Below are 60,948 nucleotides of genomic sequence, written 5' to 3'. Positions count from 1 at the left end.
CTTCTACTTGGTTTAATGGCTCACTAAAGAAGTTAAGCAAACGAACCTTGTGCCTTAGATAGCAACGGTAGCAATGATATGCTAATGAATAATCTTGTAGCTCGATGTTACTTTATTTTGACACGATAATATTCTAGCACCCCGTACCAATTATGAAACCCCTCCCTCATAAGGGATCTAGTAAGCGAAAAGTCGTATGCCCTTCTTCAAAACTCATGACTTGAAATGCATATTTACCTTGACCCTAATTCCATGAAGAGCAAAGTTTATACCAGCCTACTCTCTGAATTTCATGCCATAGCTAGCTGGTACTGAACTAAAGCATGATGCATCTTTACTGTTTTTTTTTTTTTTGTTGGTTGAAGAAATTCATGGTTTAACTCATGATCTCATAAAACCGATTCTATAAGAGAAGATTGCTCATTTCTTATAAACATGCCCAAAATCTTATCTACAAGTAATGTGAGATTATTCCTCAACACTCTCCCTTACGTGTAGGCCAATATTTTTTCATTGTCCTTGTTACGGAATAAGTAATGTGGACCTTCGCTCGTCTTTTGGTAGATTCTGGTACCATGAAGAAATTTATAGGTCTAACTCATTTCATAAATCCGATTCTATAAGAGATGATTGCTCATTTCTTATATGTCTAAAATCTTGAATAATGTAAAATTATACAATATGAGATTATTTCTCAACATGAATACTTAAACATCTTACTTTAAATGAGAAAAAGATACATTTGACCGGCCACAAAGAATAAGTTTGATTAGCATTATGCTTTTGGTGGACTAAACTTAGCTTTTGCTAAAGTGCGTACTTTCATAAGTAATGGCCCAAATGTTAGATGAATCAAGTAATTTAATAGATCTTCTAGATGCATGGCGTAGGAATGCTTTTTAACCATTATTTTAAAACAACATATTACATATCATGAATCTCATTCAAATACATGGGTACTAAAGGAACAGTTATCTCGAATGGTATTTTGAGAACAAACGTCACAATCGATCGCCTGAGCATCTTCTGTGCATGAGTGATGATTTTTAATCTCTGCAGATATGCACGGCCACTAGGTATTAGGATTTTGCCTTAGAAGGCAACGACAAGTACTGTTATTCACAATGTACACATTTTTTGGTTTTAATCGTTTAATCATGTGATTCTTAACTAGGAACAAATTGTCGTTTTTTTTTTTAGGAAAAGTGACTTGTTCGGATGAGATGTTTTAACGGATAAGCTCGCGTCCTTCACTGAATCATAGGTACATTGAGCCTAGCCATGGCTGCCAGATGCTGCAGCCTATGCGCATGATGGAACACATCTTTGTGCATATATATATATATATATATATATATATATATTAAAAAAAATGTGAACTGAAAAAGGTTTAAGAAAAATAAGTACGAGTGTTCATTTACTGAAATTCACGGGGACACATGTCGCCTAATAACTAATCATTTCTGAACGATGGAGCTTGACTTCGTTGAAAAGCACCAACAATGTAAGATTTTACAGAGATGAATTAACGACGTGTCCAGAATCAATAATTTTGTCTCACTTGAGAAGCTTTTTTATGGACTTGATAGCCTCGGTTTGATGAGATATGTATGCAGATGCATGTACCGATTACATCTCCAATAGAGAAGATGCTGAACCCCTTGAAAAGCATCCATATGTTCCAAGTCACTTGCCACCTTAGCAACCATATTATAAGTATATTTAATATTATAAAATATAATAGTCATAAGAATAGGAGGTTTTAATATTCATTCTAAATCAGCAAATATAATATTAAAAATAAAAAAAGGAAAATTACTTGAAATGATTTTAATATAGTCTAAAAAATTATTTTAATACTACGATTGAAAGTCACAATAAAATAATTTGTACTGCATTTCACTAATATGAACTGGCTGCAATAGGCTTCCACTAGCTCTATTATAATATTCCTTGCTAGCTTCTTAATTATTCATTCCCTCTTGATCTTTGTATTTTGTTTTTTTACTATCAGTTTAGAATATTGGTAATGGGCCACGGTTTTCAAATGAGACTCTATAAACATCCATGTTTAGGATAGTGATTAATATTTAAGAAAATGTTATTTATACTCACAATTTGTATTTACATAATAATACATGCTGACAGATCAATCAGCTATTAAGATATGGTGAAGATTATAAAATGTAAAATTAAAAATTTAAATTAAAAAAACTGATAAAATAATTTTTTTTATTTGATAAGTATAATGTTATACTTTCACCAACAATATTAACACACACAACCATACACGATGACATCCACAATGTTGCAGTAGAAATCGAAAAACATGCTTTTTCCCCAACATTATTAGTACTTTTGAGGGATTTTAAACCATTTAGCTCTAAATTTGGTCAGAAAAATGGAAAAAGAAAAGTATCCCAGAAGAAAAAAAAAGAAAAGAAAATTATGGTAATAGTGATGGAGAAATGACGCAAACTGAAAGAAAAAGACTTTTGGCACATAAATCCAGCAGCTAGCAAATAGCTAGGGGGATCAGAAAGCGCATGCAGCAAGGTGGGCTGAGGATGATGATCAACATAATTATTAGAATAGTTAGGTAGATTGGGCACGAGGGAGTGGGGCATGCATGTATAATATATGATCATCTATGGTAACCAAGTGAAATGTGAAAAATCCGAGAATGGACCATGTACCCTGAATCTGTAAGCATCATGGTTTGCCTAACCATTTAGTCAAAATAATATATAGTGATGGGTTTGGATTTTTGGACTTTGCATTGTATATATCTCGATTTTAGACCCCTTTAGGGTGGACTACTGCAAAAGAAAATGGATGCACCTAATTATTAATCTTACACATATTAAAGTTGGAACAGAAATGACTGACCTAGCTAGCATATATGCACTTTCCTTTTATTGTTTCTATAAAAGAAAGCACCGAATTCGATGTGTAACATTACATGTATAGTTAATGACAAAAAGCTAATGCTTACGAAACACTAGCTGCTTTAAGCCACTATCAAAAGTGTTGTTTTTATTATTTGAGAAATGATAGTTACAGTCATAAATATATAAGTGCTGTATAATTATTTTAAAAAAATAAAAAATAAAAAAGTATTTTTTAATAACAGATCACATTCTTTTTTAAAATGACTGCATGACACTTACGTAGTTTCCAATTATATATAGCATTACTGTTTAAAATGTATATAGAAAAAGAAAAGATAAATGTTTTTATAACAAATAGATATCACAAAAATAATTTCATAAATTAATATGATTTAATTTGATTTAAATATATTTTTATATTATAAAATAGATCTAACAAATTATATTAAATTATAACAATTTGTAAGTTACTTTTATAATATTTTTTTTTCTTTTGTAACTGCAGTACTTCTAAAAAAATATACACATTAACCTATCAAATCAATTATAGCCATTAATAGGGGCTGATATTAACTAATTGGAACCGTGGGAATTCACATGAAAACACACCATGCATGCAACTTTATATAGATCAAATGCTAATACTACCGATTGACATGTATCATAAATAGACGTAATGTGAATTAATGTCATTAGGGATGTGAATTGTCAAACCTAAATGATAGGGGATGTTGCACTCAATGCGAATGAAGGGGCTTCCAAAGGTTGTCTCCTTTCAAGAGAAATGACAGAAAATGGTCCTTCCCAAAGTAGTTTCAGACAATATTGAAATTAAATTCCTATTCTTTTTCAGGCTTTTAAGAATAAGAGCAAATTAAAATCGAAACTCAATAATATGCCAAATATTCCAACTTTGATAGAAGCTTCTTTGTCGTATACTCATGTCCGATGCTTAGCAGAAAGACACATGGTAAAAGAAAATCCCCCAAAATATGTCTTTCCCAGAAGCTACGTAACGATCAAACTCTTGAATTTCAAAGATGCTCACACATGGATTGGACTCGTGCAGAGACTCACTCCCAGACAATACAGCACCCATTATTTTTGGAAGACTTTCAAACTTGGATTAACCCAAAAAAAATAAAAATAAAAATAAAAAACCCCTCCTCATTTTAGGCCTCGTTTGAAATATGTACTAGTCTCTACTCATTTGAGTTGAATTTAAATTTAAGTCTAATTCAACATCTAAATACACGATTCACAAATTATTAAATATCGTTTACACACAAAATTTATAATCTTTTTAAATTTTTTATAAATATATTTAAATACATCTAAATTCATTTTAAATAGATCTCATAAAATTTATTACATTTTTTAAAATCAATGCTATTCATTAAAAATTAAACTCAAACTCATGAGATACAAACAAAAGGCCTTAAAGACTTGTCAAAGATTTCGTATGCTTGCGCAGGGGTGGTCTGTATCTGGACCATTCAAATCATCAATGTCTAATTTTGATGGAAAGCTCGTGTAATTTTAGGATACTGAATTTTTACATTTATGTCACATCATTAATAAAACAAGTATTGAAGAAAATCATGTTCATCTTAATAGCACGTCATTATCGTCGGCGTGTTTATAGATGAAAAGTTAATTGCGCCTTGAGTTGCCAGCAATACAAGATTGGATTTGGATCCCAGTTCCATCCATGTTTGCATGTCTTTGAACGTTCGAAATCAGATTTTTCTTTATTCAAAAAAAAAAACCTAAATATTTCGGTTATTTAATTTCGGGAACCAAAGTTTTTAAAGTGAAATTTGATGACAGATAAATTTAATAATCATGATTCTTTCTGTGGAAATTAATTTCAAGATTAACAAAATGCAAAGTACAAGAATTCACGAGCTCCTGTTTTTTTGTTTTTTGTTTTTTGTTTTTGTTTTTGTTTTAGTAATAAATGTTACTCATTATGTTCCAAACTGACATTTCAACTACTAGTCTTGTTGCCCGCATGATCTGACCAAGAAATCAACATCGCTCACGAGTATGACACGTACACAAGAGTCCCATTCCGTTCGCCCGAACGACAAAAGTTGAGATCACGAGCTGAGGTCACTGCAAGTAGCCCTTCTGACCCGCCCACCATGCTTCAATTGACCCATGTGTGCAATTTGCCAAGCTACTGTCACACCTAGTTAGCAAACAACAAAAATAACAATAATAATAATAATACGATTAAAAATAAATTAAAAAATCAAGCAATTAAATAAAGCCACCACATCCTCTTGCTTACCCAATCGGGTATATATAAGAGTATGCGAGGCTTCAAACTTCTAGCAAACACAACATGGCCTACTGAGAAAAAAGCTATTATACCCATACAGCCTACAGGACACTTTCAAACCAAAAAACAAAAAAACTCTGTTCCACAACGCATTCATTCACATGGAGTCGTCATTGATCTTCCACTCCCCAAGTTCCGATTTCTCATCGGAATCTTCCTTCGAGTCACCGGAATCTCTCTCTTGGGACGGCCTAAATTTCGACCATCCCGGTTACTCTCTTCCTTTCAATGAAAATGACTCGGAAGAAATGTTACTTTTTGGCTTGCTTTCTAAGGCCAATTACCAAGAAGAAGTATCGGAAACATGCTCGAACCGGGTTAAGGAGGAAGAGTTGAGCTCTGAAGCCGAGGAAAATCCCAAGAAGGAGAAGTCCTATAGAGGCGTCCGGAGGCGGCCGTGGGGGAAATTCGCGGCGGAGATAAGGGATTCCACGAGGCATGGGATAAGGGTATGGTTAGGAACATTCGACAGTGCCGAGGCAGCGGCTTTGGCTTATGATCAAGCAGCTTTTGCCATGCGAGGTTCCTCGGCTATACTCAATTTTCCCGTCGAAAGAGTTCGGGACTCGCTCAGGGACATGAATTATGGATCCTCCGAAGATGGGTGTTCGCCTGTGGTGGCTCTTAAGAGGAAGCACTCCATGAGAAGGAAATCTGTAAGCAAGAAGAGCAAACAGAGAGATGTTAGGATCGAGAATGTGGTCGTGTTGGAGGATTTGGGGGCAGATTACTTGGAAGAACTCTTAACTTCATCGATCTGAGAGTGCTGGCCAGGCCTTGGTGAATCAATATATAAATATCAACCACTTCTGGGCTTATCGATATCAGATCATAATTGCGTTCTTTTAATTTTTAATTTTTAATTTTTTTTTTCTCGTTAATCTTCCAAGATTTCATTGAAATGATAGAAATGATCATCATGCTAGCTTGGAAATCTGTATCTTAATTTATGATATCCCTTGTTGTTTTTGGGTTTTGTAAATCGATAAGGAAGTTTGTATTAACTTGTTAGACCTGATAAACTGAGATGACTTAAAAGTCAACTAATATGGCCGAGCGAGAGAAGAGAAAAGCTTGCCAGCGAAAGGATAGGAACGATCAGGACTACCGACGATGAGAAGTGCTCTATACGTTCACTTTCTAACCCCAAATATCCTAGTAGTCGTCATTTTAGCCTATTATTATTTTTACCAATCTTATTTAACACAAAGTTGTCACATCCAGGTGTTGAAAACGTAGCGTTTGCATCGATCGATCTCATATGAATTCATGCATGCATGCATATATGCATCCCTGGTTTGATTTTTCTTTTTCTTTTTTTGGTTTTTAACGAAGTACGTACTAATCAAGACCAAGTCAAGGGAATCGATCTTCCTCACGCCGACCCACTTAGGGTTTAACTTTTTTTTCTTCTTCTTTAATATAGAACGATTTCTTATTATTAAATCACCTTGAGTGATAGTGGAGGCTGCATACTATGGCAGCCAGATTATACATAGTACCTTGGTAACTACGAATTAGGTTTAACTGTTGGCTCACATCAACCCGCCTGATACCGAAGATCGGTAGAGAAAAGAAAATCTATAGTTTTTAATATAATTGAGTGTGCTCAATTCCACGTAACAAAAATATGGAAAGGGAACATAGCATTTACTGTTTAAGAAACAGTAAAATTTGTTGCCTTCTGTATTTTGTGTCAGTGGAATTTTTTTGTGTAAAAGAAATAGTCGTGATTTAAGTGCTGTACAGTCATTTTGAAAAAAATAAATAAATATAAAAATCATATGAAAAAAATAATTTTTTAATAAAAGACTTCACATTTTTTAAAATAACTACACAACATTTACGTACTTTACGATTGCATATAGCATTATTCTTTGTGTAAATAATTTTTCAAATTGAATCAAGGATCGTATGGGGACTCGAGGAAGCCGGTTTGAATATGTAGAATCGATTTGATTCCGGTGAGTTGATTTTAGTCTATGATGCAACAAGCTTTAATTACGAAGAACCCTAATTACATTATATGCATGAGAAGTATAAATCGCTTTCCCACTTGTTAATTAATTCATTCTAACAAAGATTCGTGCATTAAATTAATTCTTAGATTCATATATGGTTAGCCTATCAAGAAACATGAACGAGTATTGGAATGATTCTAATTAATATTGAGTTTCGACAGTAATGGTCTTAACTTATCTTTTCAAAATAGGAATTCGGATATAGGACTTGAATTTTTTACAAGTTAATGATACAACACGACATTGACAACATGAATAACAAATATAGAAAGTTTAGGTTGTGTTTAGATGTTGAACTGATCTCAAATAATTTAAGTCGATATATAAATAATAGTATTTTGTAAATTTCATTCAAATCATATATTTAAATATAAATAAATTAATATATATTTAAATATATGAAATAAGTTGAAATAAATTTTAATTTAAAAAAGAAATTTAAAAATAATAGTTACTATCCTTTGAGATGTAATCTTTTTAAATCCAGCAAAAAGTACCTCGTGATTTCTGAATTGAGTTAAAATCTATGGGAGGCTGTAGTACTACGTAGTACGTAACCTGAAAATGACCAATAATATTTAATAAACTTTAAGCTGTTTTCTCTTTTTTGGTTAAAATACTAATTAATTAGCCTGATCAGATTGCTGGGAAGCTAGCACCATAGAATCGAAGATAGTTGTTTTTTTTTTTTTTTTTTTTTCCTAATAAGTTATTTTGTGCAACGAAGGGAGACAAAAAGGGGCCGGGGGTGATGATGATCATGTTAAAAAAGAATCCATTAATTTATAACAGGAGCGTCCTTTAAATAAGATTAATATATACTGTGGGCTGGGACATTATTTCCTATGATTGGTAGTATTTAATGTGGAAGATTATATTATATATTTGTGGCTGGCAAGCTAGCTAGCTAGCTAGGGATAAAGCTCTGACATGAAACGGAGATCATGAAATGCAAGATGACCAAAATCAAATAAGAAAAAACAAGAAGTGGCGGGCCACGAAAGCATGCATGAAAAAAAGGATGAAATACTAGTTCTGGTGCAGATCGAGATGACCATGGTGTCAGTTTGAATATTAATTATTTGGGGTCCAATTTCAAACAAAGAGAACCGAAGAAATTTATAATTTAATTTATCTCATAAAATTAATTCAAGAGATAATTATATATTTTTTTATAAATATATTTAAGATCTTGTTTATATATAATATGAAATTATTTCTAATTACCCTCTCTCATATACAGGTTAATATTTTTTTTTTAATACTTGTCACGTCCTGTGGTAGGTTCTGATATCATGAAAAAATTCATAAGTCTAACTCATCTAATAAAATTGATTCTATAAGATATGATTACTCATTTTTTATAAATATATCTAAAATCTTATCCATAAATAATGTGAAATTATTTTCTAAGAAGAACTTTCTCCCTCTAAAATATTAAGAGCAGTGTGCTCGAGATGGGTCCCAACAATTTGTTTTTCATTAATTTTTTATGCCTTTAAATATTTTTTAAAAATTTATAATATCATTAAAAAATATTTTTTTAATTATTAAATAAAAAATTATCGAATCCAATCAAAAACCAATTATAGGTAGAGTGGCTTTTTCCAAATATTAAAGTTGTTATGATATTATTGGATGGACCGGTACAACTGCCATACATGACTAATTATTCATTGAATATATATATATATATATAATTTTAATAGATTATCTTCACGTACGTACGTGGGGTCTTGAATTATTTTTAATTCTATATATATATTATTATTAATGTAATCTCACTAATGACGTATTCAAATTCTCTTTTTCCTTGTTATCTTCTATATATGTATATGCAAACATCTACTAATTACATGACCAGTCTTGCACTTAATTCGATTCAATCCATCGGTAACTTCCTGGAAGCCGCTCTTAAATCTTAATAAATCTGCTAAACCACTGCGTGGGCCGTACGTGGCGCGCGGTAGGTATATGTGCATATATTGATCCTCATCACGTGCTCAAAACCTTGAGTGTTTTTTTTACTCAAAACTCGATATAAATTACACATTAGGAGTATTAATATTGCTATTGACAGCTCATCGGTAACTTGTCTTGATATGACACCGTTATGCAGTAACAAAAAAAATTATAAAAATATATATTCAAATAAAAAATAAGAATAATGAAATTTAAGGTTCTTTTACCATTTTTGTCATGTTTATGTTTATAATTTTTTTAATAAATCATGCGACATCACGTCACGTCAAAAAAATCATATAAATTATAAATTTTAGATGGTCAAATAGTATTATTCTCGCGATATTATTGGCAAGAGAAGAATTAATTTGTAAACAAAAATAAATAAATAAATCTTAATCCTTTATGTTATGCCACCGTACCGACATATTGATATAATTTTTTTTCTTATAATTTAAATATGTCACGTGTGCCTTTTGGAGGTGCATGGTAATTAGGACTGTCAAATCTCATTTACATAAGCTATGGCGTAAGATTCGATCAATAAAGAGATTAGTAAGTAGTGGGGATCAAGGATGTTTGTTTTGTTAGGTTGTGTTTGGTTGCAAGATGATCAGTTTAATTTAATTTAATTTTAAGTTGAGTCTAATATTTAAATTTTAAATTATTAAACTCATCTCAATTTAAAACTTCCTTATATGTGTAACTCATAACTTTTTTCAACTTAATACATCTTTATACGTGGGACTCATAATTTTTTTTAATTTCTTATAAAAAGTATTAAATTCATTTTAGCATACAAATACACTTTAAATTCAGTTTATATGAGTTCTACGTAATTTTTTTACTACTCAACTCATTATTATTTATAAAGATTTCAACTCAACATCTAAACGCAACCTTAATATACGCGTCGGTGGTGGTCTCAATCTACCAAAGTCAATTACCCCATTAGTAGTTAATTTACAATGAAAACAATCTCAATCTACCAAAGTCAATTATCCCATTAGTAGTTGATCTTAATTTACAATGAAAACAAACATTGAATATGGTACGTACGTAGAGATGATCATGATAACTTTTTGTCACACATGAACATGTCTTTCTTTATTAAATTAACCATGTCCAAAGACAGACAAGAATGTCGATTCTTTTCAGAGTTAGAATAATTTAATAATAATAATAATAAATTTTTCTTACCAAAACCAAATAAATAAATTAAAATATTATATAACCCTCCAATGCAAATTTGTCACGTGATTCTTTATTGTGCTGAATGAATTGAATTGAAAGAAATTCAAGGTCAAAGTCGTAGCACTAGTCAAGTTTCAAAGTAATCAGTTGGAGGGTAATATTCTCTCTGCTGTAACTGATGGATTAAGATCGATTATTAAGGGTTTAATTAGGAAATAGTTAAGTGAATTTGGTCACCTTTGGAGAGAAGGAACATATTATATTCCTAACAAATCTTATAATCACAAATATATTAATATATAATATCATGTCGTCATCCCCGGGCACAACCCTCCTGTGCCTTAAAAGCCGCCTACCGACCCTATTCCCCCATAGGCCTCTCAAACATCACCATTTATAAAATAAAAGGGACTTTCAAGCCGCCCCTTGTAATTTTTAAAGAGTAATATTAGAGAAAAATTACTATAACAATATACATTTTACATTTATTGTGTAGTTGCTCTAGTTGATTATTTATAACATTCACTTAAGTAGATATATAGTCTATATAATGCCACATCATGTATACAAAATGGATATTTTCAATAGTGACTTCTATCTATATTTATTTATTTTTAAAAAAAATAATCTTAGAAGAAGCCACTATTTAGGAGCAATCACTTTGCATACCATACCCTATGTGACATGATCCCAACCATTCATCTAAACAAAAGAAATTAATAGATTGTAGTGTGTGCATTATGTACATCATTACAATGGATATTATATAACATTGCTCTTTTTAAAAACCTTATGAATAATAGCATTAAGTTATTAACAAGACCAAAAAAAAAAAAAAAAAAAATCTCATAAAAATAAAACTTCTCTAATTAATAATAATATGTACTCTGTCAATTTTGGTTGCACGTTGTTCTGAATTTCCATCCTTTCATTTAGAGAAAATGATTTGTACAATTTAATACGTGTAAGTCTCGTATATTTATTTTAAAAAAATTAATAAATTTATAATTCTTATAAAAAATTTACCTTTTAATATTGAATCTCATTTATTTTTAAAAGGAATTGCGAGATTTACGTGCAGTTTAAGGCGTTAGGTTCAATAAATTTAAAAGTTAACGCATTGTTTAAAGAATAATTAGAAACAATGCTAATAATTGGGCTATTGCATGTTTTTCAAAAATAATTCAGTCCGACCCGTTTGCTAATTTTGTGGACCGAAGCAGACCTAAAAATCATACAAACCAATTCAAATCGGTGTGTATGCTCAGTTTTGTTGGGTTTTTAGGATGATTAAATGTGGATTTTAGATTCTAGGCTTAAATTTTGGCCTTTTTCTTTGGGCTCCAAACGTCAAAAAAATTTAAGCCGAAGCCTCCTTTGAGATTGAATTAGACAAATTTTATTTTCTAATTCAAAGTTCTTGTGGCCCAAATACTAATCCGAGCCCGGATTTGTTATATTTAAATTTAGGCTGTGTTTGGATCGTAAGATTTTATTATCTGATCTTAATATTCAAATACCACAAACATAAATACTTTTTAATTTCAAATATTTAATTTTTTTATCTAATCTTTGTCTAATCATTAAAACTTTTCAAAATTTCTAAACAAAACACAAAAAATAATTAAATTTTTTCAAATTTTAAAACAAAAATAGTAATAATAAATTATATTTTAACAATATTTTTATCCAATTTATTTTCTCTTATTTCCCAAAATCCCATAAAAATCTTAACTCAAACTAGTTTAATACTATTCACAAACTATTTTACTATTATTCACATATCATTTCATCTCATTTCATCTTACTATCCAAGCAAAACTCTAATAATTCAATCACTTAATTAGATAAGTGGGGATCATATGATTATAGGGTTTATCTAATATCAAAATACCTGACTACATGCTACATATTTAGTTATATTATGTGCTTGCATAACTACATTATTAGGCATATATTATTAAAATATCATATATAATATTTTACATATAAAAGAAACTGAAGTACATATTTTTGTTCATGCAATTTTTTTAGCGATAAAGCTAGTCTACCGCCCCATTTATACCACTGACCACTTGCCAAATTTTTTATTTTTTTTACTTAGTGATTAAGAAAGTGATTTTAAATATATTAATGTATTTTTTTAATTTTTTTTAAATATTTAAAAATGATAAAAAAATATGAATAAAAAATTAGATAAAAAAAAGAAAAATTCTATTCCTAAGCCTCATACACCACACACCATCATTTTTATAATTTTTATAATTTTATTTTCTTATCAAATGTATAGTATATGAATTATGAGTAAAATAATTCAATTATTTTAAGAATAATAAAATCAAAAAAAACTTTAAAAAAAAAAAATTATGGTGTGTGATGTATGGACTTATGAGTAGCAATGCTCTAAAAAAAAACACTAATTTTACACTAGCGGTCACTTGCAACGGTAAGCTGCAAGCGGCACGCTAGTGCTAAGAGGCCAACAGTACGATGGAATGGCCCATGATGGCGTTTGGGCGTGATACAGTACTCAGATAATGCTAGAGAAAATAGTAAGGTTAAACAAGATGCCATGCTCTGTAAAGGTTAAAAGTAACATTATTTTACATAATTATCTTCAATTTAATAGATGGTTGTATCACTTTTATTTTTTTTTATAAGTGATGCTACTCTGTCGTTGGACATGTGTGGCAGCCTAGTGTAATTTTTTTTTAAGTATTTTTTAAACATATTTAAATATTTATTTTTAAAAAAATATTAATATACTAATAATCACTTTCTTAATTATTAAAAAAAATTAAATATATGAACAGAAAAAATGAGATAAATCCTTCTGATATAATTTGAGAATACAAATTCTTGTTGTATTCTAAAAATGGATTTTGGTTAGAATCATTAGTGTAAATTAACAAATGATTCTGTTGATACATTCATGTGATTAAACGTTTTGCATTCAGTAAACTAAATTTATTATCATAAATTAAATTTTCTAGTAAAATAGATCTATTTAAACTACGATCATGAACAAATGCATAAATATATTCTGAAAAGATAAGTGGCATAGTAATATATATATATATATATATTTTTTTTATATGTCAGTTAATTACTTTTAGCTTTATATGTCACTTCCACTATTAGGCCCAAGCCTTTATTGACTATTCTATGGCTCTAAGTCTCTATAAAAATTCATAAAAAGGGTATGAATCTTTAGCCGATTGGGTGAGTCCTCGACCAGTTGCCCACAAATAAAATTGGGCTCCACAAAACCCAGCACTAAGCCGAGATTTTTGGCGTCTTTTAAAGTCATTGAGAAAGAGAAGCATATTCTCCCTTCAATCACGTTAAAGGGAGTGCATATGATAGGGTCCAATTGTCACTGCCCGATTTAAATGGGATGAAGATTCGGGCCAAGAAGACAATCTGTTCTGTGCCAAGAATAAGATCAATGCTTAGATGTGAAAGAAGAATCAGAGACTAATTGGGCCTTTATTCGGAAGATATAAAGGTCACGTTCGGATGGTGAAAGTATTTATTCTCATTTTATCTCAATATTATAATTTTTTTTAAATTCTCACACAAAATATAATAAACAATTCAACTTTTTCAAATCTCAAAATAATAATAATATTAAAAAATAATATTATAATAATATTTTATTTAACTTTCAATTTTTATCTAAATTCATTTCATCTCAACTCACTATCCAAACAATACATAAATCTAGAACATTTAACGTAAGCCTAATAATTTTCTATGCACTTTGCGATCCATTCTAGAGTACCTAGAACATATACATCAACACAAATCGAAAAATCAGACAGAACTCATAGCAGCTGAATGTACACATATTTTTCGGTTCAATATTTGTCATTGTAGGTGTCAAATCAGCTATCTATAATTTAGCCTAGAGTTAAGGTTGAAAATCAAGCTATGAAATAAAGCCATGAAAGGATATGACAAGTTGACTCAGACTCCTAAGAGGAAAGACACACAGACTCCTAAAAGGAAAGAAATTCGAACTTTAGACAAAGAAATGACTTAGACTCCTAAAAGGAAAGAGATTCATACTTTTAACAAGAAAATACTTCACAAGACAAGTTGAACCTCTATATATATGAGGGGATTCCCCACAAATCAGAAAAACTCTCCATAGACTCTCCATAAGCTCCCTACGCCAAACTCTACTACAACTCTAAAGGATCTTCCCTAAATTCGCATATTGTATTGTGAGGTATGTGAGGCTGTGAGAGATTGTAAAAGCATCTATTATAGTAGATTTTGCCCTCAAGCAACCCGTGGACGTAGGCATTATACCCAACCACATATATCCATGTGTCTCTCTTTATTTACTTTTATTCGTTTATTTATTATTTACGTTATAGATGAACGCACCCATGGACGGCTTCAATTGTTAATGCCAATAAATTGCACAACAGGCCAGAAGGGAGGAAATAGTCATCTCTGACCAACAGGATGATTCGGGCTTCAATATAGTGCTCGTTGCGTTCATCTATAAAGTAAATAATAAATAAGCATAAATAAAGAGAGACACATGGATTTACGTGGTTCGGTATAAAAGCCTACGTCCACGAGTTGTTTTGCACACTTTTTGGCCAAGCTCCAATAACTCAAGTTTTCAAAAAATGGGCTCTGCACAAGGTAGAAAGGACTGCGGCTTTGAGAGGGAGGCCTTGGGGCCGGATAGCCTCTAATGCCAAAGTTAGTAAATATTCTTGGAGAGTAACAAATAAGTAAGAAAGTTTAGGGATCAAATAGATATTCTCGTACCTGAGATCTGTTATTTATACCAAAGACCTGAGGAGTAGATAGTGCCTGCTACCATGACATACGGGTTCCCGGTATTGTTCCGTGTGTCAGTCTTTAAATGCAACATGGCTCTACGACAACATCATTAATGTGGTGTGGCTCTGCGACGACGTCATTAATGTGGCGTGACTCTGCGACTGCGTCATTAATGCTGTGTGTTATCTGGATGGTAGAGCTATTAATGCAACGTGGTTATACGACCTCCTTCTCTCAGATTGTCTCTCTTTTAGTAGATCAAGGGCTGTGTGTTCATCCCCTTTCTATCAGTAGATCAAGGGCTCTCCGTTTAGGCCTACTGTGAGGGCATACACTCAAAGATTGGACACTACTCGAGGGGGCCTCAGATCGATGAGTCTCATCCGTTGCAGCATCATTTCTCCTTCAAGTTGTGTGTAGAGGAGCTTTCCTGTGGGCTGGGTTAGTGGTTCGTTATTCCGAGCTGGGCCTTTGATTTTGCTTCCTTTTTTTATGGGCCTCTTAGGCTTAGTGGGGGAAAATCTCCTTACACCCCTTATATATATAGAGGTCTAATTTGCCTTGTGAATTATTTTTCTGTTAGAAGTTTGAGTTCCTTTCTTTTTAGGAGTTTTTAGGAGATTGAATCTCTTAGCTTGATCTTCGACCTTATCCTGAGACTAAATTATAGGATGCTGATTTGACCCATTTGGTCATGGCACAATGAAAAAAAGATACATCTTTGAAAAAATTGTATTTTTACATCTTCAATTTTATTTCTATGATAGACTATTATTTCCTCAATATTTAAAGATAAAGTTTATCTTCACACATGTCTATCCATTAAACCCCACCTAAAAGACTCCAATAACCCATTGCCATGTATAGCCCACAAACTCAAAGAGATATACTACAATACAGAGGAATAAAAGAAAAACTCTACCATTCTCCCTATCTCCCTCTCTCCCTCCTCCATCTCTCTATCTCTCCTCTCTGAAGTTCATCCATCTCTCTGTCTCTCCTCTCCGAAGGCCACTAAGACCAGTTCAGGCCATTGAACTCAGATAAGCCCACCGATTCTCTACATACGACGTGTGGTCTCTCAATGCCTCTCTCTCTCTCTCTCTCTCTCTCTCTCCATGTCTCTCCACGCTATCTCCGTCCGACACCGAAACCCATAAAACCCTAACCCTCCATCTCTCCCTCCCTCCTACAAAATTGCTGATGTGGAAATTTTGTATTGGTGTCCATTAAACTCCATATATCGGATTGTCCTACTCGGAAAGGGACTGTTAAAGATAAAAATTTTATAACCCCAAAAAGAAAAGAACCCATCTTTAGTTCTAGAAGAGGGAATTTACACCCTTCAATAATTGAAGGACACGCTACTATTTTTAGAAGATTATAATGAAATCGGCCTCATATAAATTTATAATCTTGTACAATCCCCTCTCTCTCTCTCTCTCTCTCTCTCTCTCTCTCTCCCTCCTCAAGCCATCACAGCCCGTGCTCTCTCTCACCCCTCATAGCTTCAGATTAGAACGTCTTGCATAAATATTTGATAGGAATCATGACGCCATGATTTATCCTCGAGAAAATTTTCAAGGTTCAAACACAAAGTAAACCCCCCCTCCCCCCGTGCGCCACTATTATCATCAGAGCCTCAATATATTTATATAATTTTCTCTTTGTATTCACTAGAACATGGGTTAAATGAGATTTTATCTTTATGTATCAAGTTTTATTGGGAGTGGTCTCTTTCTGTCCACCATCGCTTCCTTGTTCATAAACTTTACTCTCTCTCTCTCTCTCTCTCTCTCTCTCTCTCAATTTTTTGTCTTGAATTTGGTGTTTCGATTTATGTTCTTAATCTATTTATTTTTACGTGATTTCATTTTTTTCGTTTTCCTCGATCATGAACAATTTTGCTTCCATTTTATTAAAATCAAATATATATATTTTTTATAAAACGAAAGGAGGCAGACGTCAATCGGCTTGAGAGAGAAGGGAGAAAGAGAGAGATATGGGAGGTTTGTATGAGATTATTGAGGTCAATTTTACTATAATCGTTTTATGATGACGTGTGGTATAGCTATTAGAGAGTAAACTTTGTCCTAACACCACATCCTATTCCTAGCCTCTGATGAAACCAGGATCTTACTACGATGAAAAGTGATAAATTGTGATTCACTTAGGACGGGAACAAACCACAAGTTTTATATATTTTTTTATTATTCCACATAAACTACATAACCATGTATTTATAGCCATGCATTCCTTACCATATGTGGAAACTTACTCCTATTCTAATAAAAATAACAATCCTACTCCTATTCTAACTAGAATAACAATTCTAACTTACATGAACTAGTTTAAAGCAACAAAACAACTAACAACCCTAATAACTATTTTTACTCTAATTAAAAAATAACTCTTCCGAGAATAAAAAAAAACTTCAACCAACTTCTTGTCCTACTCCACTACGGCTTCTTCACTTCGTAGTCGACTTCCAAGTTCCATTTCTATTATTCCTCCTCTCTTCCACAACAACCTTATCCTCAAGGTGCAACCATGGAGGCTGTCCCTTTAACTATTCCGTTTTTTCTCATTTTGCATCTTCCACTATTGGAAGACTTGAGGCATCCGACACTTGTATCTCGGTGTGAACCTTTCATTGTAATTGAAACATAGCCATTTCTCTCGCTTCTTTTGCATCTCCTCCCAACTTAATCTTTCGAACTCCTGTTTGTTGTTGTTATGTGTTATAGGAGGCATAGTGGCCGCTTAAAGGACCCTTGCTGCTTGAACCGGTGTTCGACTCCATTCTAGATATGTACTTACTCTTTGTTTACTTAACCGATTGTTTCTCATTCTTACCAATTCAATGGTCGCACATAGTATTTCTGGTTTGAAAATCCGGACGTTCGCAGTGATTTCATCATTCAATCCTCCCAAAAAGTGCCTATCAGTGTCTTTTAAGGCCAACCAACCACCCTTGTTGCTAGGTGTTCAAACTCACAATGATAATATCAGAGAGACCCAGTTTAGACGAATCCGAGATAGTGCTTCATCAAAGTCCTTGTATTCAGTTGGTCCAAACTGCACAAATATCTCCCGCAAAAAGTCATCCTAGGTGATGAGTTTTTCTTCCTCCTTGTAGACTCGTTGAACCCATTGCCATCATATATTTGCCTCACCTTCTAAGTGGAAGGAGGCTAATCGCACCTTATGATCTTTAGTAATGACTTGAAATTCAAAAAATTGAACTGCTCAATTTACCCATGTTGTTGGATTATCGCCAGAGTAACACAGAAATTTCATTTTAAACTGTCGTGGATGGAATTGTTGGTGTCCTCCTTCTCCTTGGTGTGGAATCCGTGAGTGCGACCCCATTTCTTCTTGCTTTGAAAAGTCTTTGTCTAGCCGACGAAATGGTTGCTCCTTTGATGCCTCTAAAAACTCCTCGATTGCCTTCAAACTTTCTTCCATTACTTGAAGCCGTGAACTAGTGTCTTTGGTCCCTTCCCATACCTTATGCAGACTGTATTCCAAGTTTTCAAGATGTTCCTTAGAAGTAGCCATGCTCTGATGCCACTGATGAAACTAGGATCTTACTACGATGAAAAGTGATAAATTGTGATCCACTTAGGGCTTGAACAAACCACAAGTTTTATATTATTTCTGATTATTCCACATAAACTACATACATTTGTATTTATAGCCATGCACTCCTAAACATATACGGAACCTACTCATATTCTAATAAATAATTCATTCTCAAGTTTTCTACTCATATTCTAATTAGAGGTTTATTGTAGTCGAATGTAAAAGTATTTTTAAAATAAAAGATTTAATGGAGGGCACTTTTGAGAATATTTCTTTATATTTTAAAGAAAAATATATTATAAAGGATCCATTAAGAATGCTCATATATACAAGACTCGGAGACAAACCCACGCGTGTCCAGCAAGAAACAAGTTTTCTGGATAATGTTAGGGTGCACTAGATGCATACCTCAAATATGTAAATATTTTTTGTATTGAGGTATTTTTTAAATATTCTTATTCATTAAAAAAATAAAAAATATGTAAATTTATTAATTTTCACTTTCTTTACCATTAGGAATTAAAAAAAAAACACAGTTAGTGGGCACATTTAAGAGTCATATTATTATTAAACTAAATTTGTAAAAAAGATATTAAAAAATGCTAGACTTTTAATAAAAAAAAAAATTAACTTTTCTTTCTAAGGCTCGTTTGGATTGAGAGATGAGATAAAATGAGTTGATATGATTTATGAATAATAATGAAATTTGTGAGTTAAAATGAATTGTGATGATTTTTAAAAATTGTGTGTTTGGATTAGATGTGAGATGAGATGGATTTAATTTATTGGAGATGAGATAGATGTAGATTTCATAAATAATTGCATAATATTTGTAATGATTTTGTTTTATTTATAAATATATTTATTTATTTAAAAACTGAAGGAATGAATTGTATTTTCGTCGTGTTGCTAATTTGAAAGAAAAGCATAATGTTTATCTCCTTTTCCATTGGTCTTATGAAAAATTATTATTTAAAACTTTGTCGTTTTGCAAAGACATAAGAAATCCTTTTTAAATTAGTATGCAATGACCGTTTGGATAAGAATTGATTTCTCCGTTCATTGAAAGATGATAACAATTCTGCCTAAATCTTCTTTGTAGATATCAAAACAAAAATAAAAATCACTTTCAAGATTCTGTCATTTGATTATTTGGCTAAGTACCGATAAAAATCATAACAATAATGATAAGAATTCTGCCTAAAATCATTGATTTTTATACAAATTTTGAAAAATTATTGTTTACGTGTCAAAACTTTCAAACTAATATTAGATATAATCATAGAGTATATAAATCTCGCACACTTTCTTTAAAAAAATAGCTGGACTTATCATATAAAGTGAATTTTTTATAACTTTTTTTTCTTTTTTATTTATAATGGACCTTATTGTTTTTTTAAAAAATATACAAAACATGTGCGTTTTAAACTTCTATTTAGCATTGCTCAAACTTTTAAATTTGGTGGTGTTAGATAGACTAATTAACTGGGCAAAGGATACAAATTGAAAGAAGGTTAATGATTTAGAATCAAATTGTCGGTTTAGAACTTTTGAGTTTAAGTGACGTTTTGTTAATGAGATGATATGAGAAATTTTAAATTTTTTTTATAATTTTTTTTTAAACATCGTTAAAAAGAAAACATTATAATTAACAAAAAATAATTTTAAAACATAGTTCAAAATTTTATTTAATTATTATTTAATCATTATAATTTTTATAAATTTTAAAACAAAACAAAAAAATAATACAAAAATTTCAAACTTCAAAATAAAATTAATATTTAAAATAATAATATTCAAATAAATTTTTAATTTTATAATATTTTTATTCAATTTTTTTTTTATTTCTTAAAATCTAATAAAAACTTTTAATTAAACTATTTTATTAATTTTAAAATACTTAAATTGGCCAAAAAAAAAAAAAAACTGCACACTACTGTGTATATAACGTCACCCTTAAAATAATTATTACAACTTAGAGAAATAAGACAAAACTCCACAAAAGGCATCATAAACAACAGCGTAGAGACTTCCTAAAAAAGCAAAAAACAGCGTAGAAACAGTATTAAGGACCATCCTATATGGAAACAAAACATAATATACATTTCTTTCTTTTAGTGGTCGATATCGCCCTAAGATTAAAAAAAAAAAAAAAACAATAATGAATAATAATAATATAAAATTCTTTCCGCTTGTGATTAAAATCTTTGAATGGACCCAACTAATTATACGAAAAATAAAATAAAATGAAAGGTTTAGGTTTTTCTTGTTTTTTTAAAATATTTATAATTTTTTTAAATATCTATAAATATTTAAAAAAATTAAAAAAATTATTACTTAATTATTAAATAAAATAAAATAAAATATCATTCCACCGAATCTCGATAATCACGTATTTTTTAAAAGGAAAAATATTTACATCAGTCTACTATTTATCACACACTCAACACATTTAATGTATTGAGTTAAAAAAAAAATTAAATACATAATGTGTGAAGAGTATAGGCTGATGTATAGAATTATTCTTTTAAAAAATGTTGTTGGGAAATAATGTAAGACGTGGTTTCGAAGAAACGGTGTTCTAATTACCTACACCACAGCCTACATTGACCAACCTACACTTCACAGTGAAAACTTGCCACGTATCATGAGAGAAGACTTTCTTCTAAGAACCACAGGTGTTTGCTAAATAATGGAAGAAACTGTGAATCTCTATATGTCCTACAACAATGAATTGAACTTCCTATACATAGCGCCTTGAACAAGCCCTTAGCAGCTTCAAATATAATAGGGCCATGGAACTCCAAAGTCCAAAACCATCACCCCAAAAGCATGGCCTCTGCCCGACGTCTCCTTGGTCCACCAGAAGCTGTTGATGTCGCCGGAAACTACTTTCCAGACCAAACACCCGCCGTTGGTTCTATTGTCTCCATATCCAGCCTCCACCTTAGCGGAGAACAGCCGACAGATGATCATGATGTCTTCCACGACACCGACTGTCGCTTTCACCTCGACGGTGACGACGAAATGCCACCTATGGGACTCACGGAAAACCTCTCTGCGACCTTTTTATCGGCTGGGAACTCCTGTCTCGACTTCTTCTTTCACGTGGTGCCCGATACCGCGCCCGATGATCTGATCGAACGGCTCCAAATTGCCTGGGCCCGCGACCCTCTCGTCACCCTGAAACTGATTTTCAATCTTAGGGGTGTGAGAGGCACAGGAAAGTCAGATAAGGAAGGATTCTATACCTCGGCTTTTTGGCTCCACAAAACCCACCCTAAAACCCTAGCTCTCAACATCGGAGCTCTCGCGGATTTCGGGTATCTCAAGGACTTGCCCGAGATTCTCTATCGGATCCTTGAAGGCCGCGACGTGCGCAAACTCGCGAAGGAAGCCAGGGAGGAAAGGACGAGGGGGAGACATCACCGGATAAATAATTCCAAGAAATTGAAGGGGGGAAAAGGGGGGAAGAGCGGGGATGTTTCGGAGGAGCATGTATTGAAGAAGGTCGGGGAGATAAGTGGGGCTATTGATAAGGGGAAGGCTAGGGCTTTGAGAAAAGGGAGGGAGATTTCCAATGCTAAAAAGGCTTTGGAACGCTATAACAACGACTCGGATTATCGGTTTCTTTTTGATTGCATCTGCGATGTGTTTGCCGATCTTTTGAAATCGGATGTAGGAGCTTTGGGCTGCGGGGAAGTTCATAAGATTAGTCTTGCGGCGAAATGGTGCCCGTCGATTGATTCTTCGTACGACAAGTCTCTGTTGATATGTGAAGGGATTGCCCGGCGGGTCTTCTCGCAAGAGTCCGAGAAAGAGTACGAAGGAATTGATGAGGCGCATTACGTGTATAGGGCTCGGGATAGATTGAGGAAGCAAGTTCTAGGCCCGTTGCATAAGGCGTTGGAGTTGCCGGAGGTTTTTATGAGCGCCAATGAGTGGAACTCGTTGCCGTATAATAGGGTTGCTTCGGTTGCCATGAAGACCTACAAGAAGTTGTTTTCGAGGCACGATAAGGAGAGGTTCGAGGAGTATCTGGAGAAGGTCAGGAGTGGGAAGGCGAAGATTGCCGCCGGGGCACTGCTTCCCCATGAGATTATCAAGTCGCTGATTGATGAAGATGGTGGAAAAGTGGCTGAGCTTCAGTGGGAAAGAATGGTTGCTGACCTTTCCAAGAAAGGGAAGCTCACGAATTGCATCGCGGTTTGTGATGTCTCGGGGAGTATGTCTGGGACACCCATGGAGGTATGCTTGGCGCTGGGGCTATTGGTTTCGGAGCTGAGTGAAGAGCCTTGGAAGGGGATGGTGATTACTTTTAGCGAGAATCCTCAGCTTCATTTGATTGAAGGGTTTACACTTCTGGAGAAGATTCAATTCGTAAGGAATATGGACTGGGGTTGCAATACCGACTTTCAGAAAGTCTTTGACCAAATCTTGCAAGTTGCGGTTGATGGCAATCTTACTGAGGAGCAGCTAATTAAGAGAGTCATTGTTTTTAGCGATATGGAATTTGATAGTGCGTGCGGGTATCATTGTGGTGAAGAATTTGAGGGGATGCGAGGATGGGAAACGGATTATGAGGTTATACAAAGGAAGTTTAGGAATAAAGGATACAACAGGGTGCCGGAGATCGTGTTTTGGAACCTAAGGGACTCATCCTCCACTCCGGTGGTAGCGAGGCAGAGTGGTGTGGCATTGGTGAGCGGGTTTTCAAAGAATTTGCTGACTATTTTCTTGGAGGGAGGTGGGATTGTTAACCCCGAAGATGTGATGGGAATAGCTATCTCTGGTGAAGAGTACAAGAAACTTGTTGTATATGACTGAGATATATCAAAACATAGGACGCTCATAAATCTTCTCTTGAATTAAAGAGTGTTTATTTCCAAAGTTTTACGTTGGCTCTTTGTGATTTTGATGTCTCTCTTTAGTTGAAAATTTTGCCCGTTTAAAGAATGAAAAGATGATTACTTCATATAAGCATGTACTCTGTTCGTATAGCCACCCATTACAATCTCTCTTAAAAAAATATAAAAAAAATCTGTTATAATTTTTCTTCAAGCTGGTTCTCCCCCCTCAAGAAACATCCCCCGTTCTCATCTGTGTTTACAATCTCCCAGAAGAAACAAAAAACAATTTGTACAATCTTTCTTTAAACCCCAGCAGAGATATTTACACTAATTTTTCTTTAACCCCAGAGAAAAATCGTCCTTATACTCTCATTGATCTACTTATAGTAAACGAATCTACACTTGAAAATGTACGCTTGAAGAGCTTAGCCACTCAAAACAAACGGATCTACAATTGAAGAGAGAGAAAGAGAGAGAGAGAGAGGCGAACAAGGAGGATATCGATCTGGGAATTTCGAAACGAGGAAGGAGGTTTTCATTAAGGAGGAAAGAGGTTTTTTCGTCTGATACGTGACGTGGCTCCCCAGCCCGGCTTAGACCGGGTTTGCCACAAGTTGAGCGTAGTAGGATTAAAAAACCGGCTGCCGAGAAGAATTTACCTTACAACATTTATGTATTGAGGCTGCCAAGTTATGGAACTGTTTCATGATTTTCTTTCAAGGTTCGATTTTGAACAAGTTTGAAACTCCGACAGATCTCTGCCCTCATTTGGTGTATCCAATCTACAACTGGAACATGCTGCTTTTCTTTGAAAACTTGCTGGATTCTATTTTTGTTTTTCACTGATAGGTAAAAACTTGCAGAAAATCTCGTTGCTGCATTTGCCATATTTTCCCCTTTGTTGGTGTTTCTAGCGCTTTTCTTTGGTGTATGTGGTTCCATCACTTTGCTCTCTTTGGGCCTTTTGTGGTTGTATTTGTCTCAAAATTTCCCTGTTTCTTCTTACCTTCGGCGTATGCATCTTGTCTGTTTGGCCGCTGTATACTTTGGTGTCTTATCAATGCTCTTGTTCCGGTGCACTGCCAAATCTTGATGGACTATTGGAGGCTCTCTGATGGCTTCCAAACTATTATTCCCAAGTGTAGAAGTTAACTAGTTGTAATACAAAAGGAGTTCCAGCCAATTAATAGTATGAAATTGCAAAAATTCAGATTTGAAAAGAGCGTGGATGATATGACACTTGGAAACAAATTTTGTATGAAAATAAGTAAACAAATCAGGAAATGTTATATTCACAAAGGAGGATATGTTGCTATTGACATGTATAGTTGATTTTCTAGAGTGCCTTGGTTTTGAATATTTTTTGGAAGGGAAATAGACTAAATCAGAGTAATTCAAATTTCAATAAAATAAACTATTCGACTTATGACAACCAATTGAAATTTAAACTTCACCCTAATATAAAAGAAAATTAAAAGGACAATAAAGTAATTAGAGATTTTGTAAAAACAGTCTGTCAATCACCAGGGTTGCAATTTTAGACTTTCTTTTAACTCACATATCACCAAGATTTTTGGGTAATACTCTCCTTTTATTAATCCAATCAAGGTATTAACAAAATGCAATTTGAAGAACATAAACTCAGAGATCATGTACCATGGCTTTAAAAGGATCTATCACTAATCATCAACCAATTTTTACTTTAACACTTGGCTGAGACTTGGCTGAGAGACACCTGGATTGATTCAAGGTTCTGCTGTGCCTAGTGTCAACAACAGAACAGGAATAAGAACGAGAGCATCCAACAGAAGCCCATTCTCAGAGACTTGATTTCAGATATAGTGAAATATATAAATCAAGATCTATAGAAATCCAACAAATGATAAGGAGCAAAGGAAAGTTTTATCACAGCCCAAGCTACAGATTTAGCCTAAATTTACCATTATCAACATCAAAACTCACCAAAATGAAAAACCCTAATATTTCTCGAAAACCTCTGGAATGTAAAAACAGAAAATGAGATTGTAAACTAACTGACTCCCTTTCTCTGGCATTTTTCCCTTCCTTTTATCCATTTCCAGCTGCTATTTCTCTCTCTTGGCCACGGAATCTCCCTTCTCTGTTGCTCCCGTAACTGCTTTGTTTTTCCCTTCTTTCTTTTGTTTTTTTCTTTCTTTCTTTCTAGTGCTTTTCGTAACCCTCTAGACTCTTCTATTATTCTCCTGTCAGCAGACGTGGGCCTCATCCTTGGTGTGAGTGAATCTGATGCAAACGTGGACCTCATTCTTGCTTTTCTATGTTATGCATATAAAGGAATAGGAGTGGAACCGGTCCGGTTTGATTTTGGATAAAATTTAGGACCGAATCGGTATGTATCGATTTTATATTTTTTAAAATCGATTACGCACCGGTTACCCTCCTAAATTGGTACTTCCGGTTTTACCGGTTTCCGGTCCGGTCCGGTCCGGTTTTCCAATTTTTTAAAAATAGAAATTTCACAATTTGTCATTAAAAATTTGTTTATAAAAAAAAAAAATTGATTTAAAAAAAACTGTTTTCTACTTTTATTAATATATTAGACTATATAATAGTATTAATATTAGACTATTGGTATAATTATAAGTTATATATTAGTATTAGTTATAAACTTTTAGTGATTTAGTATTAACATTTTATGTAATAATTTATAAATTATAATAAGAAATTATTTCATATATGAATATATATGTTATATATAAAATTTCACATAAAAATTTATAATTATACATTATATATAAAACTTATATATATTAATATTTAATATATATAAAATATTTTGTATAAAACTTATATATAAAAATATTATTTTTTATTTTTTTTAATCAACCGGTCCTATCCGGTCCAAAAAATTCCGGAATCGGAACCGGACCGGAACCGGCCGGTTTTTACGTTTTAAAAACCGGTTCCAGACCGGACCGGTTCAAAACCGGTAAAATCGGTCCGGTTCGGTCCGGTCCGGTCCGATTTTCCGATTTTTCGATTTGAGTTTACACCCCTATAAAGGAAGTTTTATTGCAAATGTGGCCCCACCCTACTGTGTACACACAATAAGAACTAAAAACTGAGCAAGTCTATTTTTTTTTTTAATATTAAAATTTAAAAAAATTATAATAATAAATTAAAATAAATTGAAATGAATTTATTTATCAAACGAAATATTAACGAGTGGGACATCACTGGATGTTCATGGATGGCAGACAAAAGGGTGCGCTCGTATTCTTTTGTTGAGCATAATTCTCGACCCTCCGGTTTCAACTTCCAAAGTACTAAAAAAAAAAAATTGCAAAATCTAACAAGAGTTTATTACAACATGACTAGATGCGTCGTCCTCGGCGGCGGGCATTATCTTTGGGTGAGTGAGTGAGTGAGTGAGTGAGTTCTTCGGGGTTCCGCACTCACAAAGGCAACACCCTCCACTTTTGTCCATCCTCCCCTCACTCTTTTCTGTCTTTCGCTCTTCGTGTGAAGATAATTTTATCTTTCCTTCTCTCTGTATCTCTCTCTCTCTGTGATTCTAATTTCTTCCCTGTTCTCTCAAAAGAATATATTCCTTGCTTTCCAATTTATTGGTTACCGTTCCTTTTCCGAAGCTCCAAGAGACATCACAGCTAAAGAAGTCCCAGTTTGATTCGAACTTTTTAAAGCTCTCTCTCTCTCTCCAAGTCATGTAAGCGATTGCAACCAAAGAAGAATATCAAAGTGGCTGTTCTTTATTATTCTTCTCTGCTTTTCTTTTCTTTTGTCCCCTGCTTGTTTGTTTCAGTCTGAAGGAGATCAGATTTTGGGGTCAAAGAACCTACACAGATATGGAACCGGCAGTTCTGGATGGCATAATTAATAGGCTGCTTGAAGTTAGAGGGAGACCTGGGAAGCAGGTGCAGCTTTCTGAGGCAGAAATCAGGCAGCTTTGCCTCGTCTCCAAGGATATTTTCTTGGGGCAGCCTAATCTTTTGGAGCTTGAAGCTCCCATCAAGATCTGCGGTATCTTTTCCTGAACCCTCAATGCTCTATTTTTCTTGTTTCAATTTTGATTATGATAATTTGTCTTGCTCATATCTTAATTGTTGATTTGGGTCTGGATCAAATTCGTGAGTTCGTATTCTTTAGTTTTCTTTAATATGATCCTATATGTGCTGTGTGGCGTGTGCTTAGTATAAATACAATACCTTCCATTAAAAGAAATGTTGTGGCTCGGACAGAAGTTGCTACGTTCTGGAACCGTTTCAAATGATTGTTATGAAAAAAAAGAAACGAATACTGATGTCCAGAAAAAAAAGAGTGCTTGTTTTGATATGGTTGGTTAACAAAATATTATCATGACCTTGGAGTTGTGTCCTGGGTATGACTTATAAAAAAGTTCTGTCCTGGGTATGGTTTATTTTGCTTATTTTTCACTATGTTGTTTTCATACCTTTGCTAGTAAATATGCCTATTAAAAACATATATATCGACCTCCTTAGATATATTTTGAGGCTTTGGGTCTATAGGAGGCTAGGTTTGAGTCCCTTACCCACATTATGCTCCTGTAGGTTTGATTTCTTTTCTCTACCTTTTTGCCAATTCAAATATTAAGTTATGGAGTTGCGATTTAAATTTATCAATATCCATCTTTAAATATTATGAACATCTCTTCTTTTCCCCCTTGAAAATGAAATAAAGAGTAGTTTGTTCATATACAAGGAATATATGATTTATTTCAGATCAGGGAAGGGAAAAATTGGTGAATAGAGCCGATTGACGCTGTATAGTAGAAACAAAAAGACTTGAAAAATAGAATTCATAAGAGAAAACAATGGTTAATTCATTATGAAAAAAATGACTTTGAAATAGACTCATACCAAATACTTGAAAATCAATATTAGATATGATCGTTTATTGTTTATACTGTTGATTAACTCAAAATCCTTGAATTTAATTTTGTGCTTGATGTGGATATATTTGTATATATATGCTTGTTTTTATTTGAAGTGCAGCATATTTACTTTAAGTTTGGCAATGAAATACGCTACGCCTTTTTTTCTCCCCTTAAATTTTCTATTTAGTTGCTTCATGATAATCTTCTTTGAGTGATAATTGAATTGTTTGCTTAGAGAAGTTTGCAACTCACCTTTATACTGGTCTCAATAAGTTGCCAGTATTGATTAATTAGCAGGTTGAAATAAAAGAAAGGGTTATGATTGGGGTGCATTGCATTGTCTTGTGCAATTATCAATGAGACCCTGTCGTTCTTGTTGTCTCAGTCTCATTTACATCTTTTGTAAGCTGATGGTTGACATAAGATCAAATGATATAGGCCTGTGCTATTTCCTATGTTATTATGCCAGTACACAGGCGAACTTAATGTTCTAAATGACTATCAACAATTTTCTTTCTACAGCAGTTTATATGGTACTTGCTACAATGAGGCAGCAAAATGAATTCCCAGCTCCTGCACTGGAAGTCAACTTTGAAATTGCATGTTATTGTTGCAATCCCCTATTCACCGAAACCACATACTCCAGTTCTCTATGTTGTCTATTTGAAACCATCACTCCCCAAAGTGCAAAGTTTTCTTCTCCCCTAAAGAGAAAAGTTCTGGATGCCAATTTTATATCATACAGATATAAGATTCGACATCTTATACTTTGATGTTTATTATATTTCTGCATTATTAGAATAATCATATATGTATCTACTACTGCCTGTAAGAGACATTTCCTTTGGGATTTTCATAAGAATACTGGTTCTTTTACTTGCGTTTTCTTTATTCCTCTTTTATACTTTTTTTTTTTCTTTCTATTTTTAATGATATAGCCTTGAATACGTCTTATATGTTACTTCCTTTATGTTACCCAGGAGATATTCATGGTCAGTATAATGATCTCCTGAGACTTTTTGAATATGGTGGATTTCCTCCTCGCTCCAATTATTTATTCTTGGGGGATTATGTAGATCGTGGAAAGCAAGGCCTGGAAACAATATGCCTTCTCCTTGCATATAAAATAAAATATCCGGAAAATGTTTTCCTTTTGAGGGGAAACCATGAATCTGCTTCTATAAACCGTGTATATGGATTTTATGATGAGTGTAAACGAAGATTCAATGTCAGACTCTGGAAAATATTTACAGAGTGTTTCAACTGCTTACCTGTAGCAGCTCTGATCGATGAAAAGATACTCTGCATGCATGGGGGACTCTCTCCTGACTTGTACAGTTTGGATCAGATAAGGAAGTTGCGGAGGCCTTGTGATGTTCCAGACTCTGGTTTGCTATGTGATATTCTCTGGTCTGATCCTAGTAAAGATATTCAAGGTTGGGAGGCAAATGATAGGGGAGTTTCCTATACCTTTGGTGCTGATAGAGTGACAGAATTTCTTCGGAAGCATGAGATTGACTTAATTTGTCGAGCTCACCAGGTTTGAACATGTTCTTACTTTAAACATGCCACAATCATCTGCAGGTTTGAACATGAGATTGACTTACGATAGTTTTTACACCTACAGGTTGTGGAAGATGGATATGAGTTCTTTGCTAATAGAAAACTTGTAACCATATTTTCTGCACCTAATTATTGTGGAGAGTTTGACAACGCTGGTGCCATGATGACCATAGATGAAACTCTAATGTGTTCCTTCCAAATATTAAAGCCTCTAGATAAGAAGGCAAAGTTTAGCTTTGGGAGCGCTACTTCAGCTAAGCCTGGTAATACAACAAAATTAAAGGTATATTTATTTCAACTAGGTTATCCTTTAGTAGTATTGACAAATGACATCTTGAAAGTTCTGCGACAACGGATATAATAGGTAGAATCAGAAAAATTTAGTAGTCATCATCAGTGCAGATCTGAGGGAGGAAAGCACTGCAAAATAATGTCTCAAATCATCCTAGGGGCATCTTGAGGTACCATGATCTGCTCTCTTCCCTGCACCCTAACTGCCAAAAAAAAGGAAAATAAAAAGAAAGGTTTTCAACAAGTAAAGGGAGGCATGTGAGTCTTTTAACTGTTAAACATTGCTCTATTGTTTGACATAGAAAGTATAGCCCCGAGTGATTTAAGAGGATTTCATCTGATTATCTTGTTGCTCAATAAAAGGTTTTCCAAATCATATCGCTTAATGCTAATGCGATGATGTTGTATATGTTACCATGAATTCAGGGTAGTCAGTTGCCAGTTGAATTTAAGACGTCAAGTCCAAACCAAAACTACTGAATTGTTGAAGTGTCTGATAATTTCTTCACTCTAAGATATCCCATTGTCGATGTAACAGTGTCCAAGATGGGTGCTTCACTTTGATTAACCATGAACTATGAACAATAATGTTTTCGATGGAATCTCTGGCGAACTAATAGATTATGTATCCCAGGCCATACCCATATGTGCTCAGTTTGAGACGGGAGCCTATAGTGTGGTGTCCACGTATAGTATGCCATACATTATTTTCCTTGAATCTTGGTAATTGTGTTTACTCGTTGTTGAAAACTATTCCCTAGTTTTAGTATTGTTGAAGGCCAGCAATTGTTTTGGGGCTCCTTAAACTTCTTGCCATAATGAAGTTCGACTGTGTTTTCTTGCGTCAAGTTGTATTGGTGATGCTGTATGGTAAACTTACAATCCTTGCTTATTATTGACAGTTGGTTTAACCCCTGGCATGAGGTTTTTCTAACCTGCCCAGTGTTTTTGTGAGATGCGAGAAATTGTTGGTCAAGCTGTCTAATAAGATGTGTTTTAGTGGGAGTTTGAATCTCTTCATAGGAGCTCTATTAACCTTGATCTTCTCAGATCTTATATGATTTATCAAGTTATGGATCAGCTAACCGATAAATAATGCAAACTACCTTGTTATATTGGAAAGGGATTCTTATAATCTTATTATTAAATGACATCATCCATGAATAAGTTTCTCTGTTTGTAGAGTTCAACCCTGGTTTCTTTATCAACGTTTGCTACAAGTCATATGTCATTAGTGTTTTGCTTTCACATTAACTTGAAACTTACTCATCTTCCAAAGTGGGTGTCTCATCTTAGAGGTGTTCTTTTTTATGTTCCTCTATATTGAGCTAAAAATTGCCATGAACTTGACAATGGTACATTTGATCCCTAATGTTCTTACCTAACACTTTAAATTGTTTTCTTTCATCCTTCAGTCGTTGTCGTTTCTTGGTGGCAAAGTATGAGAAATTCTCTCCAATGGAAAAATATCTGACGGAGATGGCTGCCTTATATATTTGGTATTTGGAGCATCCCCAGAAGTGTTCATCCAATACATCTGTCCATTTCATCTGAATAAAAGGGAAAAATATGTAGTGGTGACTTCTTTAAGCCAAGCATAATGCAAAAATATTCCCCTACCAGGGGTTTCTGAAGGTTCATGTGATCTCTCCATGTATGACACTAGCTGGAGCACAGTGATGACCTTGTTCTTTCATTTTCCTTTCGGTGTTTAGTTTATTTTTGCTTTTCTTCGTTCCCCAAGCTATTCTCCTTGTATTATAATCTCTCTTTAAAAATTCCAAGGCAGTGTTTACCTAAAAACTGAGTAGCCACATTACTCAGAGGCTAAACAATTGATACCGGTATTGTGTTTCTCATTGAGTTTACACGAGTATATGGTATGTTCTCTTGACCCTCGTAAATTCGTCAGGTCGTTTTTAGATTTCAGAAGTACTTTTTATTTTTTATTTTTTTGTAATCAACAATTCATTCATTGAATCAATAAACAAGTCCTTACAAGAGATTGCACTTATCAAACCAAACGGCTTGAGTTACAAATGAAGGACATTCCCACATCTTAATATCACTAATACTCCATGCATATCTTGCTAGTTGATGCGCTGCCGAGTTACCTATCCCTGAAAATAATTCATCATTCTCCGAATATCACTATTGAATAACAACGAATCATTCAATAAATGATCATCCAATGGTAATAAATGTGCCACATCTTATATAATAGGATAAAAATAAGATAGTAGTGTGGTATATAGAATTTTTCTATTATTATTATGCTGTCGTTTTGTGACTCTTGGAGTTGTTAATATTTCAAGACAGTTAATGCACCGTTGCTTTCATCATCGCAATCATAGACGTAAGAGATATCTGGTCGCCGTCCACGATCTCAAAACCAGGATTTTTTCTTGAATATTTGCGTCGTTTATAACCATCCTTGTCGGCATGCTTCTCTTGGATGGATCGATCTGAGCCAAATCTTGATGGAATTGGTCAATGATTTCATCATGGACCACTAAAATTAATTGGCCAGTCACTACTTTTCCAACGTAGAACACATTGACTTTTCGTACATCAAGAGTGAACCTAACCAATCAAATTTGGCAGTGATCTTCAGCTGCGTTTGCTACTTCGGGTAGTACCTAACATTAAGGAACATAAAAGGGCTAGTCTTTGGTGTGCATCGCATCGTGGCCTGTAGCTAAATCTTGCCATGGGTGTGCACGATTCTCACGCTAAGCTTTAGCCTTCCGCGATGGGTATTCTTTCTTGCTAGTACCACAATGGAAATAATGGACCCAAAATGGATTTCGAACTAATCAACATTCTTTCTCCTTCGTAGTGGTGTGATTTCTCCATTCTCGTTTAGGAGTGAGGAATCTCCATCACAATTTCCATTTTATGGGCGTCAAATAGTGTCATGTCTTTCACTTTGTTTGCCATGGTAAGTTGATCGTGTAAGATGAGATAATGGTTCTTCTAATTGCAAGTCGGTGTGGAGGGCACACCCTTCAAATTACTGTTGGCATAACATGATTTAATTTGTTTAAATAATAACTTATCAAATCTTATTATGTCAGTGGTACGAATGCTGTATTTTCAGTATATACTAACTAGCAAATATATTGAGAAGTAAAAGTCTTTGGGATGAAGTTTGGCAATGGAAGAACCTTTCTTCTCCCGAAACATCTCTTCAAAAACTTCTCCACCCAACTCCTAAAAATCCACGCATCTATGTCCAGAGGGGTTTAGAGCTTCGGCTCCTCCCTCCCTCCTCCTTTATAGCCCTTCTCAAAATTGTTCAACAGTTTTTTTTTTTTTTGTTATTTTTCTTGTTTTCTAACTATAATATGGGGATGTGTCGATCTCTTGCTTTTCCACCTATAATCATCTCACGCTGCACCACAAGACTCCTCGGTTGCCGATACTTTGGCTGGTAGAAGAAGATTGTCAAAAAGAGCGGTGCATGTTGCCCATTCACGGCCTAAACCAAGCGTGAGATCTATGTGCTATCTTGCCATAGTGAGTTTTTTACTATCACACATGGCACTAGTGGCCGTGGGATTAGCTGCCTTGGATCTTTCATATTAGACCAACCTGCTCTCTCTAATAGTGGCACATGTCCTCCACATATCGCACTCTCTAGTCACTGACTTTTCAACCGGTAATTGAAGATCGTAGAAAGAGTGGCGCGTGTGATTCACACATGACCTAAAATAAGCATGAGATCCACGCGTTGCCTTGCCATGGTGAGTTTTGTGCTGCCATGCGTGGCATTAGTGGGACCAAAGGTCTTGGATCTTTCATATTCGACCAACCTACTCTATCCAACAATGGCACATCTCCCTCGCACCCCAACATAGCCATTGATGGTTGTTTGTCGACGATTTGAACCATTTGTCCCTCATTATTTTTCTATGTTATTGTTTTTCCTAAAGGAAGTCTTCATTAACCAATTAAGACTAACAAAATATAGCACAAAACAATCCAGTGTGACTTTTGGCCATAGAATAATAATATGAATTTCAAACCGCATCAAAACTGCTTGAGGCGGCTCCCCTTGTGGGGAATGGGTGAGAGTCAAGTTATTGGCTCTAGATTTTTATTTTTCGTGTTGTATTAGCCGGTTTGAAATGATTTTTAGGGTCTTCTACCATTTTGACTCTTATATCTTATAAACTATTATATACACTATGCTTGTTTAGAAAGAAAAAAAAAATTGATAGGGGAAGGGACACTGTTAGATCGGTCTGGCCCATTTGGGAGGCTGTAGCTCAACACGTATCTTACCTGTTCAAATTATAAACACAGTCCAAGCTGACCCAAATCCGATTTGGTTTTATTTATTTTATATATATATATATATATATATATATATCATATAAATGTTTTCCTTTATTAAATCGAACCGAACTTGATCTGGGTTTACAGGTAATCTACCAACCCGAGTCAGAAACCCCACAAAGTTATTCTTTCAAGTGCGAAAATCATAGTCATTAATTATGTATCTACAGTCGAATTTACACATTAACAAGTTAGAGATGAAGACTTGATCGATTAGAGAGAGAGAGAGAGAGAGAAATGTGAAAGCGCGCGTCCACTAAAGATGATCATAAAACTCCAAGCAAAATTTGCTAATTCGTAAATGTATTAATCTAAGAAGCTCCCAATAACTGAATTAGATAGTCTGTGAATGTTTGCTCTTCCAAAGTCAAGTCACTCGAGAAGATGATCCATACGTGTGCATGCTGCATGTTGTTATAACTTTGTTATGAAATTGAAATTTCGTACAAGTCGTACAGCGCAAAGTTTAATGCTAAAATAACTTCTTACCACCAGTTTATTATTTTAAAATGTATTTAAAATTTTTATTTATTTATTATTATTTTCTTTTAAATACTTTTTTAACATCCGTAATTATTAAAAAATATATAATTTTATTAATAGTTATTTATTTAATTATTAAATAAAAAATAAAAAAAATAAAGAAAATAATAAACGGATAGTAAGAAGATGTAAGTCTACCTTTATCCTTTATTTTATTTATAAAAAAGAGGAAAATGAAGAGTTATATGAGCTATTCGTGAACGACTTTTTTACTCTTTCTTTCTTGATCATTGAATCTATTATGTTATAGACTAATTTATAAATTAATCTCTCACCAATCAAAATTTAAAATAAAAATTAAACCAATTATTACTACTTATATTGATAAATTTTGTAAGAAATATAATATATATTATTCTGAGAATTTAAAGGCTGCTCTTGGACAGCCCTCTCCCATTTCACAAAATTATGCGAAGCTTTCGTACTGTTCCCTTCGTGTGTGTGTGTATATATATATATATATATCCAGCTAATTAATTAACAATTAACAAGCAAGTGTGACAGCGTGCATGTTCAGAGAGGTTGATCACTCAAATATTTTAAACTGGTAAACCCTTATTATATATGCAAACCTCCTAAACTAAAGTACGTTGTTTAATCATTAATAATTTAGGATCTAATTATTGTTGCAAATTCCTTTCCTTTCTATTCGCTCCGAAATTATGTATATTCTTTGTTTTAGGGCTCGTTTCGATTCATAAACTATCTCACCTCATTACGAAGCATTGCACAAAAAATATTAAAATTTTATTTAATGAAATGGTTTTCATTTTCTTTTTTGTTAAAAACAAAAAAAAACACTTCACTTTTACTTTTGGAGGCCTTGCATAGGGTGGGGGCCTTGAGCAATAGTATAAATGACTTTACTATTGAGCCAACCTGATTTCTATATAGATACATCATGTATATAGGATTAGAGTTCTGCAACTTACTATTGGGGTATATGTGGAGATTAGTTTTGGAGCTGAAAAAATATTTGTTGAAAGTTGGTTTAACAGGTTGGCTCGAGCCAAAGTTCGCTCGAGCGAAGCTCAAGTCAGAGAAGTTCACTCGAGTCGTGCTCAACACTCCGCTCGAGCGAAGTACATTAGGTTTCCAGCGCCACTCACTATAAATATATCATATTAGACTTGTATTGGACGACCTGAAGCATATTTTGAGAGAGAACAACTGTCTTGTGAGTGCATATTGTGTGAGAGAGCAAAAAGTCCTAGAGAGTGTGGGTTGAGAATGAGTGATTGTAATCTCCTCTGGTTAATAAAATTTATGTAGCTTTGTAACTACAAAAACTTAGGCAATTTGCCGAATCACGTATATTGTATGTAGCATGTTTGATTGTATTGCTTTTACTTTATTTGTCATTGTTGATATGTGTGTTTTTCATAACATTTCACAACACTTACCTCCCGTTTAGATAGTAAAAGTATTTCATCTCATCTCATTATTACAACTTTATTAAATTTTCACACAAAATATAATAAATAATTCAACTTTTTCAAATCACAAAACAGTAATAATATTTTACTCTACTTTTAATTTTTATCCAAAATCATCTCATCTCCTCTCATTATCCAAACCACATCTTAGAAGCCACTTCATTTATTATGGAATTCATTATATATATATATATATAGTTATAACAAACCTTATAAAACTAATAGTATTTTTAACTATTGTGAGACCTACTTCTTAGGGGTGGGCAGCGGGGCCCCGCCCGGCTTCCGCCCCGCCCCGCATAGAGAGGGCATAGCGGGGGCGGGGGGCGGGATGACCCCAGCGGGGCCCCGCCCCGCCCCCGCCCCCGCCCCCGCCCCACATTAAAAAAAAATTTATTTATATATATTAAATAAATATATTGTATATAGATATACACAATTTATAAAAGACTTAAAATTATATTCAAGTCATTGAATTGTTTTGGCCTCCTAGTAAGTCCCACATTGCTTAAGGATGACTATTGTATTGCCTTGGTCTCCTATATAAAGATTGGCCTAGGAGGCCAAATCAATCCAAAATCTAACTCTAATGAGTTTAAATTTTTTTATATTTATAAATTTTAATTTATTATTTAAATTATATTATAATTTTGGTCTAAAAAAATATTTTTAGACCAAAAAAATTTTTTTTTTAATATAATGGCGGCGGATGGGGTTTTGGGGGAGAAGAAAATCCCCAACCCCGCATGGTGCGGGGCGGGGTGCGGGGAAGGGCACCCCCCGCCCCGCCATGCGGGTAGCAGGCCTACTACTTCTATATATAGCATGTCTATATATAGCATGTCAACTGTTAAGTGTGTACAAGAAAACACACGTGAAAACCCGCAATTGAAAAATAAAGAAAGGGAGCTGGGATTTCAGAGAACATTGCCACATCGTTTGGTCTAGATACTGATATGCTGATTCGAGATCATGAAAACTCCACGTGATCAACCTCAATTTTCAACTAAAATTTGACAGCAATATTAAAAATAAAAATTAAAAAGATCTTAGAATCAGAAGCAAAAATTGTCTAATAAAAAAAGAAAACCAAATATAAATCTAAAACAGTAGGTCTCGTTTGGATAGATGTTTCAATCTATCTCATTCCATTTTATCTAATCTTATTTCATTCATAAACATCATTCAAATACAAACACTTTTTAATTTCAAATCTTTAAATTTTTCATCAAATCATTACAACTTTATCAAATTTGCAAGCAGAACACAAAAAATAATTCAATATTTTTAAATCCCAAAATAAAAATTATATTAATAAATTATATTCTAACAATATTTTAACTTTATAATTTTTTTATTTAACTTTTTTCTTTCATTCTCCAAAACCTAATAAAATATTGATCTTAACTCAAATCATTTCACTACTATTCATAGATTTTTCATCTCATACCAACATCCCAAATGAGGGCCTAATAGCCTAAGAGTCCTCTATATTATTTTAGTTTTATTTAAAATACAGGTAATCTTATTTTTAGAAATGTTTAACTATAAAATAATCTCATAAAAGTAAACTGACAAACTAACGTACATTGAAGTAGTACTGCTCAGACTGTAAAATTACTTTAAGAAATATTACCTTTGGCGGCAACAGGATTCACCGCAAAATGCACTAAAATCGTCGCAATTAACTTTGCGCCGTGACTATTTTCCTTCACCCCAAGTAGCAGCAATCATGATGTCTTAATTGAGAATTTGTTGTCGAAAACAAAGATGAGATGCAAATAATAGAATTTTGCGGCGATTTCTTTTGTAAAAGAAAGTCTAAAAATTTCACCCAAAATAATATTAACCATGGTTAATCGTCGTTTAGAGTAATTTTTCAGTGCTTTTTTATCCCGAAATATTTATTTGCCGTGCCACTAGGCGTCAGAATTAAGCTGTATGGTGAGTTCTACCAGCGAAAAATTGATAATTGATTGCTGGAGAAAATGTTGTATCGCAAAAAATTACTTCAGGCAAGTTTTGGTCGCTACAAAAGGTCCCCCTTATAGAAAAAAAAAATACAATAAATAAGATACATAAAACTGGAATAGATTCACTAAGAAACCAAAAAAGAAACATAGAAACATATATATGTTTCTTTTTTGACGAATTAAACACAATGTTAAATCCTTCAATTTAATATTTTTTTTATAAGTAATCAAGAACTTTATTCATCAGAAAATGAGACATAGTCCAACTGTCCAAGTACAAATCTTCGAGAGAAGAAAGCCTACGACCATCTATGAGAGACATCTCATGCACCATAGTATGATTATGGCTTTTTAAAGCACGGAAAAAATGGATATTATCACCATTCTTTAACCACACTTGTTTACATTGTTGACCTAGCCTAGTGGATTCTCTTTGTTGCCAAACATTTAACTCCAAACGAGATGTCAATAAATCAATCTCATCACCTTCAGATTGCCAATGTTGTAAAGAATCCTCTAAAGTTTCTATACGTGCCTCTAGCATATTCCGAGGTAAGCATTGCATGTGAGCATTAGGAAAACCCATAATTGCACTCAAATTCAATAGAGTTTTGTCTAATCTTGCCCATCTACAGGACAGACCCAGATGACCATTACACCAAGAGAACATATTACCAGAGAATCCCATGTCAGATAATCCCTCAAAATCAATAAAACAATTAAATTCTTCCATAGCTAATTGCACCCTAGGCCTTCTACCTCTTCTTTCCAAATCAGCCCAAATGATGTTAAAATCACTAGAAACCATCCAAGAAGAACCACTCGGCACATTAGAAGCTAAGGTTGCCCAAAGGTCCCTACGTTCATGTTGAGTACAACGCGCATACACAAAGGAAATGTACAAAAGTGTACTAGACTCAGAATATTCCACAGTAATATGTTGAGGGCCTCGGTATATAATTTTAACATGAGAGGCCTCTTTCCATAAAATTCATAATTTTCCATTTTCAGCTTCATTAGAAATCCCATTAAGAAAACGAATAGAGCGTTGAAGACTTCACATTCGACTATCTGATATGAAAGGCTCAGCAATAGCAATGATTCCAGGTTTAAACTTTCGGATCAACTTACACAGTCGCATTTTTTAGGTCCCTAGACCTCGTAAGTCCCAATAAAGAAAAGGATTGATCATAGATTGAGCTTGAGAGGCCTACTTCGGGACCTAGTAGAGTTCCTCATTTTCACACTTCACCATCTTTTGATTGTTTCTCATTATCCGATGCATAAATTTTGTCTTTACACATATGTTCCAGTCTATCATCTATGTCATTATCAGATCCCATACACATACAGATCTTGTGCGCCATCCAACTCTATAGCAACCTCTGGCACAGATTCTTCATCTTGCAAACTAATGGCACCATCAACCTCTATCCTTGAATCCATAACACCCTTCTCCACATTTCTATCAGAAAGACTGTTTTCTTTATTAAGGAGAGAATCAGAAACCATTTCGTTACCTAGCACATGATCGATCATCACCTACCTCTTGCACAGTAGAAAGCACCGGTAACTCCGAACAAACATGCTTCACATCTGCTTCATTAGGTTCTTGCACCAGGTCATCCGAAAGAAACATTCTGTCCCCCAAGATGTTAGCACAAGCATGATTAATATCAGGCTTTCGCAACCCATCCAAAACCCCAATGACTCATCAGAAGGCTTCTTTGCATTACCAACATAATCGGCATTCAAATTGACATCAGAATGATTTTGCAAACCCTCATTCCTTAAAACAATCTTATCTCTATATTTATAATCAGAATATTTATAAGATTTAAATAAATTAAAGGAAATCCTATTTAAATATTAAACACTTTACTTGAACCCTTATAAGTATAATCACTTATATATATACGTGTATATATAAATTTTATAAAGATATTAGCATAAAATCAAAATATGTTTATCAAGATTTGTAGATAAAGTTATAAAATATTAAGTAAATTATCAAATTTATCAAAATCGTGAATATTTGAAATCTCTCGAACTGTTCGTGAACATAAAATCAAACTTAATGCTTGATTTGTGTTCGAATAAAAGTTAAATAAACAAGACTTAAATACACTCTTCTTGCTCGAACTTGACTTGTTTATACTATTGAAATTCCTGCACAAGCAAGCAGTCCACAATGGCTGCTTGCTGCTCAACCTCCAACGCCCAGCTCTCAACTGTCCATTGAATGCAACAATAAATGCATTCATACGTGAAACAATGCATCTATAAATTGAGGCTTTTGGCGAGAGTCTCAAACACTCAAGGAGAAAAGAAGAGAGAGAGAGTCGAGAAAGCTCTGAGAGAAAAGAAGAGAGTGAGTTGAGTAGAGTGTGATCCTCCCCTTCTGTAATATTTTCTTGTGTTCCACTAGTTATTAGTGAACTTCTTTTCTGTGGATGTAGGCAGTTGCCAAACCACGTTAAATTTTTTGTGTTACTGAGTGCATAGGTTTACTCTTTTATTACCGCTTTTATCCCTTCCGCTGTATTGATTTCCCCAACAAGTGGTATCAGAGCGTTTGTTGGAAGGAGTTTTTTTTTACAGAAAACTTGGTTTTAGTGCGTAGCTCAGTTTTTAAATTTGAGCATACCACTGTGTTCGTCTCATCGAGACAAGAAAAGCGGTGAAAATCAGAGGCCAAACGGAGGCTGCACGCATCCCCACGCGCCGTCTGAAGATCGGAGAGTGAGACCCACTCTCGACACGCGTCATACGCGCCCAGGAGAGTATCTAGCGCGTGAGTCCCACGCTTATACACGCGCCACACGCGCTCCAGGGAAGCCCTTGCGCGTGAAGTTCACGCGCCTGACGTGCCCCTGACTACATAACGCGCGTGAGTTACACGCTCCTACGCGTTCCACGCGCACCAGAGGAGTTTCTGCGCGTGATGTACACGTGCCTACGCGTTTTGTTCGCGCCACGCACTCCACACGCGACAGAGTTTCTGTTTTGGTTCTTTTGCTCGTTTCTTGTGCTATCTGAGTCCGATTTTGACGAAACAAGACCTGTTTCCAACAAAATCAAGCGTTTCAAACACAACGGTACTGTCCGTTTTACGATATTCCACCTCAAAGATCCTGTACTTGCATTTTGTATTTAGAACAATCTAAATCCATGGAGGATTCAGCATCAGGCGCCATGATAAAGCTGACTGCGTCAAACATTTGGAGACCTCGAATGGAGGATCTCTTGAATTGTAAAGATCTGTTTGACCCTTTGGAAGATGAAGGGAAGAAGTCAGATGAAGTTACAGATCAATTGTGGAAAAAGATGCACAAGAAGACTATTGGTCAGATCAGGCAATGGATTGACCATAGTGTTTTTCACCACGTGGCCCAGGAGACGGATGCATATAACCTCTGGAAAAAGTTAGAGGATATGTATCAGGCTAAGACTACTCGAAACAAGACCCTCTTGATGAGACGGCTTGTTAACTTGAAGTTGAAAAGCGATACCTCTGTTGCCGAGCATACTAGCGAGTTTCAAAACCTAGTTAACCAGCTCGGGTCTGTCAACCTGAATCTTAGCGATGAAGAACAAGCCCTGCTGCTTCTCAGTTCATTACCAGACAGTTGGGAGACGCTGGTGGTCTCCCTAAGTAACTCTACTCCAGATGACAAACTTACTATGACGATGGTTAAGGATGCCCTGTTTAATGAGGAGGCCAGACGAAAAGAGACAAGCATGAATCAAACTCATGTCCTTGTCACCGAGAGTATAGAAAGGCCTCAAGGTAATGATAGAGGGAGAAATGGAGGCAGAAACAGAAGAAAGTCTCAACCACGTGGAAGGTCCAGCAGTAGCAGGAACCAGCAGACGGGTAATATGAAGTGTTACCATTGTGGCAAAGAAGGCCACATGAGGAAACACTGTCGCAAGTTTTTAAAGGAGCAAGGTCAAAGCAGTAAGCTGAAGAAAGAAGATGGTGAAACCCTTGTCACTCTTTCGGGAGATGTGGCAATACTCTCCACTAGTGACGAGACGTGTCTGCACGTTGCAAACCATGATGTTGAGTGGGTGGTAGACACAACAGCATCATACCACGCCACTTCCCATAGTGAATTTTTCACTACGTACAAAGCAGAAGACTTTGGTACGGTAAGGATGGGGAACGCCAGTTCCTCGAAGATTGTGGGAGTTGGCGAAGTGTAGATAAAAACCAACATTAGTTGCACCATGGTGTTGAAAGATATTCGACACATTCCTGACCTTCGGCTCAACCTGATTTTCGGGACAGCCCTTGATCGACAGGGCTATGACAGCTACTTCAGCAAAGGCACTTGGAAGTTGTCACAAGGTGCCATGGTTGTCGCCCGAGGACATATTTGCGGTACGTTGTACAAGACCCATGTGAAGATCGGTTCTGATAGCCTCAATGCAGTGGAAGACGAGGCATCACCGAATCTGTGGCACAAGAGACTAGGACACATGGGTGAGAAAGGGTTGGATACGCTTGCGAAGAAGGCACTCATCAAAGTTGCCAAAGGAACAGCGTTAAACCCTTGTGAGTACTGTTTGTTTGGCAAACAATGCAGAGTCTCGTTTAAATCCTCTACGAAGAGAAGATCAGAGTTGTTGAGTCTGGTACACTCTGATGTATGTGGTCCCATGGAAGAAGAGTCATTGGGAGGTAACAGATATTTCGTGACATTCATTGATGATGCTTCACGAAAAGTCTAGGTATATGTTTTGAAATCAAAGGATCAGGTCTTCGAGCACTTCAAGAATTTCCACACCCTAGTGGAAAGGGAGACGGGAAAGAAGTTGAAGTGCCTGCAAACGGACAATGGAAGAGAATATGTCTCCAAAAGGTTCGCTGCATACTGCGCTGATCGCGGTATTCGACATGAGAAGACGGTCCCATATACCCCTAAGCACAATGGTGTAGCCGAAAGAATGAACCGGACCATCATTGAAATAACAAGATGCGTGCTCAGTATGGCCAAGTTACCAAAGCCATTTTGGGGAAAAGCTGTTCTAGATGCCTGTTACCTGATCAACAGATCGCCTTCTGCACCACTGGAATTTAAAATTCCTAAGAAGGTTTGGTCTGGAAAAGATGTCTCTTACTCTCACTTGAGAGTGTTTGGGTGCAAAGCCTTTGCACACGTATCCAAGGAGCTGAGACAGAAGCTCGATGTCAAGTCAACTCCATGTATCTTTGTTGGATATGGAGATGAAGAATTTGGATACAAGTTATGGGATCCAGTGACAAAGAGAATTGTCAGAAGTAGGGACGTTGTGTTCCATGAAAACCAGAACATAGGAACTAAAGCTTCATCAAGAGAGCTTAGTTCCGATACTCCAAATCCTGCACAATTACAGTCCGCCACAGATAATGAGGATATGCAGGATCGAGATCTAGAAGCAGAAGAAGAAGCTCAGGGTGTCGAGCAGGGGGAGCAAGAATCCTCTTCACTAGTAGCTGATGTACCACCACAAGGGTTAGATGGTGATGAACCTCCTTTGGTTGATGAACTAAGAAGATCGGCAAGAGGCCGCCTACTGATTCCGTCGAGGAGATATCCGGAATCAGACTATATTCTGCTTATTGATAAGGGGGAGCCAGAGAGCTTCCAGGAAGTTCAAACTCATGCTGATAGAAGCCTATGGGTGCAGGCAATGCAAGAAGAGATGAGTTCTTTGCAGAAAAATCAGACCTATGAGTTGGTGAAACTTCCTGAAGGAAAGAAAGCCCTAAAGAACAAATGAGTGTTCAAGCTGAAAAAAGATGGCCAAGGAAAGCTGATGAAGCACAAGGCCATATTGGTTGTCAAAGGATTCCAGCAAAAGAAGGGAATCGACTTTGACGAGATATTTTCTCCGGTGGTGAAAATGATGTCAATCCGAGTCATACTCGGATTGGTAGCCAGCTTGAATTTAGAACTCGAACAGATGGATATGAAGACAGCCTTTCTCCATGGAGATTTGGAGGATGAGATCTATATGGAGCAACCAGAAGGGTTTGCAACTCCAGGGAAATATCACTTAGTCTGCAAGCTGAAGAAGAGTCTCTATGGCCTCAAGCAAGCACCGAGGCAATGGTACAAGAAGTTCGACTCATTCATGATGAGTCGTAGTTACAAGAGACTTGTTGCAGATCAGTGTGTCTATGTTCGAAGGTTCCAGGATGACAAATTTGTCATACTCATTCTTTACGTTGATGATATGCTAATCGTTGGTGAGGATAGGTCCATGATTAACAAACTAAAGAAGGAATTATCCAAGTCCTTTGACATGAAGGATTTAGGCCCAGCACAGCAAATTTTGGGCATGAAGATTATTCGTGATAGGAAAGTCAAAATGGTGTTGCTATCACAACAAAAATATGTTGAACAGGTCATTAGACGTTTCAACATGGGAGATGCTAAGCCAGTTAATACTCCACTTGCAAACCACTTCAAGTTGAGCAAGAGCTCGTGTCCTTCTTCAAAGAAAGAGATTGAAGAAATGGAAGCAGTCCCCTACTCTTCTGCAGTAGGAAGCATGATGTATGTAATGGTTTGTACCAGACTAGATATTGCTCATGTTGTAGGCATGATGAGCAGATTCCTTTCAAATCCAAAAAATGATCATTGGGAAACAGTCAAGTGGATTCTCAGGTACCTGAAAGGTACATCAAAGATGTGCTTGTGTTTTGGGAGAGCTAAACCAGTTTTGGAAGACTATACAGATTCAGATATGGCAGGAGATCTGGATAGCAGGAAATCTACTTCAGGATTTCTCTTCACCTTTGCAGGAGGAGCTGTCTCTTGGCAGTCCAAGTTGCAGAAGTGTGTTGCTTTATCTACAACAGAGGCAGAGTACATTGCCGCAGCGGAAGCTGGGAAAGAGATTTTGTGGATGAAGCGTTTTCTCCAAGAACTAGGAGTTAGTCAAGAGGACTACAAGGTACATTGTGATAGTCAAAGTGCTCAAGACTTGAGCAAGAATTCAATGTACAACTCCCGCACCAAGCATATTGATATCCGCTATCATTGGATACGCGAAGCGATGGAACAACAACTGTTGAAGCTTGTGAAGATACATACGAAAGAAAATCCAGCGGACATGCTGACGAAGGTGGTTACAAGTGAGAAGCTTGAGTTATACAGAGACATAGCTGGAATGGATAGGATATAGGTAAATGGGCATGGAGGGGGAGAATTGTTGAAATCCCTGCCCAAGCAAGCAGTCCACAATGGCTGCTTGCTGCTCAACCTCCAATGCCCAGCTCTCAACTGTCCATTGAATGCAACAATAAATGCATTCATACGTGAAGCAATGCTTCTATAAATTGAGGCTTCTGGTGAGAGTCTCAAACACCCAAGGAGAAAAGAAAAGAAAAGAGAGAGAGCCGAGAAAGCTCTGAGAGAAAAGAAGAGAGTTGAGTTGAGTAGAGTGTGATCCTCCTCCTCTGTAATATTTTCTTGTGTTCCACTAGTTATTAGTGAAGATCTTTTCTGTGAATGTAGGCAGTTGCCGAACCACGTTAAATTTTTGATGTCACTGAGTGCATAAGTGTACTATTTTATTACCGCTTTTATCCCTTCCGCTATATTGATTTCCCCAACATATACCCCTATCTTCAACCAGATTGTTGTTACTGATCATGAAAAGCATACTAGCTAAGACATTAATTATTACTCATAGACATTAATAATTTCTCTATTTTATTTAAGATGAATAGTGTTCATTTGCTACAAGTTATTATTAGATGTTATCCATTTTCAACTAAAATGAAGTCGAGGGAATATTATTCCTTACCCTAAATGCGATATGTAGACTTTAGAGTATTTATTAAATTTTTAATATTATCTAAAAAATCTAGACAAACAATAAAAAAAATATAGTAAAACCTAGCTAGACATTATAAGTTAACACCGCATTGTTAAGTTTAACTATTCAACTGTAATGTATAATCATGGGAAGATTTTATGAACGTTGGCACAATGAGTTGGAGCATCTAAGAGCATTAACATTGGCTTCATCATTTTCATCTTTAAAATTTGATGAAAAGTACATATTTTTCATAAATCTAAAACTTCTCTATCTATAACCCCACATTGGATTAGCTATTGGATTCATCAAAATAATAATATAATATTATTTTATTAATAATAATATTTTAATTTATTTTTTTTATATTTTACAATTACACTAACTATATGTTAATTAATAATTTAATTTGATATTTAAATTATTGTTTCTCAACTTAAATATATTGTGGCTCAAAATTGGGAAACACTAATTTAAATAAATAAAATAATGGTTATAGAGTGTGAATAGTGAGTCTTCAAATTTGAAGATGAAGAGAAATCTACTGTAGCTCAAAACTTGACATTTGAGCATATGATGAATCCAATGCCAGGAGTTTAAAGCTAAAATCATCAAATTTTAAAGATTTGACTCATTTGATGAGTCCAATGCCAATGCTCTAAGGTCCGCGTGGTTATGAGTGCTATATATATATTGTAAGAAATCCCAGGCATTATTATCTAATCAAAATAATAATTAAAAAAATGTCAACGGCGCCGATAATATTAAAACGAGACAGCATATATCCAACTTATCACAATGGAGAGATCGCACTGATAATCCAAATTCCAAATGGTATTTTAGGCCAGCTAGGACATTTTATTAGATAATTCTTATCTCATTTTAACTTATTTTATCTAATATTTAAATATAAATACTTTTTATTTTTAATTTTTAATTTTTTAAAATTTTCAATTAATTATTATAATTTTATTAAATTTTCAAATAAAATATAAAAAATAATTTAACTTTTTCAAATCTTAAAATTAAAATTAAATTAAAAAATTATATTTTAATAATATTTTAATTTTATAATTATTTTTTATTTTTTAAAATCTCATAAAACATATTTATTTAAATTATTTTATTATTATTTATAAATTATCTCATTATCAATTACGTATATCTCTATCTATAATCAAAAGAAATATTATCCGGTGAATGAAAAAAAAAATATATATATATATATATCCAGTGTCAGAAACTAATAATGAGAGTCTAGAGAGAAGACTGGGAAAGCGAGAGGCATGAGTAAAGGCTCTGAATTCCGGCCGTACAAAATGGTTTTAGGTCTGTCACTTAACAAAATTTTTCAATCTCATTACATTTTACTTTTATAATTTTTTCAAATTATTTTTATATAAAATAAAATAAATAATTTAATTTTTTTTAATTTTAAAATAAAAATATTATTAATAATATTTTTTTAATAATATTTTATTTAATTTTTATCTATAAAAATAAACGAAAATTTAATTAAATGAGTACTCATATTAATTAGCAGGGCACCTACCACCTGGGAACTTATAATTGACTTGGGCTTGACTCGTAAAAATTGAATGCGCGTGGGCCCAATCCAGCTGCCACTTTATAAACAGTATGCAATTTGGATTGCCAAGTGTTTGAACTAAGGCCTGAACGACGGCATTTTGCAATAGAATGGGCGGCTCCAAAACGTACCTTATTTCATTTCTTAATGCTTAATTAGTCTTGCGAACTATTAGTAAGGATGTAATTGAACAACACTTGCTCTTGATTACAGACCTTCCATCTTGAAAATTCCCTTCACATTCACTTAAATTATATTTTTGTCTTATAATATACTTTCCATTAACGTGCACTCACTCGTCACGATTGTACTGCGACCGATGTCCCACCATGTTGGGGCCATCCACGTTGATTGCAATGCGTGAAAAATGGCGCTGTATATCAAGTTTAGACGAAAAGGGCCGATTTGAACTTCAATCGATAACATTAAAAAGGACATATCCGTTTATGTCCGAAACACATGCACTTGGGGACAAATAAACTCTAATAAAAACAAGCTATATTGAGTAGATGACAAGAATTAATTGTCCTTTAATTTATTAAGCTCATATAGAAACTATCAACAACTAATTAACAACAACAAAAACAACATATACAACGTGTTGACGGATCTTTGATTTTGTCTAACTAGACGGCAATATGCTCAAAATCTAATCCCAAACAAGCTCTAGCCTATTAACAATATTCCAGCCAACTATGGTTTCTCAAAAGCTTTCAATTATATTTCAATACTCCATCATGTTTGGGTCATATTCTTTTTAATAAGTGAACTCAATACGTAGAATATTTAATTAAATAATGTAAAATATAGAATCAGGTTTTAAAATCTCAAATTTTTACTATAGTATCGTATTAAATTACGGCTTGTTTAAAAATAAATTTATAGAAAGTAAATATATATAATTATTCTAGTTGATTTTCAACATGGTTGGATAAGATTGTGGGAGACTACCCTAGCCTAACTTTGAGGCTTTAAATAAATAAATAAATAAAAACTCAAGATCATCAACCACTGCACCAGCTAATCGTTAAAAACAAAGAGTAGCAAGAGAATTTTTAGTTTACGTATGTAATATGCAAACAAGAGAATATTTTAGTAACTCTTGTTTTTCTAAAATTAGATAATTAATATGTTGCATTAATTAATATGATAAATAATGTTACCTCTATTAAGTGCTATGGAATTAAAATAAAAGAAAATGTGACATATAGCATATACTTCAAGGGTATAAAGTTGTGGGGGAATTTGCTTGGCGCCTGCGGTCGTTAAATACGGAGCCAGCCCCTCCTACTTCCTTCGCTCCACACACAGCTCCAAGTCCTCTGTTTCCTCTCTTTCTCTCGCGTTCTACAGGACATTCTCTTTGGTATTGCTCGACGTACGCCATTTTCTTTCTCGCATTGCATTTAACACGTGTTGTTGTACGTGAAAAAGCAAGGCACTGGAGAAATCTCTGTACTCTTCTCGCTAGTACAGTAAAGGCAAAAGGTAATTGTTTGTTTGCTTAAGGATTTCGAATGAATTTTTCGTCTTCATTTTTTTCCAAGAATGAAATGCAGATGAATATTGTTGTTGGATTTTAGCTCTCCAAACTCGGTTTCTGTACTGGGTTACGGATTGTGCACATTTTTAAGATAGATTCACTCAACAATATCAGTCCTGAATTTTTCTAGATAGAGTGTTCCACTTGTGCTTGTTATTTTGATTATGAAGCACTAGGAGAGACTTCGACGCCGGGAAAATTTGAAACTCGGACTTCAAAATTCTCGGGATTTTTTTTCTCCTGTTCTGTTTCTTTTTAGTTTTTACCGATCCTATAATACCTTTACGTAAAGTTTTCTAAAATTCAACTAAAAATAAAAGAAGGAAAGTTCCGGAAATCAAGAATTCGTTGAGGTGCCGGAAAATCAAAAGTTTCTATTTTTTTTGGATAGAATCATGTAATTTTTCGAGAAAACTCGACGTCTTTATTATTATTATTATTATTAATCTCGGTACGTGTTTAATCATTTTCTTTTCGAGAGTTTCCGGGATTTTTCATTCTGTCTCTTATTCTCCTTATTCTCTGTTTGGATGGTGAGAAATTTAAGAAAGAGAAAGCTCTCCCTCCCAGACATCTTCACAGCCTCTTTGGTTTCATTTTAGCTGAATATCTGAACTATCTTTAGCAAAGCATAATTATTCTCAGGTCAGGACGCTTTATTAATAATTTCACTTTTCTCTACAAATTTTCATGTAATTTTGCTCAAATTGCTATTTTTTGGTCGCCTAAATGATTTCTGGCTTTACCAAACTTTTGTGTCTTCTGGTATGAGTTTACTATATGGTATCTGTTTGCAGCTTTTCCTGCTTAGGTAGACCTTCCATTTTCCGTCGCATTTCCTTTCCATCCATCCTTTTCTTCTACATCTTTCTGTAGTAACATATAATTTGTAACGTTTACCTTATTTATGCTTTTGTCGAATTCTGCTACGAATTAAGGGCGCTATAAATTATGTAGCTATACTTTCAGAAGCAGCAAAGTGAACGGTTTGATGCCAACAAGACCATTTAAAATACTTATTAGAAAAAAAAAAAAAAAAAAAAATGAAGCAAGAAAAAACTTTACGTTAATCGTCGCGTTCCCTGATTTCAGCTACAACTAATACACATGTTAGATTAGTAATTGTGATATCACTTTATAGACTTGTGCACTTCCTATGCTCTTTATCCATTTCTCGCCTTTTTTTGAGATGTCATTGCTTGTTTCTTTCTTAGTCATGTGCGGCCCTCAAGTTTGAAACCCATCTGCTTCCCCATATCAGTATATGCAGCTGTGGAAAATTTTGGCTTCTCCTTTTATCGTCTTCTTAACTAACCTGCTGTTTTCTGTTTGTTTCACCGCCACAGCTCATAAGTCTGATAGTTTCCACTGAACGAGTCTGATTCACCACCCGACTTTTCTGTGTTGCATGTCAATGCTTATGTCATAAATGTGTCACATATTGATATTTTACTTTAATAATCTGTTGCAGATTTCAGGATACTAGAGTTAAGGCATTTTAAGACGGTGCAAGAGCTTGTGTGACTGAGAAGGCCTAGTCATGGCTAAGGAACTGCAAGTGCTTAATGCCCTTGATGTTGCTAAAACACAATGGTACCATTTCACAGCAATTGTGATCGCTGGCATGGGCTTTTTCACTGACGCATATGATCTCTTTTGCATCTCTCTGGTGACCAAACTGTTGGGCCGCTTGTACTATTACGAGGAAGGCTCTCCTAATCCTGGCTCTCTGCCTTCAAATGTCTCGGCTGCTGTAAATAGCGTTGCCCTCTGCGGAACCCTTGCAGGGCAACTCTTCTTTGGCTGGCTCGGTGACAAAATGGGCCGCAAACGTGTATATGGCATGACCCTCATGCTCATGGTCATTTGCTCAATTGCCTGTGGCCTTTCCTTTGGAAAAAATCCCGAAGCTGTTATGGCTACACTGTGCTTCTTCAGGTTCTGGCTTGGCTTTGGGATTGGCGGTGACTACCCGCTTTCTGCCACTATCATGTCTGAGTATGCCAACAAGAAGACCCGGGGAGCCTTCATTGCTGCAGTGTTTGCAATGCAAGGTTTTGGAATTCTAGCCGGTGGGATGGCTGCTATTATAGTTTCAGCAGCTTTCAAGGCCAAATACCCTGCCCAGGCTTATAAATTTGATAATATTGGCTCCACTCCTCCAGAAGCTGATTATGTCTGGCGAATAATTGTAATGTTTGGAGCAATCCCAGCTGCACTTACATATTACTGGCGCATGAAAATGCCTGAAACTGCTCGTTACACTGCCTTGGTTGCGAAGAATGCCAAACAGGCAGCTGCAGATATGTCCAAAGTTCTGCAGGTTGAATTGGAGGCTGAACAGGAGAAAATTGATGACACAGAACGAGGAAATGATTTTGGTTTGTTCTCTGCAGAGTTTGTTTCCAGACATGGGCTTCATTTGGTTGGAACCACGACTACTTGGTTCTTGTTAGATATTGCCTTCTACAGCCAGAATCTGTTTCAGAAGGATATTTTCACTGCCATTAACTGGATTCCCAAAGCAAAAGAAATGAGTGCTCTAGAGGAGGTTTTCCGAATTGGACGGGCACAAACTCTTATAGCTCTCTGCAGCACTGTGCCAGGGTATTGGTTTACTGTGGCATTCATTGATAAGATCGGGAGGTTTGCTATTCAATTGATGGGATTTTTCTTCATGACTGTGTTTATGTTTGCCTTGGCCCTTCCTTATCATCACTGGACCTTAGAAGCCAACCGAATTGGTTTCGTTGTAATGTACGCCCTCACGTTTTTCTTTGCAAATTTTGGTCCAAATGCCACCACATTCGTTGTGCCAGCAGAGATTTTCCCAGCAAGGCTAAGGTCAACATGTCACGGTATATCAGCTGCAGCGGGAAAGGCTGGGGCAATAGTTGGGGCATTTGGATTTCTGTATGCAGAAAAGGGTTTTGGGGTGAGAAATACGCTTCTTACGCTTGGTGTAGTCAACTTCCTTGGGATTGTCTTTACTTTCTTGGTGCCTGAATCAAAAGGAAGATCATTGGAGGAAATGTCTGGTGAAGCTGATGAAGAACATGAAGCCTCTCCAGAAGTCAAGGCAGCAGGCTAGTTATGACCTTAGAACTGTCTAATATGCTCTTTACATATAGCCTAAACATGGAATAAGCTCTTTTCCACGTTGGTTGCTTTTCTACATGTCCTATTTCCCATTTATGCCCTGTCTTCTCTGCAACCAACACTAGTTCATGTAATAAAACATCCCTTGCTGATTGTCGTGCGAAAGTAAAATAATACCTCGTTGGACTGTGAGTAGTGACTGCCTGAAGTTGGTGTTTCTAACTTGAAATCCCTAGTCCAAAATTTATAAATTCGTTTCTGTTGCCAAGAAGATGGATAAATAGAAAATAACATTTCGGTGCGGTTTGAATAGTGAGTTGAGATGAGATGAGATGAGATGAAAGTTAAAAGTTAAATAAAATATTGATAGAATATTATTATTGTTTTGGGAATTGAAAAAATTGAATTGTTTATTATATTTTGTGTAGAAATTTAAAAAAGTTGTAATAATGAAATGAGATAAAACACTTTCACTATCTAAACGGGACAAAATCTTATAATGTTAGGTGTAACCAATTCACTATAGACGCTTAAGAAATTCCACTTAAATTGGGCCTTCTTTGAAAACAGTTGAATCTAGAGGCTGGTCATGAATTAATTTAATTTTAGGGAAGAAGTGTTTAGTTTTACATTATTTCTTTTACAGGGTATGCAAATTTTGACAAGGACTGAGTTTGCCACTCTGTAGGTTCACTTATCGTAGTACCCCAATTTAAGAACCAAACCATTTCATGACATTCTAAACGCACATGAATTTCACAACCAAATCCTAATTAGTAAGAAAAATTTTATACATAAACATCAAACTCCTGCACACTATTTAAAAATATATAAATTTATTCTTTTATTCTCATATTTATTCTTTTATTCTCATATTTTATATATTTCATGAAACAAGAAGATAAAATAATAAAATCACATATTTTTTAACTGGTGTGCAGAGTAGACCTTCTCCAAGTGAATGTTAATGAACAATTAATTATCAGAACCTCTCACACTTCCTCTCACAATTTTTTATTTTTTTTTGTAGGCCACTTCCTCTCACACTTGTTGATTACCTTATAGCCCTTCAGTGTCTTTTTCTCTCTAATTCTTTTGTAGGCAGCACCAAAAAAAAAAAAAAAAAATCCGGTTTGAGTTCTATATAAAAACCAAACATAGTAATTACAAAAGCATCTCCTAATCTTACAATGTCGTTTTCTGATACGCATGCATATGCGAACGTTCGTTCCATTCGGAGTCGCTTGGTTGCTTGAAGTTAAAATTGCAAGGGACCCATGATGGATTGAAGTGGCAGGCTACCACCTGTAAAGCTGCGATAATAGTGATCTGTCTCTAATAGTTCCGACTATGCAAAGACAAGTGCTTTGAATATATCGCTAGCAGCCAAAAAAAATATTGATATCAATAAACCTATTATAATGTGGGATATGCACGTAGGGTTAAATTAAGGATACATTAATACATGAGTGGCCTACGATCAGGACGGATCCTTCTGGTTATCCAAGGGATTCAAAGATGAAACCAAGGATGTGAAAAATAATAATGGTACTTACAGTCGTGGAGTGCGTAAACGTCCTATAATCGTTTTAAAAAAAACTAGTAGGGTCTATTATTAAAAAATTAAAATTTTTTTTCATGTGGATTCTATATTTATTCATTTTTTTTAAAGTGATTGTGCGACATTTGTACACTCACGACTTACAATTATCACTTTTCTCGTATAAAAATTCCAAGTAAAACCATACTCTTTCTTCTTCTTCTTCTTTTAATTTTTTTTTTAAGTGCAACTCGACTTCAATGGATAATGATACACGTAAAAAAAAATTTATAATTATGTTTGAAATGGAAAGCATTAATGTAAAACTTGAAATCTAAATATATAAAAATTAAAAAAAAAAAAGCATTTATTATGAAGTAGGGATAAATATCAAGTACTCTTTGAGAAATTGTTTTCACCTTATAATTTTGTTTTTCTGTGCATATGAATCCAGAATTGCTTATCCACCAAACAGTATAAGAATAAATATTTGTCCTCACTTAATAGATCTCCTTTTAATTTAGCAATTGGGAGTACAAAAAGTGGAAGAGTGTAGGGTCATTAATATTATAACATCCATGTATCATGAAATGTAGGTACGTAAAGTGGGGAATGCAATGATCTAGGGGAGATTTGATGTGTAGATGTTCCCCACACCATCTCATACTTGGGACTGGTGGTGGTGTCAACTGGCTCAAGTACTACTGTCATTGCCACAATCAATCATGCATGTGTACCTAACTTGCTTGCTAGTCATATATATATATATATATATATATATCAGATTAGCCCATAGTATCATGTATGATATATATAATAAGCACTAATTTATAACATGACTATGCCTTATATTTTGTTAAATTTAAATCATCCTCAAATATCCACGAAAATAAATTAAACTCAAGCATGCAGCATAACTATATTGGATATAATAATTGAGTCAAGGAAATGAGAGAACATGGGCCATGACGCCACTCGATCGCAAGTCTCCATCATTAAACCGTCCAGCCAGAGAATATTCTCTCTCTCTCTCTCTCTCTCTCTCTCCTGCAAGCAGCAAGCAGCTCTGAAATCTCTTTCAATCCATGCAGAATGTATCGACAAAGTTAAGGAAGATCATTAATTATATCAATTAGTGACCTTTAAATATATACATATTTGGTGACAAATGCCAATCAAAGGTCACTTGGCTTCAGAATATATATGCTTCGATCAGCTTGCTGGCTCGTGTGACCAGTAGCACACTGTTTTGGGCATGATTCTGGAATAAGTTCATTTATATAATTAATTAATTTAGATGCATGGATCGATGGAAGCCCGGCCACTTTCTGACGCCGAATAGAATAACGATTATTCTTTAAGTTAATTTTAATAGATAATTCACAGAAAAAAAAAATAAAAGAATCGTCTAAAAATACAAAAAAAATGTCTCTGATGTTCAATTCAAATTATCAATATTCAATGATCATCAAATCAACCTACAAGTCGGACTGTAATAGATAAAAATCGACTGTATTGAAATTTTATCAAAAATAGCAAAATTTCAATAATCATGCCAAAATTAAATACGTAATAAAAGAATTAATCTGTCAAAAATCTGGTCCAAATCAAGTTCAGAATCACTTCCAAAACAGTAAATGAAATATTACCATAAAATGTACTAAATAACTAAAAATAGGAAATTGGAGGGGGAAACAGTTGAATTTGGCTTCGAAAATGATGCACACCGAGTGTAGCTAGTGCCCACGACATGCGCGTCGAAAATAGCTTTTCAAATTGGGGTCATATGCACGATTCTGATACCCTTAATTAAAGTTATGGTCAAAATATCGAAACGTGCCAAAAACTACCACAATCAAGAAAAAATCACGATTTTCTGCCCTCTTTGCTCTAATCTGTCACCTCTAGTTATCTCAACGCAATCAACATACAATCTGACAACTCAGCATTATCTGACTCAGATCTTCCTAGTGCAACACTTTTCTTCCTTCCCCAGCAGGCAACAACACTTAGGAGAAAGACGATCTGGATTCCATCATGTGTGGCATGCAGTCCTTGTGTTGGAACAAACTCCAAATCCAAGATCAAGTACCAAATATATATATATAGATATATATAATAAATACATTTGGCATATAATCGAAGACGAATTGCCACCCTAATTCCGTGGTAGCCCTAAGCCCAAGGCAATTTTCACGTAGGCAGCAAAAAAAGATATTATAAAACACTAAAAAATGCTGCGCTTTACGAGGCCAATATGGTAGAAATAATAGGATCAAATTTTGGATAAACAAAGAGGATGTTGATTAAAAAAAAACACAAATCTCAGGGCTAATCCTCAAACAATATTAACTGGAAACTCCGAAACTTTCGTTATAATAAATAAAAACTCAGAAAAAGATATCCGTACATTTTCCCTCCCAATATTACATGTAAACTATGTAAAAGAGAAGTATTATAGTGAAAAAATATTTTATAAAAATAAATTTATAAATTAACCTTTATAATAAAAATAATTTAATAATATAAATCTAATTTTACATACGATAAACTTCTCTATTTTCCTAAAGCATTTTTCATAAAAAAAAAAATATATCATATATTTGCTTGATCTTTTCCGTTTACATTAATGGATGATCTCTTCTTTTTGAATTCCGATCAACCACTCCCTCCACCTGCACTGATTATCCATGGGTGTCCTGTACAAACAAATCCAAGCACCTTGATCATGAATTCATACTAATAATGTTGCTTCAAGTTCTTGGTACGAAAACTAATTAAAACTCAATTTGTTTGGCTGCTACTAGGAAGAATGTATAGAAGGAAACTTTCTATGAAACCAAACATAGCTTACAACAAAGAAACAAATGGCACTTACTCAGAACTTGCTCCGCCGATAATCTTCTAGAAACGTCCTTGCAGAGCATCCTTCTGATCAAGTCCTTTGCCGACGGAGACACTGACTGGAAAAACATAGTTGGAAACCTGAGATTGGCCCTCCGCACGGAGTCGAAGATCTCCACCGCGGAGTCACCATAAAACGGAGGGAACCCCGCTAGCATTACGTACAAGACGACGCCGGCGCTCCAGACGTCGACCTTCTCACAATAATCCGCCCCGGACAAGACCTCGGGGGCCACGTAGTAGGGCGAGCCAACAACCCCACTCATGAGCTCGCCGTCCTTGAAAGTCTCCGCGGACCCGAAGTCGGCGATTTTGAGGCGACCGTTGCATACTTCGAAGAGGACATTTTCGGGCTTGATGTCGCGGTGGGCCACGCCAAGGCTGTGACAGTGGGCAATGGCCTGGACGAGCTGGGACATGAGGATGGCAGACTCGGGCTCGGGAATGAAACGGCGGCTGACGATGCGGCTGTAGAGATCTTCGGGTGAGCAGAGGTCGAGGACCAGGTGGAGATGGAAGTCGTCCTCGTAGTGGTTGTGGAGGTTGATGACGTGCGGGTGTTGGGAAAGGAGGTGGAGGACCTTGGGCTCGGCGATGAGGGACTGGGAGTCGAGCAAGTCACCGGTGGTGAGCCGCTTGTCGATCGACTTGACGGCGTAGTGGGAACCAGTTTCCGGCGAGATGCAACGGGAAACGACGCCGAAGCGCCCCCGGCCGATCTCCTCACAAAGCTGGTAGTGACGGTTGAGAGCCTCAGTCATTAGTTTGGAATATTGGGGAGTTGGGTTGGTTTTATCATTTCTCGTACGTAAATAGTATGAAAGTGAGAGAGTACCGTCGTGACTTTGAGGGTTGTAAAAGAAAAGATTTCCGGAATGTTTTTGGGGGAATATTCGTGGACCTCAATGGTGAATCAAACGGATGATGGGCACGTGGGTGAATAGACGGCTGGATATCGATATTGCTGAAGTGTTTGAGTTTGAGTAGGAATTCAACGTTGACTCCGTACCGTAAGAGGTTGGGGGTTAGGGAGGAGAATTGGAAGGAGATCAAAGTTGATCGTATCGGGTTAAGGAGTTCATGAAAAGCAAAAGAGGAATTTTCCAAACCTTTTCCTAGTAGTAGTAACTGACTAATTACCGTACACCCAACGAACTAATTAACACTCGTCTAGTCTTACGTCTCTCACCAACATGAAAACTCATGATGTACTTCATTTCATTTAATGATGTTTTAAACGGGGGTTACATAAAGAGTAATTACGATTGGAATTAGTTTGGCACTCCTTAAAAATAGTGAGATAAATTATTAAACAAATAATTTTTTATATCATGAATTCTGAATATTTCTTTTTTTAAATACTTTGATTTACATATTATAGAATTGTAAATATAATTTCTTTTAAATATAACACAATTATATCTTTTTAAGTTGTTGGCTATAATATTAATAGAGTAGTGTTAGCTGCTGCCCAGCAATTATCGCTGGGCGTGCCGTGCCGTCTAGTACAAATTTATCTTTTTTTAATATATTTAAATATTTTTAAAAAATAAAAAAATATATTAATACAACAATAATAGTCACTTTCTTAATTATTAAGTAAAAAAATAAAAAAAATACATGAACGATCAAAATAAATGAATAAATTTAGGCAACATACTAGCATTTCTCATATTAATATGTGATATAACTAAGCTGTAATGTCAAAACGAAAACATGATCTACAACCTTTTGTTCTGATAAAAGAGGAGGATAAAATTATAAGATTCGAAAATGATAAATTTAATTACAATCTCTGAATTAATAATCATTAATAAATATTTAGTAATGTTAGTCTTTACCTTATAGTTTATCATTTCCAGTTACATTTGTTGATGTAACAAATTTTAAGTAACTTTTTATATTAGTCACTTAAAATATGTAAAATAACAGTGTGACTAGTGATGAAAAAATTTAGGATGAAGAAGAGCATTTCATTAATTAATGTTATAAGATTCAACCTAATAATTTTATTTTATTTTTTCAAATTTCACTTTAAAATTCGGCTGGATCGAAATTTGAGCATATAAATATTCTTTAATTTGAGCTGATTGCGGGGACGTAATTATTGAATTATTGAAAAAGACTTTAAACGAACAAAACCAAAGCAGAACGTAGATCAGTCGGACATAAACATGTGCAAGAGGAAAATAATTAAGTTGGTTAATTAGGATATGAATATTGTAATTATCATAAAAACATATGCATCGATCATTCCACGTACGTAAACGTCGTGATGCAAAATATGTTAGTTACTATCTTTTCTTGAACCCTGTTCCATGTCAATCTGTTCTTGCAACGGCTGCTCCAAGCTGACAGAAGATTCGTGCTCTGGTAAAGACTTGCATTCTGACGAAAAACACAACTGAGGAACACAAAACGAGTCTCTGCTTGTGGTCTGCTTCTTAACCTGCGAGGATTCAGCTGTAGAGCATATATCCTCATCTCTTCTTGAGGTCTCAGCTCCATTTTTAAGCTTAGGTAAATTATCTCCTTGTGGCTTTTCCTCTACCATATGCTGTGATCTCTTCCTATTGAGTGGATGATTCTCAGAATTCTGAATTTTTGGCACCTTCTGGTCGTCTGATGAAATGTTAGGACGTGGAGCATTTATCTTCAAGGCAGTTGCTGAAATGGCCAAATTTTCAGTACCCTGGGCCTGATCAGAATTATCAACTACAACTTCATTTGTGCAATTAGTGTTGGAGGCCCTAGCAGCTGCTTCTGTTTCCCACATCTTGAATATAGCTTCAGTCAAACGTTCTCTAGCTAAATCTAACTCAATTATTGGTTTTGGGTAGTTCAGTCCCATCTCTACTCCTGAGGCTTTCAGTACAGAAAAGGGTGCATCCCAAGGATGATGAATCCACTCAGTTGGCATCCGTGCTAGCTCGGGCAGCCAATGTCTCACATATTCACCCTCTGGATCAAATTTTGAGCCTTGAACCTGACTCCAAAAAGTTATATTGTTGGAAAAAAAATCACATTTTCGTCCTGGATCAAAGTTTGAGCATTTAATCTGAATCCAGAAAGAAAAGACAGAAGTCCCAAAAAAATGAGGTGCAAACAGGCTGGAAGGGGAAGTCGAAGAAATTAAAACTCACAGAATTTACAACTCACACAAGACAGCACTCAAATGCAAGAAGACATCACACTTTGCCACAAAATTACAGGACATGGCCACATGATGGAGATTAAAGAAATGAAATCTTTTGTTTGGTCTTGAAATTCAGTCCAATTGCTTGTTATAAATTCAATTTCAAATGCTCTTGTAATCAAAGGAAGCCAAACATACCTCTGGACTGTCCAGTCGCTCAAGTTCATGGCCATCTGGTAAGCTACCTGAGACATACTGCCAACCAAGGATATCACTTTCTAAGTCTGCATCCAAGAGTGTGTCCCAGAAATACTTCATCCCCCATTTCCATGGAAGAAGTAGAACTTTCACTGCAAAGCTTGAAACAATCACTCTTTCTCGATTGTGTATCCACCCAGTTGCCCAAAGTTCTCTCATTCCTGCATCAACTAATGGGTAGCCAGTCCTACCCTGTCTCCAAGCCTTAAAATAGGTTTGGTCAGCATGCCAAGGGAAAAATTTTAAGTTGCTCAGTATTGATTTCTCATGAGTGAAGGGAAAGTTAAAACAAAGATAACGGGAGTATTCTCTAAGTCCGATGGCCTTGAGGAAAAGAGCCACACTATCTTCCCCCAAAGAGTTCCCTT

The 60,948-nt window shown here is 35.0% G+C and overlaps 6 protein-coding genes and 1 long non-coding RNA gene across 11 annotated transcripts in view; 4 read left to right on the top strand and 3 right to left on the bottom strand.

The window, feature by feature from the left end:
• The first annotated feature begins 5,235 nt into the window (after nucleotides 1–5,235).
• On the top strand, nucleotides 5,236–6,370 carry LOC108981543 (ethylene-response factor C3-like). The gene has a single exon (XM_018952763.2). The coding sequence runs from the start codon at nucleotides 5,340–5,342 to the stop codon at nucleotides 5,997–5,999; it is 660 nt and encodes a 219-aa protein (XP_018808308.1). The 5' UTR covers nucleotides 5,236–5,339; the 3' UTR covers nucleotides 6,000–6,370.
• A 15,120-nt stretch (nucleotides 6,371–21,490) lies between these two features.
• LOC108980794 lies at nucleotides 21,491–23,781 on the top strand. Its single transcript, XM_018951801.2, has one exon. The coding sequence runs from the start codon at nucleotides 21,639–21,641 to the stop codon at nucleotides 23,631–23,633; it is 1,995 nt and encodes a 664-aa protein (XP_018807346.1). The 5' UTR covers nucleotides 21,491–21,638; the 3' UTR covers nucleotides 23,634–23,781.
• Nucleotides 23,782–23,838: 57 nt separating this feature from the next.
• LOC118343946 lies at nucleotides 23,839–25,912 on the bottom strand. Its single transcript, XR_004797740.1, has 3 exons — nucleotides 25,691–25,912; nucleotides 25,313–25,418; nucleotides 23,839–24,808 (listed from the first exon to the last, which is right to left on the bottom strand). It is a non-coding gene; the product is annotated as an uncharacterized LOC118343946 (long non-coding RNA).
• Nucleotides 25,913–26,920: 1,008 nt separating this feature from the next.
• On the top strand, nucleotides 26,921–32,308 carry LOC108981524 (serine/threonine-protein phosphatase PP1-like). Of its 4 annotated transcripts, none has more exons than XM_035683301.1 (4): nucleotides 26,922–27,676; nucleotides 29,531–30,090; nucleotides 30,178–30,376; nucleotides 30,478–31,813. In XM_035683301.1, exons 1-4 carry the CDS (start codon nucleotides 27,502–27,504, stop codon nucleotides 30,495–30,497), a joined length of 954 nt encoding a protein of 317 aa, XP_035539194.1. In that variant the 5' UTR covers nucleotides 26,922–27,501; the 3' UTR covers nucleotides 30,498–31,813. The 4 variants fall into 4 exon arrangements, with proteins under 4 accessions (XP_018808298.1, XP_035539194.1, XP_018808277.1 ...); XM_018952732.2 differs by lacking the exon at nucleotides 30,478–31,813 and adding an exon at nucleotides 31,820–32,308 and having other exon boundaries at nucleotides 26,923–27,676; XM_018952741.2 differs by lacking the exon at nucleotides 30,478–31,813 and adding an exon at nucleotides 31,820–32,308 and having other exon boundaries at nucleotides 26,926–27,676; nucleotides 30,178–30,396.
• Nucleotides 32,309–49,409: 17,101 nt separating this feature from the next.
• LOC108981513 (low affinity inorganic phosphate transporter 1-like) lies at nucleotides 49,410–52,959 on the top strand. Its single transcript, XM_018952713.2, has 2 exons — nucleotides 49,410–49,588; nucleotides 51,115–52,959. Exon 2 carries the CDS (start codon nucleotides 51,184–51,186, stop codon nucleotides 52,732–52,734), a length of 1,551 nt encoding a protein of 516 aa, XP_018808258.1. The 5' UTR covers nucleotides 49,410–49,588; nucleotides 51,115–51,183; the 3' UTR covers nucleotides 52,735–52,959.
• A 3,981-nt stretch (nucleotides 52,960–56,940) lies between these two features.
• On the bottom strand, nucleotides 56,941–57,947 carry LOC108980748 (phosphoenolpyruvate carboxylase kinase 1-like). Its single transcript, XM_018951752.2, has 2 exons — nucleotides 57,161–57,947; nucleotides 56,941–56,981 (listed from the first exon to the last, which is right to left on the bottom strand). The coding sequence occupies exons 1-2, from the start codon at nucleotides 57,945–57,947 to the stop codon at nucleotides 56,941–56,943; spliced, it is 828 nt and encodes a 275-aa protein (XP_018807297.1).
• Nucleotides 57,948–59,299: 1,352 nt separating this feature from the next.
• Nucleotides 59,300–60,948, bottom strand: part of LOC108981497 (cryptochrome-1-like) — a 3,800-nt gene continuing 2,151 nt past the window's right edge. For both annotated transcript variants that reach the window (XM_035683299.1, XM_035683300.1), the window contains exons 4-5: nucleotides 60,521–60,948; nucleotides 59,300–60,172 (exon numbers count right to left, since the gene is read on the bottom strand). The exon at nucleotides 60,521–60,948 is cut by the window's right edge and continues 279 nt beyond it. In XM_035683299.1, the coding sequence (XP_035539192.1) occupies nucleotides 59,474–60,172; nucleotides 60,521–60,948 (1,127 nt within the window). In that variant the 3' untranslated portion in view covers nucleotides 59,300–59,473. The remainder of the gene's footprint in view (nucleotides 60,173–60,520) is intronic.

This window comes from Juglans regia, chromosome 12, assembly GCF_001411555.2.
Source record: "Juglans regia cultivar Chandler chromosome 12, Walnut 2.0, whole genome shotgun sequence".
NCBI classification, from domain to species: domain Eukaryota; kingdom Viridiplantae; phylum Streptophyta; class Magnoliopsida; order Fagales; family Juglandaceae; genus Juglans; species Juglans regia.
Note: the sequence above shows the minus strand (reverse complement) of the source record. Positions and strands in the feature narration are given on the sequence as shown.

Excerpts from the sequence above, each read along its gene's own strand:
- LOC108981543 (XM_018952763.2), top strand. The coding sequence starts at position 5,340 with ATGGAGTCGTCATTGATCTTCCACTCCCCAAGTTCCGATTTCTCATCG.
- LOC108980794 (XM_018951801.2), top strand. The coding sequence starts at position 21,639 with ATGGCCTCTGCCCGACGTCTCCTTGGTCCACCAGAAGCTGTTGATGTC.
- LOC108981524 (XM_018952732.2), top strand. The coding sequence starts at position 27,502 with ATGGAACCGGCAGTTCTGGATGGCATAATTAATAGGCTGCTTGAAGTT. Across the intron at positions 27,677-29,530 it reads AGCTCCCATCAAGATCTGCG|GAGATATTCATGGTCAGTAT; the intron begins GTATCTTTTCCT and ends TATGTTACCCAG. Across the intron at positions 30,377-31,819 it reads CGCTACTTCAGCTAAGCCTG|TCGTTGTCGTTTCTTGGTGG; the intron begins GTAATACAACAA and ends TTCATCCTTCAG.
- LOC108981513 (XM_018952713.2), top strand. The coding sequence starts at position 51,184 with ATGGCTAAGGAACTGCAAGTGCTTAATGCCCTTGATGTTGCTAAAACA.
- LOC108980748 (XM_018951752.2), bottom strand. The coding sequence starts at position 57,947 with ATGACTGAGGCTCTCAACCGTCACTACCAGCTTTGTGAGGAGATCGGC. Across the intron at positions 56,982-57,160 it reads ATCGGCGGAGCAAGTTCTGA|GACACCCATGGATAATCAGT; the intron begins GTAAGTGCCATT and ends TTGTTTGTACAG.